The sequence below is a fragment of the Canis lupus genome, chromosome 37 (assembly GCF_011100685.1).
Source record: "Canis lupus familiaris isolate Mischka breed German Shepherd chromosome 37, alternate assembly UU_Cfam_GSD_1.0, whole genome shotgun sequence".
Taxonomy (NCBI): domain Eukaryota; kingdom Metazoa; phylum Chordata; class Mammalia; order Carnivora; family Canidae; genus Canis; species Canis lupus.
The window spans coordinates 24,135,147-24,205,894 of record NC_049258.1 but is presented as its reverse complement, the minus strand read 5'-3'; the positions used below and the strand labels follow the sequence as shown (position 1 = coordinate 24,205,894).

Genomic DNA, 70,748 nt, shown 5'->3' with positions numbered 1-70,748 from the left:
TTCCCAGATATCTTGTTATTGATTCATTCTCTTGTGATCATAGGATACGATCCACATTATTTCAATCCTTTTGAACTTATTGACTCTTGTTTTATAGCACAGAATATAGTCTAGCCTGGTGAATGTTTTATCTGTGTTTAAAAGGAACTGGTACAACCACTCTGGAAAACAGTATGGAAGTTCCTCAAAAAGTTAAAAATAGAGCAACCCTATGGCCCAGAAATTGCACTGCTAGATATTTTAGATATTTACTAATATCTACTATGATTATGGAATTGTCTGTTTCCCCCCATAATTCTGTCAAGTACAGATTCATGTAGATTTCTTATTAGAAGCAAACATATTTATAATTATTGTCTTCCTGGTGAATTGTCCTTTAAAAATTTATCCTTGATTATTATATTTTTAAAAAAAGATTTATTTATTTATTTTAGAGAGAGAAAGAGAGAGAGAGTGCATGAGCAGAGGGAGAGACAGAGGAAGAAGCAGGGAGCAGGGAGCTCAACACAAGGCTGGATCCCAGGATCCCTGAGCCAAAGGCATACACTTAACTGACTGAGCCACCCAGATGCCTTTTGATTATACTCTTTGTCATAAAGTCTATTTTAAAAGCCTGATATTAATATAATTATCCCATTCTTTATATACTTACTGTTTCATGGTATATTTTTTCTTTTTTTTAAAAAAGATTTTATTTATTTATTCATGAAGGATGCAGAGAGAGTCAGAGACATAGGCAGAGGGAGAAGCAGGCTTTATGCAGGGAACCCAATGAGAGACTTGATCCCGATACTCCAGGATCACGCCCTGAACCGAAGGCAGATGCACTTAACTGTTGAACCACCCAGGCATCCCGGTATATCTTTTCCATCCGTTATTTTCAAACTACATGTGTCTTCATATTCAAAATGTGTCTGTTGCAGGCAATGTAGTTGAGTCTTGCTTTTTATATTGACTCTGACACTCTCTCCATTTTAATGCTTAGACCATTAGCATTTAATTTGATTAGTGTTCTGGTTGAATATAGACCTACTATTTTATTACATAACTATTTGTTTTCCTGTTGCTCTATTCTCCTTTCCCTGACTTATTTTGGATTACTTGACTATTTTTAGTATAGTATCTTAATTTAAATACTGGCTTAAAGTTATACATTATTGTATATTTCAATGGCTGTTTTATGTATTTATAAAATAGATAGATCCACAGCCTATTAAGAATTAATATTACCACTCATATAAAATATATAAACTAACAGCCCAGTGGGTCCCTTTATTACACACCCACAATCCTTTATTTTAAAGTTGTCATATGTATTACATTTACACACTGAAAACCCTGCCAATATACACTTTTTTAGCTCAAGCAGTTAGATGTATTCTAAAGAGCTTAAGAAGAAAGAAAGTGTTTTATATTTACCCAGATATGATGGTTTTTTTTTGATGTTCCCACTTGAGTAGGTTGAAATATAACTTTAGTAATTCAGTGAAACACAGATCTAGGTGCTGCTGTGAAGGGATTTTGTAAATATGTTTAAAGTTTTCAATTATAACCAATTGACTCTAAATTAGCCAAAAGGTATATTATCTTAGGTTAGACCTTTATAAGAGGGATTAGGCTTCCCCTGAGCTCAGAGGCTCCAAAACCTGTGAGATTGTAGCCTGCTGATTCTCTCCCCTTCTTTACCACCTACTCTAGCCAGACCCATAATTGTATAAGTCTATTCTTTATAATAATCCTCTCTCTCTTTTTCTCTGCCTCTGTCTTTATCCCTATCTATATACTTCTCTGATTGAGCCATGAATTGTATACTTGATATGTACTATTTACCATTTTTGATCATCTATTCTTTCTAGAAGATGTAAGTTTTCTCTAACAGCATGTGCAACAGCCTAAAGAACTTCCTTCAGCACTTTTTTTTATAGTACAGGTTTGCTAGCAAGGATTCTCTTACATGGCCTTTATCTGAAAGCATCTTTATTTTTACCTTCATTTTTTAAAGGATTTTATTTATTTATTCATGAGACACACACACATACACAGAGAAAGAGAGAGAGAGACAGAGAGAGAGAGAGAGAGAGGCAGAGACACAGGCAGAGGGAGAAGCAGGCTCCATGCAGGGAGCCCAATGTGGGACTCGATCCTGGGTCTCCAGGATCACATCCTGGGCTGAAGGTGGCGCTAAACCGCTGAGCCACCCAGGCTGCCTTTTACCTTCATTTCTGAAGAATATATTGCTGGATACAAAATTCTGGGTTGATATATATTTTTTTTCCTTCAGCACTTTAAAGGTGTTGCTCTACTGTCTCTTTGCCTCCATGGTTTCTGATGAGAAATCTGTTGTCACTTAAGTCATTGCTTTCCTCTGTGTAATGTATCATTTTTCTCTCCCTACTTTCAAGATTTGTTCTTTATTCATAGTTTTCAGCAGTTTGATTACAACGTGTATAGGCAGAGCTTTCTTTGAGTTGATCAAATATATTATTGGGGTTAGCTTGGATTTTTCTTGCACCAAATTTGAGGAATTTTTTGATTATTATTTCTTCAACTATTTTTTTTGCCCCGATCTTTCTCTTTCCTTCTGGGACTTCAGTAACATGCATGTTATGCTTTCTGATGGTCGTTTTACTTATTAATTTTTGGAGTCCATTTTATATCCCATATACAAACTTTTGTCATATTTGTGTGTACAGATATCTTTTGCTAATCATTGATCATCTTTCTACTTTTTATAGTACCTATTGTTGTATATAAATCTTACATTTATTTTAATGGAAGTGAATATATCAGTCCTCTTTAAAGCTGTAGCTCTAAACTTCTTGCTAGACATGTGTCCAAAGTCAAGAGAAACAAAGGCAAAAATGAGCTATTGGGACTTCATCAAATTAAAAAGCTTTTGCACAGCAAAGGAAACAGCTGAAAAAACCAAAAGACAGGGATCCCTGGGTGGCTCAGCGGTTTGGCGCCTGCCTTTGGCCCAGGGCATAATCCTGGAGTCCCAGGATCGAGTCCCCCATTGGGCTCCTTGCATGGAGCCTGCTTCTTCCTCTGCCTGTGTCTCTGCCTCTATCTCTTTCTCTCTCTGTCTCTCATGAATGAATAAATAAAATCTTAAAAAACAAAAACAAAAACAAAAGACAACCTACAGGATTGGAGAGGATATTTGCAAATGCCTTATTAGATAAAGACCTGATATCCAAAATCTATAAAGAACTTATCAAACTCAATGTCTAAAGAACAAATAATACAATCAAGAAATGGGCAGAAGTCAGTGTCCATCAAAAGATGAATGGATAAAGAAGATGTGGTGTATGTATACAATGGAATATTATTCATCCATTAGAAACAACAAATATCCACTATTTGCTTTGATGTGGAGAGACCTGGAGGGTATTATGCTGAGTGAAATAAGTCAATTGGAAAAGGACAAACATTATATGGTCTCATTCATTTGGGGAATATAAAAATTAGTGAAAGGGAATAAAGGGAAAGGAGAGAAAATGAGTGAAAATATCAGTGAGGGTGACAAAACATGAGAGACACCTAACTCTGGGAAGTGAACAAGGGGTAGTGGAAGGGGAAATGGGTGGGGGGTTGGGATGACTGGGTAATGGGCACTGAGGGAGGCACTGGGTGGGATGAGCACTGGGTGTTATGCTATATGTTGGCAAAATTGAACTCCAGTAAAAAAACTAAAAAAAAAAAAAAAAAAAAACTAAAAAAAAAAAAAAAAAAAGGAAATGGGCAGGAACCATGAATAGATATTTCTCCAAAGAAGACATACGAATGGACAACAGACACATGAAAAAATGCTCCACATCACTTGGGGGCAGGTAAATACAAATCAAAGCCACAATTAGATACCACCTCACACCAGTCAGAATGGCTAAAATCAATAGGTCAGGAAATGGCAGATTTTGCCAAAGATGTGGAGAAAAGGGAACCCTTTTACACTGTTGCTGGGAATGCAAGCCGGTATAACCACTCTGGAAAACAGTATGGAAGTTCCTCAAAAAGTTAAAAATAGAGCTACCTTATGGCCCAGCAATTGCACTGCTAGATATTTACCCAAAAGATACAAATGTAGTGATCCAAAGGGGCATCTGCACCCCAATGTTTATAGCAGCAATGTCCACAACAGCCACCCTATGGAAAAAGCCCAGATGTCCATCAACAAATAAGTGGACAAAGAAGACATGTATATATATATATATATACACACACACAGTGGAATATTACTCAGCCATCGAAAAAAAATGAAATCTGGCCATTTGCAATAACATGGATGGAACTAGGGGCTGTTAAGCTAAGTGAAGTAAGTCAGAGGAAGCCAATTATCATATGATTTCACTCATTTGTGGAATTTAAGAAACAAAAACAGAGGAGCATGGGGGAAGGGAAGGGTAAATAAAATAAAATGAAACCAGAGAGGGAGGCAAACCATAAGAGACTCTTAACTATTGGAAACAAACCAGGGGTTGCAGGAGGGAAGACAGTGCATGAACTGGGTAACTGGGTGGTGGGCATTAAGGACACACTTGATGTAATGAGCACTGGGTGTATATAAGACTGACGAATCACTGAACTCTATCTTTGAAACTGATTATGCAGTATATTAATTGAATTTAAATAAAAAAATAAGTAAAATAAGTTGTTGCTGTAAACATTTTTGCATGTATGTATTAAAAACATTCTATCTCATTCCAAGGTTTTAAAGAGATGCTCTGATTTCTTCTAAAAGGCTTTAAGGTTTTCTTTCTCATATCTATGTATTTAATCATTGTTAAGTACAATTTTGCTTAAGGAGAGATGTAAGGGTTTAATTAAATTTGTTTTGCATATTAATAGCCAGTTATCTTAACACCTCTTCTTTCCTCCACTGATCTTAATGTTATCCCCATTTTATATTGTGTTCTGTAATATGTCATTCTCCTTATTTCTTTAGAAAAGTTTTTACCATCATCAAGGGACAGAAATTTTCCATCTATGAAAGAAAGAAAATTTCTGGTATCCAACCAATACCAAAAAGGAGGACAAGTAAACTATAAGTGATTTTTAAAGACCACTATGCACTGTATTGGCCATTCCAGAATATTTTTAAATTTATTGCTGATTTTCTAGAAGAGCAATTTAGGGGAGGGAGAGGACGTGGTCAACTGGCAAATCCAGTCTCACTAGCTTTGAGAGGGAATGGCTGTTAATGAAGTGTTTTGTAATGCCCAAAGACCACCAAGTTTATTAAAAATCAGTTGAACTTGAGAAAGAACCCTTGGCTGCCTTTTCCCATCACTATTCCAGCTATTAAAAGCTATTCTTCAAATGAACACCAAATTTTGAGTGTCTTTGGTAGAAATAGAGGCAGTTAGGCTCCCTCAAACTCCACCTAAACTCAAATATCTCAAGCTCAAGTCAAGCCTTTGTTCTTGGAAAGAGCTCTTCTCTAGCCTTTCGTGGTGATCAGTGAAGAGCTGCAGAGAAGAGAAGGAAAACCTCTTTTGGCGTTTTTTTTTTTTTCCCCATGTTGAGCCACATTCACAGCCAGAAAGCATTTCAAAGGATTGGTTTGTACTTGGCTAAAAAAACTGGTGGTTGTGATGTACTTAATCCTTCAGCTCTTTTGACCTTGCAATAGCTAGCCAATTCAGAGCCTGAACTGAGTGTAGGGATCAGGTTCTCTGGGGCTGTATTTGTGTTGACTTAATGTTTAACTGAGCGTTTTCTTTATTGTTGCCAGAAAGAGTTAACACAAAAGTCTTACTCAATGATCACTGAAGAAATAAAAGACTCAAAAAACCTTTATCTCGTATGTACATTGTACCAAAAAGCTAGTTTGAGAAATCTGAGAAATACATCTATGCAATTTTTATTTTTGCCAAATTGACCTTAGAATATAACAGCCTCTCCTAAACATATACATAGATTAGAATCTTTGTTTTTATTTTCTGGTAGGCAAAATCCTCTGCAGTATATTGTCTATAAATCCTCTGTCTTCTCCTGACTGTACTCTAGAGCTGGAAATGGATATATCACTTTGCTTCTTTTCTTTTTATTCTGAATCCAAAGCTCTGAGAACCATCCCTCAAACACACACACACACACACACACACACACACACACACACACTCCTCAACATAAAAATGAGGTGAAGTCTCCTAAACCTTCCATTGGATCTTTCCTTGGCCATTCACAGATAGTCAGTAGTTATCCTCCTGAATGGTCACAGGCACATCTGTATCGACCTGCTGCTGAGCTGGCTCATGGACTATAAAAAATGATAGAAAATATGAAAACTGTAGATTTTGACTTATTATGTCACTTCTCTGTCTTCCATAATTTTTGTCTTTAGCTGCCTCAGGTCAGCATAGCTATAGAGCAAGAGAAGTGCTCCACAGGAGAAAAGCACTGGACCAGGAGCATGCGGTGCCTGTTCACGTCACCCTGATAGTTGGATACCTCAGTCAAACCATTTTTCTGGTTCTCAGTTTTCTCATCAGCAAGAAATCAGGAGTCACAATGCTGATTAGGGTAGTCATTTCAGGTAAATGAGATAAGCAGGCCTGGTTGGTTCTTTGATGTCCTAGAGTTTATTTTCCCCCTCTGACATGAATCGAAAGAGGAGTGCCCAAATTTGATTGTTGCCAGGGGACTGAGGTTCACTGTGTTTCCAGATCTTCTGCTTTTTCTAGAGATGCATGCAGTTATGTGAATTTTTTAAAGAGGGAAATATCTCAATATCGAAGCATTGGCAACTAACTCAGAAATTTAAAAATTAAACTTTCCGTGGCCCTAGTAAAATATGTCTCAATCCCTGGGTCACCAGTTGTAACCTCTAGACTAAATGGTATTTAAAGTCTCTTCCAGTTCCGAAATTTTATACTTTAATTATCCAAATGGTCTGAATTGAAGGCAGAACTGGTGTTTGAGCATGAGGAAGATTTTCCTGGCACCCAGTTCTTATATTTTGAAACAGGTGACCAAGGGAAATTGTGAAATGTCCTTCAAGTGATCTTGAAGAATAAGAGACACCTCCTTCTGTCTGGGATTAGTTAGGAGCAGTTGCCGGGAGGGGATGGATATGTGCTCTTGCAATTCTTCCCAGTTTAGATGTTGTAAAAACGGCATTTTGTGTTTTATTTCAAATGTCCTCGGGTCTTTTTAGGGGAGAGAGGAGGTGGTAGTTTGGTTTCTGATTCCCAGGGCCTCTCCCTTCTCAATTCCTGGAATCATCCTGGGGGACTCTGTAAGCTGAAATGTAAAGTTTCAGTTTCTAGCATCTCTTCTAAAGTTTAGATTAGGTTTCATAACTTGGAACTGAAATCAGGGCAGTAGTTGGAGTGTGGATGAAAATGTCTACAGCTCCAGTTGTCTGCATACTAATGAAAAGCAGAGAGGGCAATAAATAAAGGTGGAGATGAGTGATGGCAAAGATAAGAGACTTTTAAGCTCACTTCGTTTTTGCTGCAGTTCAGTCCTTAAGAAAATTGATCATGATGACTTCCATCCATTTTCCTATGGATTAAAAACACCTAGGAAACACACAGACATCTTTTATACACTCAGTGTGCTCAAGCCCAGTCAGCAGTTCAATAAGCAGATAGAATTCAGCATAGTTACTGATTGTATCAGGTAAGTCCTAGGTCTCTTATTCCAAAGTAACCACGGCAAACTACATATACCACCACCCTTAGAAAGAGGCAGGAGATAGAGGCCAGAAAGGAAGAAAGAACATATACATATTTAGTTATTAATTGAACCTGTTTTGATGGCATAATGCATATTAACTGGGGAGAGGAAGTTGAATGAAGCCCAGAGAAACCAGCCTAGCAAAGGATCCACTTTCATGTATAAATGAATTAACATAGATCATTGAGCCCAAGTGCTTTTGATGGCTAGTTGGGAAGATAGGGATGGTTGCCCTGGGAATTCTCTCCATCTCTTCTATCATTCTCAAAATTTAAGTGCTAATATTATACTTGCTAAGGTGGATGAGGGGCAAGAAGATCTACTTAGATATGATACATGTTGGCCATGTGTTGTCTGCCTCTCCCTTCTTCTATGACATCATGGTGAATTTCCTCCCCTAGAAGTGCACACGGTCTTGGTGGGCGTATCAACCAACTGGCAACACGATAAATGGTTGGATCTAAGTAGCGACAACCAGATTTGCTTTGAGGAATTTGAATAAGTGGAGTGACAAAAAAGAAGACCAGAGTTCATCCTGACAGAGCATCTTGAAGAGACAGTTGATTTTTTCCCTAATGCTCTTCTGGGCTCTGTCCTTTTCTGAGGTCTGGAAGTTCATTTTCTTTCTTCTCTACAGAACTATCCCATAGCCTTAAGAAAAAAAATCTTACTTTATATTTAAGTAAGCCAATCACTTCCGTTGCTTGCAATCCAGGAAACTTAACAAGTATGTCAAACATCTTCCTTGTGATCTGAGCTGAGAGCTGATGGTGAGGAAAAAACAGACTGAGAATCTTTTGATAAATCATTAGAATTAGTAAGGGATTTGATGAGGTTACTGTATCCAAATTCAATATACAAAAATCAATCTATATACTAGCAAAAAATCATTGAGAGATAAAATAATTTTATAATAGCATTAAAATATTAAATATTTAGAAATAAACTGAGAGATAATTGGGTGATGGCATTAAGGAGGGCTCTTGATGTAATGAACACTGGACATTATATGCAACTGATGAATCACTAAATTCTACCTCTGAAACTAGTAAAAAAATATCAAATATGTAAATGTAATGATTCTATAGTATACAATCCCTATATAGACATCTATGTAATCTGATTGAAACTAATAAAGACTTAAATAAGTAGATTGTCTTTTTAAGCTGCTAGTTTGAGAGATTTCCGAAACAGAGCTGACACAGTCAAGTTCATCTTTTTTACAGATAAAGAAAACAAGACTAGAAGAATAAAACAGCCTGTTCAACAGCTTAGACTAGTTAGCCTAGAAAGACCTCAAGTAGCCCACTACTACACTGGCTTGGTGCCCCGGGTGCCAATCTGGGCATCCCTACAGCTGGGGCTAAACCACACTCCTTGTCTCCAAGGACCAATGCTTAATACTGGCTTTGCGTTGACTCTGCCACTTTTCTCAGGGTATTCTAGCAATGGAGTGTCTGTCCTCACTCTCCATCTTCCCTGAATATTCTAGTACCTATGAAAAATCAGCAGGCTGGACTCACTAAAAGATTGTCTTCCTGAATTAAGCATGTAAATCCATGTTGATTTCAGGGTTGGCAATCTGTAGTTCTTCTGACTCTTTGAAAGTAGCAGGTTGTTTCTGGGAGACACACTCATTCCATGTAGCTCAAGGGATCACAACCCAACAAGAGGCATCTTTTAATTACATTTTTCCAATTTCTGGTCACAGACATTATATAAACTCCCATTTCTTCTCTTCCTTGTGGAATAACCAGACTTTAGTAAGCAAACTTAGACTAAGAAGTGTAGTTTCCTCCCAACCCCCATGCTTGACTTTCCCTCTGCTGTTTTTTCCTCTCTTCCATGGGTTATTTTTTCCAACTTGGGAGACAAGGAGAATGTGTATCCCAGGTAAAGCGAGGAGGGAAAGGAGGAGCCATGGCAGAGACACATCAAAAGAGCCCTTTGTGCTCAGGGCACATTATTCCTGGAATCCAATCAAGTGCCCAAAAACCCAACCAAGCTTTTCAGACAGCACAGAAACCAGTCATGCAGGCCTCTTGGGCTTTGCTTTTTTAAAGCTTTATAGGGTACACTGAATTATTTGGTTGGGTCTTTTCAACCGTGTGACATTTGGGTTTTCAATGGCACAAATGGAGTTGATCATTAATTATTTGGACGCTTTAATTAAAAAAAAAACCCACCTTCACTGTGGATTTATGAGGGTCTGCTGGGGGGCAAGGACAAGGAGGCCTTTAGTGATTCCCTCATTTGAATGAGAGTGAGGGTTGGGAAGGTCTAGAAAGGAACGCTATAGAATCATCTTCCAGGAAGGTCTTAAACCCAAGTGAGGGTTTATTTGAGGGAGGAGAGGCCTATACTGAAGAAAACGGAAAGGACACGAGGGAACAGAATCCTGGGAACCTGCCAAATGCATTGGGGCAGGGTATTTAATAAAAATCAATGGTTTAGCAGGGAGTCAAAAGGAGCTCCTGAATCAATATGAAAACCAGGAAGTCCAATGGATTGGGGTGGGGGGATGGCTGGTTTCTGAATCATTTGATTAACTGAACCACATGGGGGAGTTTGTCAGTGGCATGTTGAATGCCCAGAGGGACAGGATCAGTGTCCTCTGGTTTCAGAAGAGGCAGGTAGTGAAGGTATCACATTTGCTCTCTTCCTTTTGGGGGCATGTTCTGCAACCTTGCCTTTTTCTCTAACACAGATGTGTGTCCTGCTTGAGTCTCACACACTCTCCATTTTCTGAGATCTATGCTCCCAGAGGATTCCACTCTTTGGTACCTCTCCACAAAGGCACCTCATCTCAGTGACAGGTGATCTCGGGTGGGCTTGGGGAACATAAGAAAGGAAATAAGCTCTTCTCCGGAGACATCAGGAACTCCCATTTATTCAGTCTCTTGCATCCAGGAGCCTCAGGAAAAGGAGACTCAGCACATTCTAAAAATGCTGATGAAAAGTGCTTATCTTTGACATCGCAGTGCACAGCCATACCATATGTGGAAAAGAAACACAATGATTTGTGTGCACCTCTTTGCTGATTTCCCCACTTGGATTTTTAAAGCCCCTGCTTCTAGTCAAAGTAATTCAATATAAAGAAAATAAAATCACAAAAAAACTTGGATGTCCCTAATGTCTTTCCTTCTAAAATGCAAGAAATTATTTTAGGAATTGTTCCTATGGTGCCAGTTGACTAGACAGTATTATTTATCCCATTTTGCAAAGGAAAGAAACTGAGTCTGAAGGAACTCCAGCAACATGCCAAAAGTCATAAAATATTAGTGGGCTGGAATTTTGGCCTCTTGGAAACAGGCATTTCTCACAAAAGACGTCACAATCTTATCCACGGGATTATAGAACTAGGCTATCCAGATGGTGTTTCAGGAAGAAATCCAGAGCATTTATAAGTGGGTTATTTGTTTTTCCTTACAGTTACTTCCACGCAAAGGTATGCATCCATTTTAGAGAAGAGGGAAATGAACTTGATCCAAATTTTTTGTAGCGAGTCGGTCTGAGGTGTGGTGATGGTGGTGGTGTTCCTTCTGTCCCAAGTTAAGGGATGGAGGGGTCATGAAAGACTCTGAAGATAAACTTGGCTGAAGTTGATACTTGAAAGTAAAATGAGAGGACACCTGAATAAGAAGTATGATATGATGGGCCTGCTCAACATGAAAGCACAAGTGAGATTTAATGACTCCTCCCAGGCTCAGAAGATCACACTGGAGAGGACGGTGCCTGGGAGGAGGAGTCCAAAGCCAAAGAAAAAGGATTGGACCACAGCTTTCACCCCTACAGGTAGAGAGAGGAGTGGGTCATTGTTCCAGGAACTTGTGGGCTCCCCAGGAGTGTTATTTACCTCAGTCAAAGAAAACACAGGGACATCAACAGTGGGTTTCAGCAGGTAAAATAAAAAGACATGGTCTGAAGAATGTGTTGTTTTACCTCAGTTTTCCTCACAGAGAGAGGCAGGGGCTTCACTTGGGTGTGGGGGTCATGGGGTTATAGTGATTGAGAGAGGTTAAGTATTCCAGGTGGCACTGCCCAGCCCCAAGGCACCCACCAGTTTTCATTCCAAAGTACATGGGTAAAAGCCAGTCATACTCTTGTATTTACACCTACATTTAAGATACTATATTATGATAAAGTTTTATCATCTTATTTCTAACTCAGGGCTTATAGGTTTCAACACATTCGGGGTTGTCTGATGATGAAAGATAAGACCTGCTACATGAGTAGTATTTATTTGGGGACTCAAATACTGAAACAAAACCACTGTATGTGTTGTAGCTCTTCCTAGAAACTTTCCCCTGATCTTTACCCAATAGACTCATCTTCTTCATTCCTATCTCAGCTCAGTGTCACAGCTCCTTAGAGATGCCTTCCTGTACCCCTCAGTTTAAATGAGGTCTTCATGCAAGGTTCCTCCAAGTGTCCTGTATTTTCCTTCAGAGACTTTATCACCTGAAAAGGTAGGTATAAACTGATAAGCTATTTAATTCTTTCTGGCTCTTTCTGGCACAGGTAATAAGGTCCTTGAAGGTAAGGACATTGTCTGTAATGCATGTTTGTAATGCTTCCAACTGTCAGGCAATATTTGTTGAATGAAGGAATGAATGGCTCTGTCAGGAAGGCTGAAATTTAGTCTGAAATCTGCCACTGTCTGCCTGGATGCCTGCGGCCCTCCTTGGCTCAAGTGTCCTTATCTGTTAAGTGATGCTGTCAGAACGGATATATTGAGGCCCCCTGTAACAACACCTATGATCCATTGTAACCCACCTGTGATTGGGTCCTTCTTGGACAGTTCCTTTGGCTCTTTTAGTCACCCCCCAAATAATCCCAAGTCCTCAACGCATTAATGACAAAAAATCTTTTCCTATGATTCCACAGCTCTCTTGGAGGGTACTATAGCTCACAACTCTTACCACTCATTTCCCAAGTTCCCATTTGACATTTCTTCTTGATTTGCTTTTCAACTCTCTGCTGCTGTTTCTCCCTTCCTGGGCTTCTCGCCACTCTCTGCAACCTGCCAAAGTTCTCTCTTTTACTTGAGAGCAGTTGTACACTTGCCTATACACTCTTCTCACACGGCTGCCTCAGGGCACGTGGTTGTTGCTCCTCAGACATCTAGTGTACCAGCTCCAGCTCAACCTCACTGTGTTGCTTTTTTTTTTTTTTTAAGATTTTATTAATTTAATGAGAGAGAGAGAGAGAGAGAGAGCGCAAGGAGCCTGAGCAGGGAGTCTGATACGGGGCTCAATTCTAGGATGCTGGGGTCATGGCCTAAGCCAAATGCAGACACTTACCTGACTAAGGTGCCACATCACTGTGGGTTTTTTCCCACTCCGCATTCAGTGACATTGTATTGGTAGCTTAGGTCAGCCACCGTGGGAATACTTGCCACAGAAATTGGCAAATGCTATACCAGGGAATTTTCTCTATTGGAGAACCCATTGTTACACAATTATTGGCACATCACTGTCTGAGCTCCTCTAGCAGGTTATCACCTAGCTTAGGAAGCTGGTTGAACCCAAACATCCTTCATCATTACACTTATAGTTTTTATTTCCTCATGATCTAGGCAGAGTAGTAGGAGCTGAGAAAGGTTCATATAAAATGGTAGTTGTATTGGTCAAGGTCTCTCCAGGAAAACATAATCTATGCCAGATAGGTCAAGAGAGGAACCTTAATATGGGAAACTAGCTACATATTAAGGTTGATAAAACTAAAAGGGCACATGGGTGAGGCAAGCTGTAGATTAGCAGGATGCCAGTACTACTCTAGGGCTGGAGTGATGGGGAGGGGAGGTGATGTTACCAGAGTTTTTAAGCTAGAACTGTAAAGGGAGAGGTTTCTCAGTGGAAGTGGGACCCCAAAAGAGACTAAGTTGCTCTTGGGATGTCTCCTAAAACATGGAATGAAGAGAGTACCTGGGATTTTTCCTTCCTCCAGGGAGGATATTGGCCAACCTTAATCTGAAACTAGTTGGAATGGAGTTTGGGAAATGTAGCAAGCAGGGGTCAGACCCCTATAATGCAGAACAGGACAGATCAGGGCTGGCAATGAATCTGACGATAAACATGAAAATCATTATCCTAATAACTCATCATATTCTAGATAATAATATCCCTGAAGGAACATCCAGTGCCTTCAAGGCTACAGACAGTCACATGGTTTTCCTAGAGTCCCATAGTCAAACCTGACTCTATGAACCCAAATAACCACTTTGAGTCTGGCTCCCAAATCCATTCTATAGTGAGGACAGATTAAGTTCCAAAAACTTGTTGTAAGATACTGACAATCCTAATATACCTTCATGGTCACAAGAACCAGGGATGATCACATTTGTGGAAAGGTAGAAGCTTTCCCATCTTTTATTAATGAGGCCAAAATAGTAATAACTAGAGACATTCTTTTTCCCCATCTTCCTTTTATTTATTTGTTTCTTATTTTCTAAGAATCCAGGCACTGTACCAGACACTGAGGTTACAAAGATATTTTAGCACTTGTCTTCAGAGATCTTACCGCATGGATGAAAAGCAGATAATCACAGGCAGTGGACAAGGGGCTGGCCAATGCCAGATTCACAGACCAATCCTAAAGAAATACAAACTTCTGCATCTTGGCCAGCTTTCACCTGGGCTGGCAGCAGGGGCTGCAGGTCGCTGGGATTTTTCTTAGCAGCTTCAGTGGCTCCCTGGCACTTGGACACTTTGGAGTTAATCCCTTTCTTACTTACAGGAGGGTCATCTTCCCCTGAAGATATTTCGATGTTTGCCTTTTAGTAAATAGGCTTTTCCACTTGGCTCTCTGCTTATCTTCCCATAGGAGATAGTTTCAGCAACTTGTCTCTTGTATTGCCAGTGACTATAACTCTAGTGTGCTATCAGCTTAGAAAATGTCAGATTTCTTCCCTGCATGCAATATGAGTCTGACTTTTAGGCCTAGATGGGGCTGGTCCTAGCGATGTGTTGGAGAATCGTGTCTGTGCTGTGGTATGTTCCTGCCAACACACTCCCAGAATTGGGGCCCCTTGTCATGTCTGTCATTCCAGCTTATCGAGGGATGCCAGAGTTAGCCAGTGCTTCCCACTCAGCTCAGATCTCCAGCCTGTGCCCTCCTAGAGAGTCAGACACAGGGAGCAAGAAATGAAGAGGGTGAATGTGAGACTGAAAATAAGAGTATGTGGAGAGTGGGCGTGAGGGAGAGAGAGAGGGAGGCTCTTTTCTGCTGCCACGGTGGCAGTGGCAGTGGCAGGTACTAGGGAGAGGAAAGAAATGTAAAGGAGTTTCAGGGGGAAGTTCTCTGTGTGCTCTGAATTTCCAGCGGAGAACACTTGTGCTGTTTCTTTAAAGAAACTCAAAGACTGGGGCACCTGGGTGACTCAGTCAGTTAAGTGTCTGCCTTCGGCTCAAGTCATGATCGCAGGGTCCTGAGATCAAGCCCTGAGTCGGTTGTCCCTCTGCCCCTACCCCTGCTCATGCTCACTCTTCTCTCTCTCTCTCTCTCTCTCTCTCTCAAATAAATAAATTAAATCTTAAAAAAAAGAAACTACTTAAAGAACAGCATGTATAATTCAATTTTGTGATTTGAGGTGCTTTCAGTTTAGGAGGTGGGGTTCCAAGAAACTCAGCTATATTCAGGATACCTTTAGAAGGCCTGGATTCAATAGATTGAATTACCTGATGTTCAATTATGAGCAATAGCAAGCCCCTGAAGAAGCAAAATGCATGTGGTGATGGACAGAGCCCTGGATGCAGTGCAGGGAGATGTGTTGGCTGCTTCCTTCCCACGTGCACTCATGCGAGGCTCTCATCATCTGCTCATCAGTGTCCTCATCAGGCACAAGGCAATGATGAGTGTCCTGGCCAATTTACTCAGGTCCGTTGGGAGGCCTGGCCAAGTGGAAGCACTTTATAAATTGGAATGTATTATAGCCATGCAAGGAAATATTATTTAAATGACATTTCCTGGTAGGATTCGGCTGCCTTCCACAAAGTGAGGGTCAGCTTACTAATGCCACCCTAGTAGATGAAATGGTCCCTACTCCCATCTTCTATTTTTCTTTTTACTCCATTAGAAACAAAACACTCCGGGCTTGTAGGTGATAATTGCTAAATGGTGCATCTAATTTAGAAATGCCTACAAAAATTCCACTCGACCTGGTTTAAATTGTCTTCATTGTGGAGGAGGAAGCCATAAAGGTTTCTCCAGAAGGAAATGCGTGACCCAGGCCTTGTGGGTTAGAACTTCGAAGGGCTTGAGGCTCTAGCAGCCAGAGGGCCTTCCAGAGTGCATCAGAAGTGAGTTTCTCAAGTTGTCAAGGGCATGTTCTGAAGCCCAGTCACCGAGCCTTTGTGTGTACGTGTGTCTTTGTGTGTGCTAGTGCATTTATTAGAGGATGTGGTGGTGGCTTAGAGCAGGTAGGTTTCCAGTGCCAACAAACTGCTTGCTTTTCAGAATGAGTAGTTTTCCTTGGCTCCACTGCCAGCTGCTTTATCTGTTTTCATTTTAAAGATGTGTTTCCAAAGCACCATTTCCTGAAATCTTTTGGCTGCAGCCAGGTATGAGATTCCCAGTTGCAAGCCCAGGGAGAAGGTGAGCTGCCAGGGAGAAGTTTACAATAGGGTGGGTCGTCCAGAGGAGCGCCAGCTGAGGTCTTGCCAGGAAGTGGAGAGGGAGCCAGAAACAAGGACCCTCCATGGGAAAAGTTCTCCCTCCAGCTCTGACTGGAAAGTTGTGTCTAAGAATTTTAGTTTGAATAATCAGACTAAGTTCTTGTAATGGATGAGGAGTATCAAGCTTCAAGTTTAACAGAGTAAGACAAGTTGAAGTGAGTCCTTTCCCATGAAGCCTTTCTGCTAACTCCCCTTATAGCATCTCCCTATGTTTAGTGTCCACCCTGTCTAACCTTGATCACATCTTTATGTTCTTACTGCTGCTTGGGTAAGTATCTCATCTTCCCTACCAGAGGTAGGATCCTTCTATATGGAAAAGCATTGGAGAGTCTCACAATTTCTCAGGAGGAGCCTCTGCTTCTCCCACAATGGCTGGTATTCTTCAGATTTCATCGTGGGAGAGTCCTATTTTATTTTATTTTATTTTATTTTATTTTATTTTATTTTATTTTATTTTATTTTTACTTATTTTATTTTATTTTATTTTTACTTATTTTATTTTATTTTATTTTTACTTATTTTATTTTATTTTATTTTATTTTATTTTATTTTATTTTATTTTATTTTATTTTATATTTTTATTTTTTTTCGTGGGAGAGTCCTAAAGAACACGGGCTTGGCCGAATGGCAGTTCACACTTTGTTATATTTGCAGAAATGGGAGGAGCCTGAGAGTTTATGAAGTTCAAACTCCTCCAAGCTCAGAAAGGAGATACACCTGAGATCATGCCAATCACATGGCCTAGTGCTGTAGTGTAGGTTTTAGCTCTTAGAATCAAAATTTGGGGAGGGAAGTATCCTTTGTCTCTAATTCCAATAAGGCAAGCAATTCTCCATAGCTGGAGGATTTGAAACCATGCTGTGTGAAGAACAGTTGAAGGACCCAGGCATGCGTGGCCATGGAAGAGGGGAGAAAGGGGACACATCAGGCTCAAAACAACTGACACAGAGAAGGGGGTTATAGTTTTCTCCTGTGTGGCCCCACAGGACTGAGTTCTTGTGAGTCCAAGTTACAGAGAGGAAACTTCTTTCTCAGCTCAAGGGAAAGGCATTTTGTTGTCTAACAATGAGTACACACAACTTTAATGAGCTCCCTGCTATGAGAAGTTCTCAGGCAGAGACTAGATGGAAAGTTGGTGGGTTCTCGAGGTGGCTTTTACCTTAAATGACCTCTTAGAATTTGAGATAAACCATGGTTCCTGCTTTCCTCTGTCTGACGATGGTTCTGGTGACTGGGCACCAGGGGAGATGCTCATGCTATCCTTCTCAGTACGCCAGAGCTGCCGCACTGCTCCTTTCTGACCTCTGTCGGCCAGGGGCTGAAATTGCTAAGTGTAGCCTCATGGAGGGCAAGTAGACTCAACTTCCTGCCAACAGACTGGTGATGGCGGCTCCTAGAGTTTGCTGGGAGGAAAGTTGAGACAGCAGGAGAAGCTATGGTTATGAAGCCAAGTTTTGCAGGGCTGGCAACCTGCTGGATACAGACCTGCCATTCTGGGTCATCTCTGCTCTTCCCACCTCTGGCCTCCTCCCCTGCAGATTCTATACAGAAACCTTTTGGCTGAAATCCTTCCTCTTGCTATAGTTCCCATCAGTCTTTTTCCCCTTCTTTCCCTCCTAATGGTTCTGGACTATGGCTTCTTCCCTCTTCTATGAAATAGGCTTTTCTGGGACCATCGTATTCATAAAAGCAGGTTGAGGGGTGAGCTAAAGATGTCCAGGAAGTCTGCTCTTCCCTGTTCCCTTCCCTTCTGCTATCAGCAGGACCAATGCTGAAATCTCACGGAGCCTCATTAAAATGGAAAGACCATCCCACCTCCACCCAGGAGGAGTCCTCCAAATAACAGCTAGACTCCAACTATGTAGTGCAGACTGTTTCCCCTGAGAGTATGGGGGCCTGGGTGGGGAATTCTTTTCCCCTGAGAGTATGTGGGCCTGGGTGGGGAAGCCAAAAAAAAAAAAAAAAAAAGAGGGAGCTGTCAGGGTCTTACCATAGGGCAGGACAGGGGGCCACGAGACCTGGGAGCTTCCAGACTTGTATACTGTTTCATTTGGAAGGCGCCTAGTCCCACTTCCTCTCTGAGAAGATGGGGAAACCTAAGACCCTGGAGGCAAACAGATTTGACCAATGTCATGGGTGGCAAGGGCACAGTCCCCATCTTTGCTCCCTTTACCTTTAGGAGCCCTTGAAGGTTTCTGTCTGAGGGCTTTCCCAGGGTGGGAAGTGGGTTTCTTCAAGTTGTAAAGTTTGATACGTGATGGTCTGCAGTATTGCAGAGCAACAGAAAACATCGTAGGGCTGTATCTCAATTTGAAGCTGTGTCAAGGCCAATCAGTGCTCCTTCTCTGGTTCATCTATTCTGGGGGAAAAATGAATAGTAATTTCCTTTTTCATTGAAAATGTAGGAACCACGAAAGGATGCTCTTGGGTTTCCAGCTCTGGATGGCAGATCTTACATTAAACATCTTCTCAGGCCTTTGTCTTTAACATTTTTGCCTCTGGAATTCCTAGCATGAAGTAGGTGTTCCCCACAGGCTTTCAAGGTAGGCTAAAACTCCACCGTTCCCACTTGTGGGAGGGCGTTGGGGTGGAGAGAGGAGACGGACTGAGATCCTAAAGACATTACCTGCTATTGTATGGATTCTCTGTGCATCTCATAATGGGATTTCCCAGACAAGTGAGAGATGTTGGGACCACTTACTGCCCATCCCAGGGGCTCAGTGGAAGGGCGGCAAGATGTCCTTGGTGGCCTAGGGCTCAAGTTGTCCTGGATGACCTTATCACCGGTGAGCAGCACAGAGGCTCAAAATGGTCTTGTAATCCCTTTCTCCCTTGGGGAGATTGTCGGTGTGTGTTGTTTTTTTCAACACTTTCAAAATCGCAACTGTTTATAGTAACCAGAAATGGCAGAACCTGGCTGGAGGGGGAGGCTGAGTTTTATCTAACCCCTCATTTAGCTCTCTTAAGTTTGTCCAAGTTCCTGAGACGCTTTTCCCCTGTAAGTTAAACCATTGTTTGTCAAGGGAAATATAAATTAAGAGCTCTATTTTCTGAGTTAGATGGAAACTTGGTCCAGGGAAGCAGATTCTTGCTAGCTCCTCAGATCTCCAATAGAACATAGGAACCGGAGTCGGCGTAGGACTTTGACTTGATGAATTCTGGAGGAATCCAAAGCTCAAGGAATGTGGGAATTATGCAGAGCCAGGAACCCAGCCTAGGTTTGACTCATCAGAGCTTTTAATAATCAGGTCGGAAATTCCATGGCATTATTGAGAGGAGCAAATCTCTTTCCCTTTACACAAAATGGATTCTGAAACTATCCATATTCTCTAATTGGACTCCTGGATGGACGAGCCAAATGCTATGCTCAGACCAAGAACAGTGACGCCATGGTCATCCCCATGTTTATTGTAGAAGGGCAGCTAAACTTCTAGTACTACATAAACTGTCCAATTATGGATCTCTGGATTGTGTGATTTGGAAGACGCACAATTAAGGGGATAGCTCTGGCCAAACTTGAATTTGTAAAACTGGTATGGAGCCAATAAGAAGTAACACAAACCTCCTTCAATTTCTCTTTGCAGGGCTAGAAATCATGCTTTGTAGGCTTTGAGCCTTTGCAGTGAAAGACAAAGATATTGGAAATCATGCGCCTTCATGGACACTCACAAAACACTATAAATCCATCTTCTGCACCTCTCCGATCTGACGACCAAGCCAGAAAGCCAGTATTTCCCATGGTTACCTTCACAGACCTCAGAAAACATTAAGAACAGATGATGAGAAAACTATTACAAAGTATTAACAGGCTGAAAACAACAGCCCTATTTAGCTAAATTATTAAAAGCCACCACAGATAATTCAAATAAGTCCCCTTGGGACAGTATTTCTCAAGAGTGGTCAGTGGCTGAACAGCATTTAGAAAATACACTCGGGGTTGAAATGCAGATGTCAGGACTCTACTTCCAAACCCACTCAACTCAGGTTTCTAGGGGTGGGGTCCAGGGATCTGCATGTAGAATAAAAAGTTGCCATAGACTGAATGGATGGTCAGCTTTGCACATACAGGTACTATGATTTTTTTTTTTAAGATTTTATTTACTTATTCATGAGAGACACACACACACAGAGAGAGAGAGAGAGAGAGAGAGGCAGAGACACAGGCAGAGGGAGAAGCAGGCTCCATGCAGGGAGCCTGACGTGGGACTCGATCCCGAGACTCCAGGGCAATGCCCTGGGCCGAAGGCAGGCACTAAACTGCTGAGCCATCCAGGGATCCCCGGTACTATGATTTTTAAATACAGCGGATGCTGTTGTGATGAGCAAATACAACTCATATTCAGAGAAATGCTGAATTTAGCATTCAGGGGTTTATTATTGATGGTGGCATCTTTCTGAGATGGTAGATGGATTCAGAAGAAGGGACACTGACTGGAGGCTTCTCATGTGCTGGACACGGAGCGTCCTAGCTATTGATGCGCTGGCCTCCAGTGCAGGTCTCAGGGGTTCAAGTTCAGCTTCTTACCTAGAACCGTCTTCTGGAAGAGATGTGAGCAGAAATATTCTGACCTTATGGGGAGCAGGGATATCAGGAAAGCAAGTAGGGAAAGGATGATAGGAACCAGAGATATTTAGATTTAATATTTTACAAAGGCTTGCTCTGCCCATAAATATAAAATATACATTACTTGGCTGCAGCCCTCAGCCCACAGATGTGGCATGCTGTCCTGCATGCTATGGCAGGAGCCCTGGATTGTGCTGGAATTAAGGAGGTGGGAGGAGGCTGGCAGAGGCGCTTTGCCTGAGTGTTCCGAGGTCTGGAGAATTATGACTCGGGATGAGGTGGAAATTGGCACCTCGTGGCTTTGTGAGGCTACTCTGACTCGTGCCTTACTCTTTCAGGGTGCCAAGTTGCAAGATTAGCTCTATTGCTTTGGGACTAGACTTGGTGTTTGGAAAACTGGTGACTCCTTGGTGTCATAGAACCACCACACCCTCTTCCTGCTCTTCTCCATGTTGACCACCCAGCCTGCGCACACTACCTCCTACTCCCCGGACGGTGATGCGGCCTGACCTCTGCAGAAGAGGGCTGGGAAGTCCTTTGGGCAGTCCTCCTGAGGTTACCTTGGGACACGTGTCTTCGATGCTGTCCTCTGGGGCTTGCGTGAGGAAGTCAGGGGTCCCTTCCAACTCCAGTTTGCTGAACACACGGATGTGTCATCACTCAGCAGGAGCAATTTCAGAGAAACAAAGCATATATACCACTCAGATTAATTATGTAATTGTTTCCTAAAAGCTAAAAATGACAATTTTCTACAATTATTCTCTTAATGCTAGGGGTATTGAAAGTTCATCACCTCTTTTTTAGATATTTAGAAACATAGCAGAAGAATTCCCAGATGTTGACTTTTTTCCTCTGATATTTACTCCATCCACCCCACCCAGCACTTATGTGTGTACATGCATGCCTGTGTGGGTGCTCCTACGCATGTATACGTACGTATGCACATGTATATGCTCTTACACAGATACACACAGGTATGCACACACACACTCTTTACGACCTAGTGGAACGTTCTCAGGGGAAGGTAAGGCTAACATCACGTCAGAGAATAGAAACAAAGGCTGTCTTTGGTTTTAATGTTTTTTTTTTTTTTTTTTTTTTAGTATTGAGATATAATTGACGCATAACATTATATTAGTTTCGGGTGTGTGAAATAATGATTCAATATTTGTATACACTGCAAAATGATCACCAATGAGTCTACTTACCATCCATCACCACATAGAGTTACCAAGCCCATGATCTTAGGGAAATGGAGAGGAGAGGACCCAAAGCATAGGACAAAATGCCTGGGAGAACCATTATTGGAAAATAGTCCCCCACGCAGAAATGGAGGAATGGACAGGAAAACTATGAGTTTTTTTTACCTTTGGTGGATGCTGGAAAGAAAGGCCCTGCTTCTGAGACAGAACCTCAGGCTGGGGATGTCTGTGCTGTGAGTCTCAGCCGAAAATGCCATGCTGACGTTTCCCGCAGGCAGCAGAACGGGATCTATATTTGCAAATGGCAGCACAGGGAGTCCCAGGGCTGAACTGGAAGGTGGTAGGAGTGAGGAGTGAGCTCAGTAGCAATCTGCTTGGACTGGTTGGTGACCAGGTACGCAAAGGATATCTCTGCAGACACTCATATGGACAGGTGCTTAGAGGTGCAACAGGCCTCCGTCCTCTGTGAGCCCCAAAGCTAGTCCCTGCCTTGGGGAAAGTGAAGGATTCTTGACATGATTAAGCATACACACACCAGAATAGCACCTGAAACCATAAATTTAGTTGTTAACCCCCCTAAAGGGTATGTTTCCTATGTTCCCTGGTGGTGGTCTGAAAGCCGGTGCACCTCGCACAGGAAAGGCTACTGAGACTTGTCAGAGCTGGTGGCCACTCAGTTCCTGTGTCTTGATTAAACACCTGTGATGCTCACTGGAGCCCCTTCTAGGCTTAGAGGAGGCTCCCCTTTTACCGCAGCAAACTTCAGAGTTAGGACCAACGGAAGGCTATGTTAATGCCTCCTAGTCAGGATATTTTCTTTTGAATCTGCATGATTTGGAAAAATGTGAGTCAGGACAGATGAGAAAGACAGGGAGAAATGTGACATCTGAATATTTCTAGGTTCCGTCCTTCAGGCCCCCAAATGAACATCTACTTTAAACCTTTTGTCTTTCATTGGGCTCCTCAGACATGTTCCTACTAAAAAGCAATTTTGAAGGTGGGGAGGGGTAATCGATTTATGCCATGGTACTGTGGGCATCCTCCCCAGAAGTCTAGGAAATGTCTTGCAGATTTCAAAGGCTTCTTAACCTTTTCTGACATTTAAAAGCAAACAGAAACTCTGCCAGATAAAAGTGAACTGAAAACAACGGTCAAGTTGATGTCCAACTGGAAGGAGCCTGGTTCCTCCAAATTCTTTCCCTTTTACACACTGTCCATTATGAAATGGCACCAGAGAACACGGATGTTTCTCTCTTCACACACACACACACACACACACACACACACACACACACGCTCATGCACACACATGTATACACACACTAAAGTTGCTTGTTGTGACTAAAATAAGCCCAGGGCAGACTGTCAACAGAGCATGGTCCAGATTATATTTTATCCCTTTTTTTTTATCATTAGGGTTTTCAGGGTGGGATTTCAAAACTGGGAGGATTAGAACAGAGCAGTTGAGAAATTTGTAGCTGAGCACGTACTCTCACGGACTCTCTCTCTCTCTCCCCTCCCTCCCCATCTCTTTAACAAGTTAGCAGCATGTGGCTTGCCCTTGTTCCAGCAGCGATTATTAAAATAAAAAACACCTTTGGCCATAAACACAAGTGAAAATTGAAACACGCTCATGAAAGTTTATTATTTTTCGCTTCAATAACTTCACCCTACGTGGAGAACTTTATTTGCCTCGGGAGGTCTTTGGGTTAGGTAATGAAAAAACATGGGGGGCTAGGGGATCCCAAGTCATCAGGGTTGGGAAGCAGCCGGGGGTGGCTTGTATCTTGGCCTTGGGCCTTCAGTGCTGCTCAAGCGTGGAGGCTCTCTGGAGCTGGAGCCCGCTTCCTCCCTCTCTCTCTCATTGGGGCTGCCCTGCCTCGAGGGTCATGTCCAGAGAGCTGGGCACTGAGCTGATTTGAAGCCAATCTGCCCCTCTGCTGGCTTGCTGCCCCTCCTTCAAGTCATCTGGCTGATTCTATAGGCTTCCTGCAGCTTTGCTTTGACTTAAGGCACTTTTAGCCCTTGACTGGAATCTTCCACACTCCTCAACTCAGAAGGGATCTGGGAGGGGGTGGGAGGACAGATATTGAGTGGACAATGAAGAGACACATGAATGAGAGGAGGCCTACAATTGAAGAGGAGAAGTTGAACTGGAATAATTTACTTTTGAGCAAAGACTTGACTACAAGACCTGAGAATGATCTTTATTCCTAGAGAAAGAGAAAAAGGACTTGAAATATAAGAGTTGGACCTTGCTCTAGGCAAGAGAGAAATAAACGTCTCCATTTATCATGACGTCGTTTTAGGTTTTTTTTTGCCACTTGCAGCCAAATCTAGTCCTAAATACATAATCACCTGTTATAGGGTATAGGCTGTCTTGTGCAGGGAGTGAACACAAAGTTTGAAGGTAAGCCTTCCAGGACAAGTGTGATAATCTTACTCCATAACATTCTTGGGGACCAAGACTCCATGCAGCTTATCACTCCACCATTCTTGGAATATGGCCCTTGTCATCATGGCCCAAGATGGTGCCATCCATATTCAAGGCAGGCAGATGGAGAAAGGGATGATAAAGAATAGGCCGAGGGGGCAGGCCATCTGTCTCCCAAAAAAGGTTCCCAGGGGCTGCTACATGACATTTAAGTTTATATTTTACCAGCAAGAAGCTAGCCCCTTGGCCACACTTATTGCAAAAGGAGGCTAGAAAATTAATCTTTATTATGAGTAGCAATATGCTCAGCTAAAAATATTTTATTCAGGAGGAAAGACAAATTGCTGGAGAACACTAGCAGCCTCTGTCACCACAGTTGCCAGGAGCCGAGTCCTTGCCTGTCTTTTTGGCCTGTGTTGGGCTGGTCATTGTGTTCCTTCTATTGTTCCATGAATCTATGTCCTCATCATTTCTTCATTAATTTCATCTCCGTGACTTTTTGTCAGTATTTCTCCTCTGTGCTTTCACACAAATTCCTGTTCTTTGTGCTGTCAAAATCTTCCTTGAGGCATCTTTGTATGAAACGTGCTGGCCTCATACTGTAGACTCAGAACTCAGAGCAAAGACTATGGAGAGAAAGATGTCAAGTCTATTGACCCCTTTTTTGGCTTTCTTTCTTTCTTTCTTTCTTTTTTTGGCGGGGGGGGGGGGGTGCACAGGAGTATGTGCCATTTTACATAGCTTATTTTGCACTCATCAAGTGGTATAAACCCAGCTAGCTTCACAAAGCCTTCTCAGGAATGGATTGAGACCAGAATCTCCTTTGGATTCTATCCAGCTCAGGAACTGGTGTTTTGTTTCCCTGGGGGTGCTGCATGGTTTCAGCCCCTCATCCTAAGTAGCATGACTCATATCCCATCCCATCTCCCTTTTGCTTGCTCGATCTCTCCCGGCTGCCTCTCTCCTGTCCATGTGAGGCGTTTCTGGCTGCCTCCCTTTCCAGCATAATTAAATCCAGTAGGCCTTCCAATTGACCTCATGAGTGTGAGTTAAGCCCATTTATGAAATATGAAATGATCCTAAATGCTCATGATCCAGCTTTCCCAGGGGGCTGTGGAGGCGGGTCATATGCTAAGAGCTTCCTGCTGGAGATGCTGCAGGGAAGGCAGATGTGGCATCCCTGGAGATAAGCAGTGCCTTCCATGGACTGATCTCTGGTCTCAAGTGGCAGCAATGATTCTCAATGTTCCCTAGGAGCCTTCCATCATCTCCCTGTTTCATTTCTTTTTCCACTTGAGGGTACTTGCTCTTATTTTGAGCAAGCGAGGAAAGCCAAGAGAATGTCATGTCATATTGGGCTAATGCTTTGTGCTGAACTCTTCATTTCGATCAGAGGTAATGGGACAGAATTAAATTAATTGGTCTATATGCTCTCAAAGGCATTGTGTGCATGCCTTGGTGATAGGCCTGGGTTTATTCCATCCAAGATTCAAGGTTACCTTGACCTCAAAAAGAGAATGGGAGAAAGTATGAATGACTCAAGGCAAATCTGCTCCATTGGGGAAACAGAGTTCCAAGACCCTTTGCACGGGTGGGATAATGGTACACAGAAACAGTCATGATATATATTAGAGACAAGGCCCGGGAAAAGTAGACATCACCCATTACTTGGCTTTTTGTGTTTTGTTGCAGAGGAAAAGGGGCTTCTGCTCTATCCCTCAGGAGGAAACAGAATTGGAAGAATGCTGCTGGCGCCTCTCTCTGTAGCTCTCACCTACTGCCTGCCCCTTCTTTCTGACAAGCAAGGAGGGAGAATGAGTCATTGATCAATGAGATCATATCCAAGGTCTTTTGGTGGCCTTCCTCTCCTGGTAACTAGCTCAGAATTCTCCTCTGCCTTCTCCACCATTCCCAGATAGTTCCTTGTATTTGTATTATTGGGGCTGGGGGAGGGTGGCAGAAAGGAAGCTTCCTATAGAACTTTTTGAACCCAAAGGAGGGTTGAGTCACGTCCTCCAACACAGTAAACCAGAACCCCTCTATTTGGGGGCAGGGGAACAAAGCTAATGCTTACTTTGATCCTCATCTGAGTCCTGGTTTCAATTTTGTAGGAACCTGGGGGTGGGGGAAAGAAGGCGTGACAATAATTGGCTGTATGCCTGGCCCTCAGGCCCCACTCCCAAAAGGCCCTCCTGGCCTAGGGTTCCTGTTGAGTGTTTTTCTCCTTCACTCCAGAATAATTCTGGTGTCCTCTGTTGTACTTATGAGTAGGGAGGGAGGGTGATAAGGTAAAGAGTTAAGGTAAAGAAAGGTAACTTACAGTGGGAAAGTTCTGTGTGACAGAAAGGTGAAGTGTGAAAGTGCACAGAAGTGTGTTAAGGAAGCCGACAATTCATCTTCTGTCAGTCCTGGACTTGAATCCTGATCTCACTTCCTTCTAGCTGTGTGGCCTTACAAAACCTCTCTGACTCCTCCATGCCTTAATTCTCAGGCTGTAAAATGGGCAAATTATAGTGCCTACCCCACGGGATTGTTTTGAGGATTAACTGAGTTATATAGTGTCAGATGCATAGAAGGTACTGGGTAAGTATTGGCTGTCACCACTGTTGTCACCATAGGAGGATGACTATGCCTTCACAAGCATGGCGTTCCTAGACATAAGCTTATGTCTGACTTAGCTAGTGAACAGGAGTCAGGTCTTATGCTTTGAAGGAGTCGTAGGGATAGTGTCAAGGTTCTGGACCAAGAAGTGACATACTTGACTTCTAGTCCCTTACGTGTGGCCTTTGGCAGTGATTTCCTCTCTGAGTCTCAGTTTACATGGGTGTAAATAAGGAGTTTGGTGTTCGGTGGTTCCCGGAGCTTGTTTGGAGAGTGGGGCTGGGCTGGCCACTTGAGTCTTACTTGAGAGCTTGTTACCAATGCAGATTTCCTGCCCACCTCCATCGGGATTCTGATTAGGTGGGTCTGGGTGGCTTGGGAGCCTGGGTTCTTACCAAGTTTATGCTGTGCTTCCCCTGTACCACCCTTGCATCTGGGCATCACCATGGCCCCAGGGCATCACTGGGGCCTAAGCTCTTAAATGCTCTGGTTGTGTTGCAAGACACATATGAAGGGATGGAAGGAGAGCGCGATTTGAAAAACAAGTGACGGAGTAGAAGTTAGTTGGCAGAAATTGAGTGAAGGATTATCCTTTACCATATTGCTCATTCAAAAACCAAGAGTTTCAGCCCAAATGCACAACAGACTTCAATTCTGCATTTCACCAAAGCCAGTCAGACCCATTCTCTTCTGTTCTGAGACACAGAGCCAGGAACCGTTGTCACTGCCAACAGCAGGTCCCCGGAGGAAGAGGAACTGCCCCAGATAAGCACGAGGAATCGTCTTCCCAAGGCCCGTTCCCAACATCTCCCTGTCCCTTGGCCAAACGCTCATTTGATTAACCAGGATCTCTGGCGACCAGGAGCAGCAAAGAGCATCCATCTTGTCACTCCAACACGGGGTGAGGCTGTTCTCAAACTATCCCATCTCTGAGACTCTTTCCCTGGCAAACAAGATGGCTTTGCTGTAATCCCACAGTGTTTTTCTCTTTAATCCAAAGAATGAAACAGAAAAACAAAAACAAAACAAAACAAAATGGTTCCTTCCACCATATAAACTGGAACCTCTTTCATCCATTGAATGACATGGTTTCTTGCTTCTTCCCTTCACCATGGGGACAGGGTGGAGCCCACATTCCCTTAAGGAACCCAAGGTCACGACATTCATGGTGAACACACTGCAGCCTCTAGAATGCATTTCCAATTAACACACACAAAGCGTTTCCTACTGTCTCTTAAATTATGGTTCTATATTTATCGCTGCCAGACCCTCCCTCCCTTCCCAGCGCCCCCCACAGTCTCTGCTCTCCCTTTAATCATTTGCAGAAAGTGTTTCCATTCTTTCTTTCCATTTTCGGAACAATTTTGTTATAAGAAGAATGTAATTGTTGCTAACATTTTGATTTCCCTGTTCAGGGAGATTTACATGACGCTGAGGTTTTGTGATATAATTCCTCATTTGCTTCCAAGTTTTCTGTTGGGCGTTTAATCTGTGCAGAATTTCATTATCGTCTGATTTACTGTGGCCTCAACATAAGGAAAGACTTTTCAAATGTCAACTTTTTTCCTCTTTCTCTTCCCTTCTCTCTCTGTCATTCTGCACACACACACACACACACACACTCACACACTCACACATGCATGTTCATGCATACTTCTCTCTCCTTCCTCTTTTCTCTCCATCCCCCTCCCCCATTTTGAGTTTCAGGATTCACATCTGATGGATTGACTTCTTGGCTTTGTCACCGTCCCCAATCATTTTTCAGAGAGCTCCTCTGAGCACAGAACCCGTAGGGGTCTATTCTCTGGGAGAAAAGGGAGCCTCTCCTTTTAGGGGGAATTATGTAGGGGATCCAGACAATGCCCCGTAAAGTCCTTTTGAATCCCAAGACTTAAATTATGGTTCTATATTTATCATAGGGGTCTGATCCTCAGTCTACTGGAAGATGAAGATGGGCCTCAGCTTTCTAAGGGGACAGAATGAGGAAAACCTAAAGGACATGTTTTTTGCATAACAGTTATATAATGGTAAACCTATAATTTGTGTGTGCTCAGTGTGTATGGAGAGAGAGAGAGAGAGAGAGAGAGAATTCCCATCAATTAGCAGGACTCCTCCCCTGGTCCCCATCTATGCACCAGGCCCTTAGAAAGCAAATGTGCACACAGGGTGAGTTTGTGGATTTTCACAGAGGTAGGGGATTGAGCTCCTCAACTCTACCCAAAGGTAAATTTTTGTCATCCATATTCAGTTTCAGGGCCTTTTCTCTTTTGAACTGTTTTCCTAATACTTATCCCCCTGCCCCACCCCTTTAGTGACTTTTCCCCTTCATTTTAACCTACCTGCCTTTGTACTCCTTTCTCTTCTCTTTTCCTTCTCTCAAACCATTTCTACCCTGCGGCTTGCCTCTACTTCCTCACTTGTCAAAATGTATCCATTCCATGTGGCTTAACTGTCCTGAGTCTCAAGGCTTCTTTCTTTTTGGTGGTGTGACTGGGTGACTAAGAAGTTGATATGTCACATTTTTACATGTTAATAAAGGAGACAGACCCAGAGAAGCATGCTGGATGATGGGAAATCTAAGCCCTTACAAAAGGTATGAATAGACAGCACTTAGGTCCTCTCAAGTCACACTTTGCCTACAAAGTTCAGAGGGCACCTTACCTTATTAAGCCAGGGAGACAAAAATCATTCTTGCATCCATAACTCTCCAATGGCTAGCCAGGGAAGGCGAGGCCCACCTGGAATCTCCTACTGATGTTTAAGAGACCATTTTGCTGGAGTTCTTTTTTGCTCTCTTAAGATCTTAGGATTCTTACCCTGTCCTTGTTTGTTGAAAGTTGGTGGGTGTCCACTCTGCTCCTCCCTTAGTGAAGCTCTCACTAGTTGCTGGATGTGTTCTGATGGATGTCACTGAATTCCCAGCTTCAGGAACCTGGAACATGAGTGAGCTCATTCTTTGTTTTTAATTCTTGAGACATAAGCTGTGTCATAAACTAATCTGGGCTGAGCTGAAGGATTCGGGAATGCCAGAAGTCTGGAGAATTAAAAATGATACTCCTCATTTTGGGGTTACTGTTGGCCCAAGGAAACCCCTACATTTTCATCTTGACTCAGGGCCTATCTGGTAATTAGTTGGGAAGAACCCCCAAATCAGGTCAAATGAAAATTGACCTACTGTGGTGGTTTTATATTGTGTCTGCAAATTATTTGGCATTCCTCCTATCAAAAGTTGGAGCCCAGTATCCCTCCCCTTGAGGCTGGGCCAGGCTTTGTGACTGCAGTGAAGAATAGAATAGGACATATGTTATGCGGTGTGACTCTGAGGCCTGGGTTATACAAAGTGATTTGGCTTGTGCCTGGGTCTTTCTCAAGACATTCACCCTGGGAGCCTCAAAATCATGCCCTGAGTAAGCTGCATGGAGGGGACACATGGAGAGTCCTGGCCCCAGCCCCCTCTGATATCTAACTGATGGCAGGATCAGTCGCTATACATGAGAGTAAACAAGTCTTCAGATGATTCCAACCTTCCAGCTGTCCCAGCTGATGTCCAGTTGAGCAGAGAGGAGCTGTCCTCACTGTGACCTATCCACATTTCAGATTCACAAGCAAAATATGTGTGGTTGTTATTTTAAGCCACGAAGTTTTGGGGTGGCCTGTCACACATCAATAACTGGAAAAACTATCTCCTCCACCTCTTTCTTTCCAATAGATGTAAGTACTTTCACATTTTCTGAAATCCCTGACTCTGTCTTAAGACACTACTTCCTGAGTGCTCGAGTCCTAAAATGACACACTTCCAGATATCGATCCTGTGGCATGCATCCTGACATGGAAGTGAGTTTACCTGTTTCCACCAGTAATGAGCCTTAAAAGTACACTACTGGCCTTGGGAATGAGTTTCCTTAGATGTAAAATGAGGGGATTGAGCTAAATAATTCCGAAGGCTACTTTTAGTTCAGTTTTATCTCCTTCCCCGTGGATCTGCTCTGGCATCAGAGGTGAGCTTGCTTTATAGAAGGTCAGCTGCAAATGACTAAAGATGATTTAGCTCGCGTGATGTCTCTTGGTAAAACTCCCTGATCATTGAATGGTGGCCTACAGTGCCTTCCTCAAGTGGAAGGAAGGATGGGGCAGTTCGGGGAATGGCTGGCTGCTCCATACTGGATACAGGACATTAGTCCAGCAGATCTGACTGCTGCAAGATGTTTGTGACTACACTTGACTAAGCTAGCTTAGTCATTGGTTCTCCTCTTCCTTAGGTGGAGCCTGAGATAAGTAATCAAAGGGTTCCCTGTCTCGCACAGAAGGCCGAGGCTTCTAGGCCAGGAAAGACCTATGGGGATCTAGAGGGTGGATGTTATACCTCCACTTAGAGACAGTGTGGATATCTGAAATGCCCCAGCATTCTGAACCTCTTCCTGGTCTCATTGAAAATGAGTAGTGTTTCTTCCTTTCTCGCAGAAATGGGAGAAAACTTGTCATTAGTGAGGAAACCCCCTGAGAAGAATTCATGTCCAGAGAGCAGTTGCTTCTTAGTCAGTGTCTCCTGAGAAACAATGAACTGGCTCAAAGAGACAAGGAGCAGGCCAAAGTATGTTGTGAAACCAAAAGCAAAAGGAGAAGAAAAAAAGGCTGGAAAAATAATAAAAAGGGTTGGAACTCTTATAAAAGCCCAGACCAACAGTGGTAATTCTGAAAAGTGTAGGATTTGATTACAACGCCTCATAAAGGATTTAGTTCTGAGCATTAACTACTAACCACACCCTTTACCCCTTGCTTTGGTTTGCCTGGGCAGACCATGGATGCTACCCAGCCACTTCCGGTCCTGCTTGGAATCTGGGGTCTTTCTCTCATGGCAAATGATACCAAAAGCTCTGAATTTACTATCGCCCAAGTGCCAGATTCTTAGCCTGGGCCTGGAGCCTCTCAAGATTGTGCAGCTGGGTCTCCAGGTTTTCTTATCATGAGCACTCTTGCCAAATCCAGGCACCCCTAGCCTCCACTGTGAAACCTTTGCTGATGCTTCAACCTGTGGAGGTGCCTGGAATCCTTGAGTTCTTTGGGGACTCCATTGTTCTGTGCACTTCTGTTACCAATGGGTCATTTTTTAATTATCTAGATTTTAATAGGAAGGATAAATAAAAAATAGGGAATAATAGGAAGAATAAATGCTTGTCTATGGTTTAAAGAAGTGTATAACTAGATGTGCGTGCATGTGTGCGTGCGCGTGTCTTCCAGGGCTATTCCATGACAATATAAATACGTAGACAGAGAGACATGGGGTATGTCTGGGGGTGTGGGAGAAGCAAATGAGAATTAACCCTTTTGTACACAAATGGTAGCTGACATATTTACCATTTTTCAGGTTATATTTGGCTATATTTAGCTTTTTATTTTGCCATGTATTTCGGAGATCCTTTGTTATCAGCATGTTTATAGCTACCTCAGTCTTACAATAGTTGCATTTTTCTTAGTGTATGGAAATATCATCCTTCATGATATTAGTCACCTAGTGCTGGGCCTTCAGGTTGTATCCATGTTCTGGTCACAGTAAACCAAAAAGGCATCCCTTGCTCTAGTGTAGCCTACAAACTCATTAGGGGCCAGGCCCAGGGTTTGTTCTTTCACATCTCTCCCAAACCTATTGTCCAGCATTTGCCAAATATGCTGTCCTTTTGAAATTTATTAGTTTATAGCATTTACATGCTATTTTGCAACCATAAATCTTTTCTACTTTGTCAATGGTTATATGAATACTGAAAATGAATAACCAGTATTTGCAAAACATTATTTACTCCAGAGGTGATAGTGTATTTAGGCCTATAGAGAAAGGGGCTGTCTGTTGCCACTTAAAAGAAAATGCTTCAAGGATCAAGATAAAACAGCTGATAAAAAGGGAGGAACACAGGTAAAGAACCCTGCCTTGTCTCTAAGATAGATAACGAGGGGCAAAAGAGTACGTAGCGTAGAAAAATGACCAGCCCAAAGGCCACCCTCATTTGCTGTTCAAGGGACTATGGAAAACAGAAACAAAGACAGAGAAAGAGAGGAAGGAAGGTGCTGAGTAGGAGATAGGATGGTGGGTGGAGACAAGGACATAAACATCCAAAATATCTGGACATAATGGAGTTTGAGAGCGAGCAAGCATCTCTGCTTCCTCTTGGATAGGCTCACTTGAAAAGCCACATCCTGGAGATGCACTCATCAAAGTAAAATTGCTGATGCTCCATGGTTTGGGAGAGAGAAACCTGGATTTAGTTCTCTCAAATTGTCCTGGTACCTGTAACGGTATGAGCCAGATGTGGCCATCCCAACCTACAAGTGGGTATGAGAAGTTGGCCAAAAGACTGAAAAAGAGCTCACTGAGGCAACGGGAGTGGATTTCTGCAACAGGGCTAAACAGCACACCTTGTAGCTCTGGAATGGGTTGTGCAGACCAGAACCAGAAAAGTCCCAGTTAGACCTTTAGCATGACCCACAGAACATGGAAGCCCTGTCTGAGACAGGCCAAGAGAGGACAGCTCCTGGGCTGAAAGAGAAAAGCTGAAAAAGAGGTTGAACCATGCGTTGTTACCCAAAGTCAGAAGATTGCCCAGGAAAAAAAAGTCTTCCTAAAGACTTTTTCTCAATGGTGATAGTCAACGAGGTTCCTGAGGGTGCCATGTGGATTCAAGGACCTCTTCTCTCCTCACTGCTTTGAGGAGACAATAAGCCTCCTTCACTCATAAGCCCATATTGGGAAAGGAAGGGACAGGAGATTTATGAGGTCAAATTCTGAGAACGTGAGCATTCTACCTAAAAGCATTGTTTCAATTGTTGCATTTGACTGAAATTACATTTACAAAATACAAATTACATTTGATTGAATTGCATTTACTTTTTTTTTTTTCTCAGCACATGTGGGTATCTGGGGAGCATCATATCAGTTATGAAGAAGCCACACTTTCTCTGCACATCTGGGTGTTGTATGAGTCTCTGAGCCCAAGAGGTCCGGGCTGTAATTAGATATCTTTTTTTTGTAACCACCCAGAGTAGAAATATCTGGCAAACATCCTCTGGCCCAAGAAGGCCTGTACTGTCCTATAACAAATTTGAGATTATTCACAGTCATGGGGGACAGGGAGAGGCTGGATCATTGAATCTTCTAACAATAATTCAAAATTCTCATTTTTGCTGAGTGTTGACCATTGACCAAATTTTCCAGTTGCTTGGATGTTGCCAAATGGACTGACTTGAACTGTATCTCTTTATTACCTCTATCAGAAGAGTAAAAGAATCTGTGATATAATTAAGCACAATCTTTATTCCCTCTAGTTGCTGGGAAGGGGTGTGGAGGTGGGGCCTGGGGCTGTGGTGGGTCTCTGAGTTAATCCAGGAGAGCCCTACGGGTTTCTCTCAAGCTGACCATGACCTCCCTCAGAGCTCTTCAGTAACTTCCCAGTGCACCTAGCATAAAACCTAAGCTCCTGCCCTGGCTGCCTGCCTTTCTGAGCTCATCATGCCACTGCTTTCTGCTTTACACACTAAGCACCAGGTGCTCTGCATTATGTCAGTGTACTTTTTCATTTTTTATACAATTATTAGAAGACCCCAAGTTCTTTTTAAAATTTTATTTTATTTAAATTAAATTTGCCAAAACATATAGTATAACACCCAGTGCTCATCACATCGTGTGCCTTCCTTAATGCCCAGTTACCCCATCCCCCCACCCACCTCCCCTTCAACCCTTTGTCTGTCTTCTAGAGTTAGGAGTCTCTCATGGTTTGTCTTCATCTCTAGTTTTTCCCACTCAGTTTCCTCCTTTCCCTTATGGTCCCTTTCACTATTTCTTATATCCCACATATGAGTGAAACCATATAATTGTTTTTCTCTGACTTATTTCACTCAACATAATACCCCCCAGTCCCCAGTTCCATCCATGTCAATATAAATGGTAGGTATACATCCCTTCTGATGGCTGAATAGTATTCCAGTGTGTGTGTGTGTGTGTGTGTGTGTATGCCACATCTTCTTTATCCATTCATCTGCTGAAAGACATCTCGGCTATTTCCAGTTTGTCTATTGTGGACATTGCTGCTATGAACATTGGGGTGTGGGTGTCGTGGCGTTTCACTACATGTGTCTTTGGGGTAAATACCCAGTAGTGCAATTGCTGGGTTGTAGGGTGGCTCTATTTTCAACTTCTTGAGGAACCTCCATACTGTTTTCCATAGTGGCTGCACCAGCCTGCATTCCTACTAACAGTGCAAGAGGGTTCCCCTTTCTCTACATCCTCCTCAACATTTGTTGTTTCCTGACTTGCTAATTGAGGCCATTCTCACTGGTATAAAGTAGTATCTCATTGTGGTTTTGATTTGTATTTCCCTGATGACAAGTGCTGTGGAGCATTTTTCCTGTGGTTGTTGGCCATGCGTAGGTCTTCGGAGAAATGTCTGTTCAATGTCTTCTGCCCATCCCAAGCTCTTTTCTGTCCCTTAAAGTCATTACTCTGTCTTTTTTCTCAAAATCTTCTTCACTCAGTTCTTTCCACAGTTGTCTTCATGTCTTCCACAATAGTTCAATTTAAATGTCTTCTTTACAGGATAGACTATTGCGTTATCTTCTTGACTTTCCATGACCTCTCTTGACCTTCTGTGACTCTGCCCCCATTATAACCTTCCACTGCATTCTAGTTGTTGCCTTCTTAAGCTCTTCTCACAAATTGCCATGACTTATTTATTTATTGGTGTGCTCCTTTGTCTGTCCCCTGCCCTGGGATACCAGCTCCCAGAGGGCCACGTCTGTCCTACTCCTCACTAGGTCTCCAGTAGCTGCATGGTGCTGGGCAGGTACTTTGCTCTTGAAAGCAGACAATTTGTTGAACAATAAAGTGGGCAGACATTGTGTAATGCTCTAATCTCAGTTCAGACTGATGTAGCCAAAGGAAGAGGAGAGACAAGTCATCCTGGATGGTCTGTAAATGGGGTAATGTCCCTCAAGGTGACTCTGACCTGATTGTCCCTGTTGATTCGGTTCAGGGAGACAGAATAAGTGTGGAGGATGCAGCAGGCTTTCCAGTGGCAGAGGGAGGGTTAAAACTGTGGAGAAAGAAAAAAGACAAATGAAATCTTCTCAAAGCAAAACAGATGTTTCACCTCATATCCACTTTGTTTCCATGAGGAAAAAGGGGAGTGGAGTGCTGGGGGGAGATGATGGGTATTTGCCTGGACTTCACTTCCTCCTGAGTTGTCTAGTCACTGGAGACCTGGGACCCTTGGCTCCCTTCTCCCCTTGACCCCTTTCTGCCTCAACAAATGAGTCATGACAAAAGCATCTGTGCAAAGCACACGCAAGTGGTAGAGAGGAAGGGGCCAGAGACAAATTTCAAGAGATGGCTGCACTCACCCACAAAAGGCAAGAGCATCTATCTTCTAGACCCCAGAGAGAAGCTGGGTCCCTGAGAACATATGGGTTCCTGGGAGAATCACAACAAATTCTATGAGTAGTAAGGTGCCTAAGACTTTGGGGCCATGAAGATCTGGAGAGCTCACCCCTAACTTCAGGTGGATAGAAACCTCACTTGAGGCAAGAGAGAATCAAAGTACTTGGTTTTTTACAAGATGCTTGATTATTGGCAGAGAAACATATTGTGGGGTATGATCCTGGAGTGACACACAGAGGCTGTCTGACATGGCTGCTCATATTCAAATAATAGTTATTAGGCACCTACTGGGTGCCAGGCCTTGATCTTATAGAGAATCAGCAGTGAGCAAACAGCAAAAAGTAGCCCTTACAATACTATGTTCCAGGGGGCTAACGACTTGTGATGAGGGCTCATGGAATTTATATTCTCTGTACTTATGTTTTTGGGACCCTCTAATGCTGAAAGTAAAGCTATTTTGTTTGGAGGTCTCTAAAAATTGTGGCATTCAATAGTTTCAGAGACAGAGGCAGTGGCAATTAATATCTTGAAAGAGGGAAGGCAGAAAAGGCATTCACAGGAGAAATGACTATTTGAGCCCATTGTGATGTGGAATCATGAGGGGCAGGAGCTTAAGAGGTTCTCAGAGCCAGGATGAGACTGCTCCCGGGAGCACAGGATGCCCTCCGTGGGAAGGGAGTAGCTGAGTTTGCTTATTTGGTGTCCCTGCAGACAGTGGAGCAGATTCTCACCGCTCCTCACTGCTGTTCCCAGACCATTTGTAATTTGGCCCCCCTAACTGCCTCCTGAGGGGCGCTGACTTCCAGCTCCACTAGCCTCTGCTCCTTTGCAGCCCTGCCATCTGCAGGCAAGTTACCCTGGTTCCTGGCTGTGCCCCATTGTTCTCGCTCCTCCCCACCTCTTCTCTCTCAATGCTCTAGATGTGGGTAAGGCAGAGAGGGGGTGGCCAGGGCCATCAGGAGTTGGCGACTCTAGGGGTTGCTGAGAAAGGATCATCCTTAGTTCCTTCTCCATCCTCCCTGGATTTCAGCAACAGAACCGCACCGCAAGTGCTCTCATCTCCCAGACACCTCCTTTGATATTGAAAGAATCACTTACTCCTCACTGACCCCACCTTGTCTTCCTTCGCTGCCCTTGCTCCACCACTGGAGCCGTGTCTTAGAAGGCACTGAGTGTCTTTGTCCTCTTGAGTACATTATTTGATAGCCAGTCCCCTCTGACTCAATTTTACTTCTTTCCTACTCTGCAGAGACCGTGCATTATAACATTGCAGCCTTTGTTGTAAGAGGAACATAAACCTTTTTCAACCTAAGCTATTATTAGTTACATACCTATTTGTTGCGGCCAAATATTTTCCTAACCAATGGATCTGATCTCCATGCTCCATTTGCCTGGATGCTGCTTTGATGCTTTGCTGTAGTCACTAAGAGTTCCCGTGTGTGTCCTCTCATTATAGAGCTTCCATGCTGTATGAGCCCACCAGAGCTGGGACAGCCCTTGGATACCAACTCCCAGTCTCCCGACCTTAGATATGGTACACTAACAGGCACCAAGAGAAAGTAATATGGAGAGTTGGTGGGATACCCAGGACTGGAGCCCAAGGATCTTAGAAAGGAGCCCAGTGTTTTAGTGCCAGCCATCTCCCTAGCTCCTTGATTTGCAAGAGTATCAAAGGCGGAGGGCGTGAAGAGACTCTTCACTCCCTTGCTGTGACAACAATGGCCACATGTGGATAGGCATTGAGGGTAGTGCCCTGAGGCTCTGACCATCTTGTGGAAAGACAGGGCCCGAAAGCATGGTCAGTGATCACCCCCCTGGAGAGTGGGGAGGCCCCGGGCGCTGGCTCACCACGCTTTTCTCTCTGCACCTCCAAACTGCTTTCCTGGAGACATATTCAGTCTCTGCTCAGAGTCTTGGAAGTCAGTGCCCCAGAGCAGCACTCAGGCGTGAGCTCGGGGAACACACTCTTGCAGGCTGCGTGAGCACAAGCTAATTAACTAGGGAAGGTGCACACACAGGAAACACGCTGCTCGCCGGCTGTCGTTTCTCTTTGTCTCCCTCTTACCTTGACTTCTGTTAAGTCCCGTTTAAGCATTCGATATCTTACTTTTCTCTCCTTCATTCTCATATGTGTGACATCTTCCCTCACTCTTTGAACACTTAACACTTAGGGACTCTCGTCTTATTAATTTTCTTTCTATAAACCCCAGCTTTAGGTGAGGTCTTTGCCCTTCCTGCCCCTTCTTTCAGGAAGGCTCTGCCTTTGATCCTTTGGTTGTCCCTTACGGCCACGTCAGCCTCAGCAAATATACCAACTCCTTGGACAAGCCTCTGCACCCCAGCCCCCAGTCCCCCTGCTCCCCGGTGCTCGCCAGCACGCCACTTCCTTCCCTGCACAGTCTAGACATTTTCTTTCCATTATAGTATTTGGCACCAGTTGAAATGATCTTATTTGTATGTTTACTTGTTTAGTTTCCATTTTGCCCATTAGAATGCAAACATCTCTCCTAGGGTAGAAGCATGCATCCTGGTGCCTCCTGGTACCAAAAACTGGCTGGCTTGACACAGACATCCCAAATTAGTTTGTAGAACTAAAGCAGCCGGGAGAAGATGGACTTCTGAAAGAGTCCATTCTACACCATAAGTTGTCGGTGCTGTGGGTATAGGGCAGCTATCAAATGCCAAAGGCCAGCCCTCATGCCAGCTCTTGGTCTTAGGTGCTGAGTACAATGAAGGACATTCACGCAGTGATGTTCCTCTTCCTCCCTCCTTCCCAGTGTTCTTTCCTGCACAATTGAGGTATCAGATGTAACTCACAGATATTAAAGAAAGTCCTTTTATATCTATCCCCACCCAAAGTGTGGGGGTTTTGTTGCTTTTCTAGGATGGGGGAGATTTCTCTTAAAAGCTTTGTTAGCATGCCCTTACTTGCTGGTTGCTAATCCCACCTCCGCCTGACTCCGAGCTCTTATGAGAAAGTATCCTGCTTTCTCCCCTTGATCTGCCTGCACTGGAAACCCTCAGGCATGAGCAGAGTCCCTGTGATTCCCCTTGAGAGACCATAACTTCTTACATACGTCCACAGGTATTTGGATGGACTCTCAACTTGGCTGTGTATGTCCCCTTATATTAAATGCAATCTCTTCAGTTTGAACTTTGAGGGCTGCCTCTCCCCACCTCCTCACTTCCCCAGCCCAATTTCACCATATACTCAACTTCCCATAATTTGCAGGCTCCCCTAAAATGCTTCCTGGTCTTGGTTTGCATACTTCAGCCTCCATGTTTCCCATCTCTAGCCCATCACAACCTGCAGAGAACTATCCTTGCCTCTCTTTGTTGCAACTTTCTCTTCATTCACAAATCCATACTCAAATTTGTCCCTTGGGAGAGCTTTCCTGATTTATTCTGTCCTGCCCTACCTGAGTATCTCCAACTGTCTCTCCAATGTATCTGTGTGTCTGCACAAAGCTATCTCAGCAGGGTCCCAGAGTGCACGGATGTGGGTAGATATCAGATTTGGGGGCCATTTAGCCTTTCTGTTTGATGAAATTTTTGTTTAAGTAAGAAATTTGATTTTCTGGGGCTGGGATGGCAACATGTCTACATTTAAAAAAAAAAAAAACGAACCCCCTTTCTCTTTAGTGGGCATCAGAGTAGCATACAAATAGGAAGACTATAAATGAGTAATCGTGATTCCAGGTTTTTTCCTCCTCGTCATCCCCGCCACGACTGATCTGCTCATCCTCTCCATAGCCTGTGGCTGACAAATTGTGACCCAGAGAAATGATCTTGAGTCAAACAGTAAGTTTCCTCTTTAAGGTGACCCAGCACAGGCTTGGCAGGAGGCAAGAGACCAAAGAGCCTGTGGCCTCAGGGGTCTTAGAGTTTGTCAGAGAAGGGGAATCACAAACCAACATAAAGGAAAACATGTGGAGGGGGAAGCTGAAGGCAATGGCTTGAAACCCAGAATCTTGGCTCTTGGAACTTTGTTTCACCCACCATTGACTCTCCTGGCAACTGTCTAGGAATATTTCAGAGTCACTTGGGTAGAGACCGAGAATGAATAAAATGTCTCTTTTCATAGACCCACCAGGCTGGCCGGGAGCTGGGAAGGTCATTCTGCTCATTCCCTTGCCCCAGGCCAGACCACATCAATTCCGCCTGCCCAGTCAGGGGTATCTCCTGTTTCCAAACCTCATCCGAGACAGATCCTACCCTGCTCTCGCTGTCTGCTCTTCCTGCCCGGTGGTTTTGAGCCTGGGCAGTGAATGGCTGAGACAGCTGCATTCCTTGGACCGCCTTGAAGCCATGCATATTTGTCGAGCACTCCTGGGGAGGGACCTCAGGGGATCTAGAGGCAAGGGCTTGTGCGGGTCTGCCGAGCCATACTCAGCTTTTTCCATTGGGCGTCTCAACTGCATTCTGTCCCTGCTCCAAGGTGGGGAGGTGGATCTCATTTGCAAGGAGATGAATGCTGGCATTTGACTTATTGCTGTATCAGGGCCCAGAAGCCCTGGCAGAGAATTTGTCTCTTTAATTTGGAAAAAAGGACTTTGAATTCCACCTGCCCGCTTAGTGTCCAGCACCTCTTTTCCTTCCATCCTGCTTCTCTCTTCTCACCTGTCAGAGGAACAAAGTGGTAACATGGGATGCCGCCTGCCAGGCTAGGACCCACCGCTGGCCCTGTCTTTGCTTCGGGTTCTGTAGTTGCTGTCCTGCAAGGTGACTGCTGTCAGGTGATAACGCTAGGTGTTGCCAGCTGAGGCTCTGAATGGAACCAGAAGTGGCCTGGGGGAAGAGGTCACATCAAATGAATAGAATGTTGATGGATGGCTGAGATTTGCATATTTTATATATATATAAATATATATAACATATAATATATAAATATATATACTTATTTATTTTTTAAAGACAGATACCTCTGTTGAGTTTTCACTGTGAAAACTTACCTTCCTTCTAGATCACTGCAGCTTTTCTCATTCTGAAGAATGACTTTGTAGAGTTTGGTTGTCAACTGCACAGCCACTGATGACAAAGAAGCAACGGCCATCAAACAAGCTATTTATTCTCTTAGGGCATGTTCTCCACCCTCACTCTTCCACCACATTTCAGCCATTGCTGGCCTCACTCCTCAGAGGCTTATGGACTTCCCTGGGTGCTGTTTCTTCAGTCCAGGGAGCTGCTCCTGCAGCCCAAGAGAGGAACCAGGAAAAAGTGCTCTCACAGAAACCAAGAGAAGATAGGGCTTTCAGAAGGGAAAGTCTCAAAGAAGTTAGTAAGAATTGAAATGTTCAGACTGGGCTTAGAGTTCAGCAAGAAATCAATCTTTACTTTGAGAGAGACTCCAAGGTTTGCAAAGTTGTGAACTTTGAAAGGGAGTGAATGAGAGTAAATTGCAGACAGTATATTTAGATCACTCCTTCAAAAATTGACCCATGACAGTAGAAGAGCAAAAAGGCCATAGATAAAGACCAGGAAGCAAAAAAGGATGGTAAATTATTTATGCATTTTTAAGATGGAAGTGAGTTGAGATATACATAGTCTTGGGACATATGGTACCTTGGATATTCTCTATTTATTACATCCAAATCCATGCTTGACCTTTTCCATGTGTGCCTCAAGACACTGACCTTTTATGATTGTGGTAGGGGCCCCATGCAGTCTGGCTTCCAGGTGTATTTGGCTCCTGGCAAGTACCAACAGGCCATTAGAGAGTGCGAGAAGAAAGAGTTTGGGTATTTGCTCTCTTGTTTCTGTTCTTATCTGGTCAGGGCTTGGCAGTGGACCATGAGTCTCTATCAAAGGCATAAGCCTGCCAGACAATATCTTCTCTAGCCATGGCTCTGACGCTTTGCTAGTTCTGTTGACTGCTTCCTTTCTCTTTGCTTCTTTAGGCCTAAGGATGGTGTCCGGTTCCTGTTTTCGTTGACCTTGAGAGCTTCACTAATCCTTCATGATTTCCCTTTACTCTGACCACACCCTTACAAATAATCCCTTTATTAAACTCTCCTGAATTACCCTATTTGAGTATGCCGTCTGTCTCTTAGTGGGGACTTGACTGGCAAAGGGAGTGATAGTGATTAAATACCCTTCATCAGAAGTCTCTGTCTCTGTCTGTGTCTCTCCCTCTCTGCCTGTTCATCGTCTCCTCTCTCTCAGCCTTTATGTTTTCATTAAGCAACATTTGGCTTTGTTCATCATGTCTACTGATTGCTGCTATTTGATTGGGATGACATAGAGTTGAGCTGGGCAATGGGAGAAGGTGGAAGGCAGGTAGAGAAACAAGGAGCCAGGAGCAGAGCCAAGCATACCTGGGGGAGGAGCCCTGTTAGAAGGTGGTCAGATTTGGGGCCCAGGTGGATATATATATATATATATATATATATATATATATATATATATGATTCTGCTTATCTCCCTGGAGATCCCTAATACAATGAGAATACAAAGCTCAAGGATACAAACAATATACAGACAGAAAGAAAATTATACATACAGAACACAAGCATGTGATGGAAAGGAAAGATGTATGGTAAATGGATTGAGAGCCTTCAGCCTTCCTATATATGATTAGGAGTTCTAGGGGAAAAGTGCAGAGAACACTATAAGTTCTCCAAATTGAAGTCTTGAATCCTTAGGTTATAAGTTTACATAAAATGCAAACAGAACAAATAAAAATAAACTTATATCTATTTATGCTGTAGCAAAACTGCAGGATATGAAAGATAAAAAATGAATATTAAAGCTTACCAGAAAGAAAAGACTGCTTAGCTACAAAGGAATAACAATTAGATTGAAAAAGGAATTATCTTTAGCCACATAATACCCCCAACTACAAATGAGCTAATATCTTCAAAACACTGAGGGAAAAAAAGGAGTTAATCTCTAATTTCATACCCAGCTAAATTATTATTCAGTTGTGAGGGCAAAACAGGGACATATTTGGCAACATAAAAAATGTGGGTTTTTACTGCTCATGGACTCCTGCTCATAGTTCAGGAAGGAGAAAACTGAAATTAGAGGGAAGAGTTGGAAGGAAGAAAAACTAGTTGTAAAGTATTTCAGGAAGTGTGTGAATTATTGACAATGGAAACATAAATTTTGTGTTAAAAAGGAGGGAGAGTGGGAAGTTGGTATAATAAACATCAAAGAATGTTTATGGTTAGAAGTGCTGAGTAGTTAAAACATATTGACATCCTTGGCTTACACATGAGGATACTAGAGATAATAAATAAATTTAGGTCTAGAAAAAATGTATATGAGTATGTGTATTAAAAATTTGTGCATGAGATGCCTGAGTGGCTCAATCAATTGAACATCCAGCTCTTGATTTCAGCTCAGGTCTTGATCTCAGCATCTTGGGATTCAGCCCTGTATCAAGCTCCCTGTTCAGTGCAGTCTGCTTGAGTTTCTCTTTTGCCATCTCCCTCTGCCCCTCCTTCCCCCTACTCTCTCTCTAAGAAAAAAAAAAAAAACTGTGCATAACCATTAGACTAGCAGAAATGCAATTGAACTTCTAAACCAGAAATCACATGGGGGAAAAAGTGGTGGTGGTGGTGGGGAAGAGGGGTGTGAAGATTGCTACAGCTCTGTTAATACAACTAAAGACAGAGGAGAAAAAAAAATAAGAATTTAAAAAAGAAACATGAGAAGAGTAAACATAAAATGAGTGAAAATAAACATTGGTTTTAAAAAAAGCAAGTTACAGAATCTTACGTACAGCATGACACCATTTATCTTTAAAGTTACCAAAATCACACAATAGTAGTAAATATTTTTTTATAAAAATGTACTGAAAAAGCACAAATATCTGTGCAGGTGGGATACACACCTCTAAAGATGGGAGAAAGGAAGGGGGAAAGGAGTTTCAGTTGCATCTTTAATGGTTTACTTTAGTTTTAAAAAAATCTGAAACCTATCATATTAACATTTCAAAAATAGCTATGGTGGTACATGCCTATGTTTTGTTGTTCTGTATGATTTTGTTTATTTTTAAAATATCTCATGATTTTTCAGGAGAAAAAACTGAAAGAACTGTATAGCTGCAGAAAGAGGTTGAAAACCAGTATGGGTTGATGTCAATGTGGGATTTTCTTAGGTCCAAGGAAAGACTCGTGAAGGGTTCCCAAGGTCATACCTAGGTAGAGATACAGGATGAGTCTGCAGTTAAGCGACTTTGTATTCCTGGATTTTGCTCTGGTCTGTTAAGAGCTAAGAAAATGTAAGATGTGTGTTGTAACTAAATCACGGGTTAGGTTCTAGGAGATGCGGCACTGGGGAAGGAGTCTTGGCCTAATGGAAAACCAGTAAGCAGCTATTTCCTTCTCTCAGCCTGCGCCAGGCTAATCTGTACACACCTGAAGTGACTGTAGAATTTTTACCTAGTACTCATGGAGCACCTGTTATGCTCACACCTCTAGACTAAATGCTTGACTTACATTCTTAATCTTGTTTAGCTCATGGGTAGGTAAGCATTGCTTTTATTGACTCACTATTTCTTTTTTTTCTTTTTTTTTTTAAGATTTATTTATTTATTTTAGAGAGAGAGCAAGAATGAGCTGGGGGAGGAGTAGAGGGAAAGGAAGGGAGAGAGAGAGAGGATCTCCAGCCAACTCCCTGATGAGAGCAGAACTTGACCTGGGGCTTGATCTCATGACCTTGAGATCATGACCTGAGCAGAAATCAAGAGTTGGACACTTAATCAACTGAGCCTTCCAGGTGCCCCTTGACTTCCCCTTTCATTAAGCAGCAGGAAAATGAGTGATTAGGGTCAAGGACTCTATACAGTTAGGTCACAGATTTGTTCCTTAGTAGCCACGTGATTATAACAGGTCGCTTAACTTCTCTATGGCTCAGTTTCCTCATTTCACTATTTTTATTTTTAATTTTTTTTCTAAGTAGGCTCCATACCCAGGATGGAGTCTGCTGTAGGGCTCAAACTCATGACCCTGAGATCAAGACCTGAGCTGAATCAGAGTCAGACACTAGACTGACTGAGCTGCCCAGGCACTCTGAGTTTCTTCATTTTAAAATGGGAATGGTAATAGTGCCTACCTCACCGCATTGTTGTGTAGATTAAATGTACAGACGTATGTGAAGGCTTAGAAGACTGGTAGGCATGTAGTGATTGCTATGTAAATAGTTACTATTATTGCTATTTTGGATGAGAAAATATGTCTCAAAAGACAAAATAACTTGCAAAAGCTCACAGTAAGCTAGACTGTGGGCAAGACTGCAGTAGCTACCTTATGACCAGTAGTTAGCTAGTATGAGGACAAACTCGCACAGTGAGGGTGGTAGACCAGAAGGATGGTAAGAACCTGGACCTTGTTAGTGCCATGGAGCTCTCAATTAACCAACTCTGGAACTTACCTACCCATGGACTTTTGTTCTGGGAAGTAACATGTTTTCTTAATTGTTCAAGCCAGTTGAGATGTACAACTTTCAAGGCCATTCCATGAACTGGATCATCAGCTGCTGGAGAAAAAGAGCTCCCCCAGCCCTTAACTCTGAGGAGCTCTCAGAATAGTTAAACAAGCACCATCCAGAGCAGGGGTGGAGTGATGATGCTTTTGGAGTTTCCTCCTACTTAGATTAAGATGCATGAAGGTAATAAAAATCACCCAAAAAGAACTGTAAAAAGACACCTCGGGAAGCCCATCCAAGAGAGTGAAAGGAAGGAGAACAGAAGGAACCCTGGAAAGAAAATCTTCCAGACCAAATGACGGTCCAAAAATAATGAGACCAAAGTTCAAAGAAGTAATTTAAACCAAAAAAGGCAGGGAAGGCTGAGCCAGTAAAGGGAGGGCTCACTCTGCAGGGAGCAGGCGGGCAGCAGGGGTGGAGTTACGTGGAGTTCAGTTTGGGACAGCCCATGGATCAGGAAGGAGAAAGGCACTCATCTGCTGGCCTGGTCAGAGAAGGGGGCCAGGCTAGATGGGTGCCCTCTTCCCTCTCCCACAGCAAGGAGCCAAGGAACCTCATCTCCACCCCTACCACTGGCAGGACTGCTTGTGTTTGCAAAATGTACCCTATCTGGGTGGGCTCGCTGTCATTGCCAGGGAGAGCCGCTGGGACCAGGCAAGTGAAGGAAACCTTACTTGGTTTGAGCTAAACTTCTTTAGGCCCTACTTTATATTTCATTTCAGCAAAGAATTACAGGGATGCCAGGGATGATGGATGCTAAGCCCATTAACTGCCTTCTAAGTTTTGGACTGGGGCTTTTGTTGATCCTATAGTCCAGGTAATTGCCTAGCAGCTTAGTGTGAGCATCCATCTGGTTCACTAGTGTATTCTGCATGTGGATGTGTGTGTGTGATGTACACATAAAAAAAAGTTTCTGTTTACCTTTTCTACTTACCATTGTCCCTATTCTACACTGAAACTCCATACCTTCCACCACAGCCTTTTAAGGCACAACAATGACTTAAAACAAACAAAAATGAAGGTTTTCACAAGACTTAAGCATTTAGTGAGGTCATGGAATGAACATGGAGAATTTAAGTTCCTAAAATGATCTAGAAAGGTCTTCCTTCCATGTGCCTGCCTTGGTTATGATCTCTCATAACCAAGAATGAGAGAGAATACATATATTCTCTCTACTCACTACTGAGGACAAAACTGAGCTATGTGCCACATGCACCGATGGATTCACACTGCATTGAAATACACAAAGAAAATGTGGCTCATGTGGCTTTTATAATCTTTCTATGACTAGTCTGAGTCTCAATGGAACTGGCTAGGGGGAGAATGACCTTGCCATGTAATGATACTTCAGTCTCTTGGGTTAAATAACGCTAATCCCCAAGAGAGTTGGAGTTGTTTGGCTTTCTCCTCCTCCCTGATGGCACCTGGAGGTTAAGGTGGACTAGAGAAAATTCACTGTAGAAAGAAAGAAGGGGGCTCTGAGTCAAATGGGATCCCCTTGACTTCTTCCAGTCTCTACTGTGGAGTGGATGGTCTGGTCCGGTTTCTGGGTTAGTGACCTTTGGTCTCAGGTGGCCTTTGTGGGGGCAAAGTTGTACCTTCTTCTTACCTTAGGACCCTCTCAGCACTCCTTGGCCTCTCTCTGGAGCACTTATAAACTTTTGGGTTCACTGCTCACCACCATTGGCCTGTGTGTTGGGAGCCTGTAAGCACTGCTTTAGGCTTGCCTATCCAGCCATTTCTATGCTCTACTGCCAAGCTACTGCCTGGGCCACCAGGACTGTGGCTTTGTGTATGGCCTTGCCAACAGGTTCACGAGCTCCTCCAGGCTGTCTTTGGGGAAGAGCACCTACCCCACATGTTCTCAGGTTCCTCTTATACCTACCTAGAAATTTCCACCATGCCTCCTTTGGCCTTGAGGTTCATCCTAGGAGGGGAAAAAATAAGGAGATATAAGTCTTTTGCCCTACTCTGTCTTTCTCTTCTTCCCATACTTCCCTTGGGGACACACAGGTAGTTTCCCTTCCACTCTGGCCTGCAGGGTGGAGTGGGTTTGGAACATTCTTCTACTCTCTTCCCACCTGAGATACTATTTGCCCTCATTTTCTGAGTCATGAAGGCAAATAGCGTACAAGGAATGAGAACTTGTTTTCACAGATAAGCATGCATTACTTTTGAAATGCTTACAAAAATATAGCAATTACATTAGCATATACAGATGACTGAGGTTGGCTGGGGCTCTGTATAGGGAAGGATCTCGGTAAAGGCTGTTTTCTGGCTGAGAATGGAAAAGGAAAGAGAAGAGTTTAGAAAGCATGGGATAACATCTTTAAGGTTTCTGCCAGTTTCTTTCCCCTCTGAAATATGGGTTTTTGACTACTCCTACTATTTATTTATTTATTTATTTATTTATTTATTTATTTATTTATACATTTTATGTATTTATTAATGAGACACAGAGAGAGAGAGAGAGAGAGAGAGAGAGAGGGGCAGAGACAGGCAGAGGGAGAAGCAGGCCCCATGCAGGGACCCCGATGTGGGACTCGATCCTGGGTCTCCAGGATCACACCCTGGGCTGAAGGTGGCGCTAAACCACTGAGCCACCCGGGCTGCCCTACTCCTACTTTTAATTTCAATACAGCACATACATCATCTCTCACCATCCCTCATGGTCCTACAGGATGTTCTCAGGATCAATAGCTTCAAGGATTAATTTCTAGATCCATGTGAACAGGGAGTCACAAATGAAGATGCTCCCAAGAAAGACTCTCTAATTTTTTTTTAATTCAGAAAAGTTAAGGGAATAATATAATAAGCACACACATCTCCCTGCTCATATTTAAAATGTTTACTTGTCACTTAGGCTTCAAATGGTTTTAAAATGTGTTTGTGTGTGTGTGTGAACTATATTTTTGGTTAAAGTTGAAAACAACTTTGCTCTTCTTTCTTATCCCAGGCCTGTTCCTATATCTCCAGAGACACCACTCTCAAGAATTTGATTTGTATCCTTCCAGCCCATGTTTTTATTAGCTTATTACAGATTTATATATCAGAAATAGCACTGCTTTGTATGTTTACATTTTTTTCCCTAAATGATATCATATTGCATGAATTGTTTTATGACAGTTTTTTCAGTCCACAATGTTTTTGAAATTTAGTCTTTTTAGGCATGGAGACCCAGTTTATTCATTTTAAACTGCTTGTGAGTATTAAATTTGCAAGTCCATAACATATTATTATTAACTTCCCATTGAAAAATATTCAGATTTTTTCCATCTTTTTTCCTGATATTTTGTTTTAAATAATAGGAACTAGTGGCTCATCCTAAAACTTTAATTTTAGGCCAAAATTGTCCAGATGACTTGTTGCATATAAAGCAATTTAATTGTCCAGTTGACACTGAGCTACTATCAACCAGCAGGTATTGGAGCCTCCACATGTGTCCCATACAGTTGCAGACTGTGTATCCCTGAGCCTCTCTCTGACTCAGTTTTCTTATCTGGAAAATGGGGTATTTGTTTCTATCTCCTTAAGTCGTTGTGAGGGCTTATGGATTAATATGGTGAAGTATGTGCCACCCTTCTCAGTGGATAGTAAGTCTTCTGTTAATCAGATGTCTATACTAAGTAATGCCTAATAGAAAACTAGAAACCAGGCTCCACCCTGGCCAATTGCTTTCAGGGACATTCTCTGCCTGCATTATCTCAGTTAATAAGACCCTGTCTCTAATAGTTTATGGTCTGTGAGGACACAAGGCCAACCCACAGGAGGCAGGGGCGATAGACAGAAGCAGTAAGCTGTAATGTTAAGTGTTGGGCTAACAACCCCAACGCTATCAGGACTCATAACTGCTGTTAGCCGACAGCTGTACTCTGGATCATTCCGAGCATGTCTTTGCAGAGCCTGCTTGGGCCTGCCCTAGTTCTGCTGCCTGCAGGAGCACAGCTCAGAGCCCCTGCAACAGGGCCTAGTCTTTGCCCAGGTCTGGCCAATCAGAGCTCTGTTGCTACGCAGCCCCTGCAGGCAGAGCTTTTCTTTTCAGTTCTGGTCACAGCTAGCAGAGCTGTCCACAGACATCCCTTTGCTATTTTTGTTTGGATTGATTTTTTAAAAAGCACCTGATGCATACTTTTCCTTTTATTGTTCTCTTCCTTTTCTTTACTCCATTCAATCTGTACCCAAGACCTCACCACCACCACCACCACCACCACCACCACCACACACACACACACACACACACACACACACACACACGTCAAACTCACAACCATTAACAAAGAAACCTTGGTCCAAGACAGAAAACAACCTTTAAAAACACCCTTACGCCATGCCTGTGAATGCTAGGAAAATCTACTTTTTCTGATATTTGGGAATACTAATTACGAGCTGGCACCGCTGCCATATATTTAATTTCCCACTCTTCTCTGCTTCCAGGAGCAGAAAAATCAACAAGAGAGAGATGATAAGGTTTCAAACGACTGCCACCCACCTTCTATTACCATCTCTCCCAGGAGCACAGCCACAAAGCTAGTGTGCCTAGACACAGATTAGCACAATGAGGCTCACAGACTCCCTGCTTTTCTCTTCCTATGACAGAACATTTGGATATTGTCTGCTCATCTTCTCCCCACCCTACACTCTGATAAGAAAAGGACAAGCACATTCTTGAGGGGGGAGGTGCTGCCTACAACAGAGCTTCATGATACTACCTGAGCACACTGCTGGAGGAGACTGATGATTGAGATGCCAAGAGGACAGGACACAATGGCAAGAGTGAAAGGGAAAGGTCTACCCCAGCATGAAAGTGCAAGGGGTCAGGGAATTAGAGACGCTAAAGAACAGGAGAAGATCAGGATACCAGAAGCGACCTTGACCTATATTGTTGAACCTCCTGAAATGTTAAGAAAGGGATGTGAGTAAAGGTTGGAAGACCCGTGTAGCTGTGGTGTCTTGAACTCAGTACCACTTTGGAACTAAAACATGTCCCACAGCTTTTTAAGCATTACACTTACTTACTCTGACACTTACCTTCTCCCCACCTTTAGGCAATCTGGTAAGAACATTCATATATACATAAATGCCACGAAAACAAGGGCTACATTTTTAAAGTCATGTGGTACAGGGCAGATTTGAAAGGGAAGACTAATTTTCTAGAAACCTGGCTACCGATAATTGTTAGACCATCATTATTAAAAGAAAAAGGTAATTAGGCAGAAAGCCATGCTAACTTCCTTCAAATGATTTTTCTCTAGAGATCAGATCCTCTGAATCTCTCTCCTCCCTTCTCTCTCACTGGATAGATGTGCCCGAGCAAGGAGTCTTAGTGTTCTGTATAGAGCAAGAATAATGTGAAAATTTTGAAGCAGGAATGTAAAGAAAAATTCAAGCACTTGATGACTTCTGATTTTATTTTTGAAGAATATAGCTTAAAACCACATGCAAAATGAAAGCTCTGGCCTGAAAAGCCAATGTCTAAAACAAAAAGAATTTTAAAAAGTAGTGATTTCCAAATCTTAAAGCTTTGCTGCTCCTCCCCACTGCTTCCCCACCCCAAACAAAGAGCCTTCTTCTAGGAATTAATATCTCATGTGGTCAGGAAACATTTTTCTGATATTCAGCAATTACTTCAGTTTCCTAACAATCTTTTTCTTCGTTTACATTCAAGCAAACTTAGTACTTTGGATTTTTTTTTTAAAGTAGCAGGCATTAAGGCCCCTTTTTGGTCAAATTATGCCCGTCTCTGTATATTGAGAAATGTCAGGAATGATTCTTCCTTACTATTGGCAAGTGTTATTTTTAATGATGGATATTGAGGTGATTGTTCTCTTTTACCTTTTTTTAAGTTTTATGTAATTTTGGAAACTAAGACAGTGTATTGTTTTCTACGGATGTAAAATTGTCTTAAAAAAGGAGAAATCAGGCAGTGTCCTGAGCAGTAATTACAGGCCAACTACATCTCAAGGTAGCTTTCATGAGGCTTTTGGTGGGTGTGGAGGGGGGAGCCACAGTGTTGCGGTGCATCCATTCCCAGAAGACACTGCTGTGTCTGAGCTCAATGCAAGCAGGACCCAACAAAGAGAGCAGAAGTAGTGAATGGGAGGAACAACTGGGGACCAGGAAAATGAGACATGACTCAGCAAAAGCACATGAGGAAATCGGAAAGTTGCCCTTCCCCCTTGCTTCTGAATAGAACAGTTTCAATTAGGTGGGTGCTCCAGCCTCTGTTGAGTAACCTTTGAGAGGAGATGGGAGAGGAGAGAGGGAGAAGTGTGCCAGCATGACTTTTCTCCTGGCAAAGCAGGTGAGTGGGCTCTCCGTTGTCAAGGTGCAAGCAGGAATGAATGTCCTTTCTGTAGCTGGATTGGACCGGGGGAGGACGGGAGGCCTCTGCTCCAAGGTCAGCACTTCTCAGAAACGCAGCGGAAGTCTCCCAGACAAAGCAGACAGGCTGGCATCCCTTTCCTGGGAGTCAGAAGGCAGGGAAGGAGTGAGGCATGCCTAGCCAACATACCAGGGATGGGGGGGGGTAAGCTTGAGGATCTGGGGGGTCTGGCCAGCCATGCTTGGGCAGCCACTCTCTGTGCCCTCACCTGGAGAAACCGCACGACCTTGGCTGCCAGGCCATAAAGGGAAGTTCCTGGGCTGAAGGACCAACCTTCTTGTGAATTCACTTCCTGGTGCCAGCTCCCACTTGTGGGGATCTGTGCAAGTCTGAGCCCCTCTGCGTGGGTCCTGGGACCCATAGGGGATCCATTCTTGGGCATGTTATCCTCTGTCATCCTCTTTGGCTACTCTCCTGCCTTGCCAGAAACACCATTTTGCAGTCATCAATGCCTAACCACACTTGTATCTGGTGTAAACAAGAGCTCAGACTCAGAGCTGAAATCCAGTTCCCACAGAGATCCTAGATCACTAGGCTTCCTCTTTTACCCTAACTCCTCATAAACTACAAAGAAAATAACACATGTAAACAAACAAAAAAATCAACAAAGAATAGAAAGACTGTTTCTGGGCTTTGGGTTGGAGGCACAGCAGGAAGTGATAGCCACATATCTATGCTCTTTAGAGAGAGGCATGTGTCACAATCCTCAGGCTGAGCAACTCGAATGCAACACCAGAGTGCTGAGGTGCTGACATCTGTTCTCTTGCCCTCTGGTAGGTCAGCTCTTAGCTGTAGTATAATTTTATAGATGGAAAATTCCAGAGGGAAGTGACCTGCTCTGTGTTACAGAGCCAGGCATAAGCAAAATGAAGAGACATAGGCCTAGTCCCAATTATTTGGCATTCCAAGACCTTTCCTTTATAGTCTATAGCAGCTCAGCTGGGTGGATATCTGGCAAATGATTAGGATGGGAGGCCAGACTGGCAAGCCTTATTGTTTTCAACTCTATCTCAGTTATATTAACTTTTCCTACCTCATTACCTGAGTTTGGGATGTAAAGTGGAAAAAAACACATTTGCTTGGAACCGTACCAAAGAAAGAAAGTAGAAATCCATATTATGCGTGTGTTTCCAAGGCCGCAGGCTACCTGACCTGTTCCTCCAACTCAGGATCATTACTCCTCCCCTGTACATCTGATACCAATCCAGACCATTTATATACCTCACTGATAATGTAGTGGACACTCTGGTTGACTAATTATGATCCATGACAAAATGAGCTTCCTGCAAAGAGAGAAGTGGAGATTATACAAACAGACATCAATTTACAAAAAGAAAGAGTGTGTAGAGATGATCAGTAGCGTCTTCAGGATGGCAGGACTCTCCTCCAGGCCATGGCACCTTCCACTCACAGTCCCGACAGAGACCATTCATATACTATGAAAGCAAATGCATTACTTTGTCTCTCTCGTTTACCACTTGAGTGATTCATTAATGGATGTTTATCCTCATTATAGGTGAATGTGGCCCAGAACAAGAGGCTCCAAAGATTTACCCAAATTCTTTACTGATGCTACCATATTTGACTCTTTAGTGTCATATAAAATTGTTTAGCCAGACACTTTCATTACACAGTTTATGTCCCTGACCAAGGACTCAAAGTTTGATTAGATGCCACTTTCCTCCAATTCACTTTTATTTGATGTGCAGTTACTCGCTGCAATAAAGTACATCCTGTAGACATGAGAAAGTTGAGAAAAGGAGATGCAGGAGGAATCATGTTGCACCCTTAGGGTTGAACTTGCGCAGGAATCATTTGGATGGGCCATGTGTCCTACGCTGGATGAACAAATCCACCTGTAAGACTCAGTCAAGAGCTTGGTCATAGAGGACTCTATCTATCATGATTGATATCCATGTCAGTGCTCCTCAAACTTTCACCACTCCTCTCTTGTTTTAGCTCACTAAACTGAGTTGAGATAGGTGGGTCTCACCCTCAATTTATCAATGTGGAGGAATTGGCTTTAGAGGTTGGATTATAGACAAGTCTCCAAGCTGGTGATGGGTAGAGGCAGAGGAGCATCCTACTTTCCCATCCTTTCCCCCCCTTGACCCTAACCCTACAATGAGGTGTCCCTAGAAGCCACAGTCATGTCCTGTTTGTGAGCAAACATGAATGTATCTTGGCCCAGAGCTCTTGAGGAGAATAGAATATAAAGAGACATTTCCTCTGTCTCGCCAGATGGCTTCAGGATAAAATTCTTCCCCAAACCAAGTTTTAGAGTCCAGTTGACTATTTCAGGGAGGGCAAGAAATAACAGGGAGAAGAATTTAATCCTCCTCCTCCCCTAACACACCATTACATCCAAGCTTGGTGGGAGCAGGTCCTGCCAAAACAGGCAAGATTGTTGAACTGAAATCAAGAGGAGGGGCCCCGGCAGAGCAGACCCTTTCAAAAATGAAGATTGGAGGCTGGGGAAATCCACAATCCACAGATCTGAGGTTCCAGACTGGACTCAGCTCCTGGGAGCTGGCTGGGCAGGACATGGAATAAACTGAAGAATACTGAGCCCCATCCAACCCATCTGGGAGCCCACAGTGGAAAATAATGGGGGTAGTACAGTGGGACAGCCCCAACTTCTTGAGATCAATGCATACCTCTGTGCTTGTCTGCATACTTTGTATAAATTTTCATTTTGAAAAAAAAAAAAAAAAAAAAACCCTGAACGGTTAGCATTAAGAATAGCTGCTCATTCTTAAAATGCTTTGGAGAAACCAGAACTTGGAGAAGTCAATGCAAAGGAGGGTGGGGATAAACAGGGAAAAATAGTCTCCCAAAAGAAACGTGAAGGAGCTGGATGTTTGGTCTCAAACTCTCTTATACTAAGCACTTGAGCATTTCATGCTTGGTTTTTGTCACAGAATTAGCATTAGGACCTTCGAATGCATTCATTCATGGGACGTGCATGATGCTCCTACTTAGCACCAAACATTGGCAAGGTTAAAAACAAATAAGAGGGGATCCCTAGGTGGCTCAGCAGTTTAGCGCCTGCCTTGGGCCCAGGGTGTGATCCTGGAGTTGCAGGATCGAGTCCCGCGTCAGGCTCCCTGCATGGAGCCTGCTTCTCCCTCTGCCTGTGTCTCTGCCTCTCCCTCTCTTTCTCTATTTCTCTCTCTCTCTCTCGTAAATAAATAAAATCTTAAAAAAACAAATAAGATATGGCTCTGTACCTAAGGGATGCCAACGATAATGAATTAGCCTCTAATCAAATGAGACTGAATTACTGAGTAATCTTGGTAAATTCAATCACCTTAAAAACAACAACATAGACACACATACAATCAGTGGCAGATTTTCCCAGGTCTCCTTTGGCTCCTTCATCCAATGTGGCACCCACGTCTCCTGAGAATTGCCTAGTTATCCTCCATTTGCCTTACATCTATTTAAACCTGGAAGCAGAATGTTAGAAGGGACTAAAGACCTGCAATACTAGCTTTCCCCAACCCTCCCTTGTGTAAATGAAGGAACAGAGACTCATAGAAGACAAGCAGCTGAGCAGCTTCCTGAACAATCTTTCATGTTCTGTGTCTCCCACTTGATGGATTAGCAGCACCTAAGGTGACTTGATCTTAATGAGACAAGACTTCAGTTGCAATCTCATAAGTAACAGGAGACCATCCCCCCACTCTAAGCTGACCAAGTGTGGTTTGCTCAGGTCCATTCCATGCCTCCAGCCCTTTCTGCCGTGTCCCTCCTGCATGTACCCATCCTTTAGTGAAAATGGGGGCTTAGGGCTCTCTAACAAGTCTTTGTCCTTTCTCTGCTCTGTACTTTCGCTCCTGAACTTGCTGTTTCATGACATATTTTACGGTAACTTCGTACTGTGAAAATCATGTTCATCTTTCAAGACCTACTCCTCTTTCCCTAGGATTCAAATCCGTTCTTCCTGTTTTGATTCTCAACAGTGCTGTGTTCTTGCTTTGTCATCAAGGAGCTGCTTTTCAGTAGGGATGATGTCTTATGTGTAACTGTTGATTGTAGGGTCTGACATAGAACTGTCTACTTGCTGGGGAAACATTTCTTGAAGAGAGCTACCCCATAGACCTCCAACTCATTGCTTGCAGGACCAAATTTGGAACTGAAGTCCCATGACTCTTACACTTGTGCTCTTTCTTTTACACCCTCTGACTCCTGGTTCACCAATTTGTGGAGCTTATTTGAGGTCTTGTTTCACACCATGGTAGTAGAAGCTTATTGCCTATTTATTAATGACACTTTGCTGAATTCAAAGAGAAATAGAGTCTTTGAAAGCATAGACTTCCATTTAGATGTTGGCTTTCACCGATCTTTCCTTCCTTTTTTTTCTCTTCCCTACTGTTTCTCTTCTCCCTCTTTCCTCTCACCTTTTCTGCAATCCCCCATCTACGTCTGCTAATAGAAGACAGTCCAGGTGTTTGGAGTTTTGTAAATACTGATGCAGCATCTGCCTGGCCTGAAGAGACACAATCTTACACCAGACCTTCAGTGTATGGGGTCAACAGAGCATTCAGGGGAATCTCTAAGTGGAGGCTGATCCTAGAGGCACCCACCCTGAGTTATATCTGCCTTTGTACAGCTTCATCATACTGGTAGGTCTAAGAGGACCAAACAGGGCAAATAGATAGATTGGAGATCTTTCTGCCTCATCATGGCCAAGGAAGGATAGATAGGCAGGAAAGCTCCAGAGTTCCTGGAGCCTAGAAAAGCACACTTGGGCTCACCATCCCTGGATGCTGGAGTCTCATACGCCCACTCCCTATCCCTTCCTTAACCCGTTGGCATCTCCTTAGGTTTTGTGGTTCTCTTTTCTATCCTTGCCTCTCAAGCACCAGTACCTTTCAAGTGCCCTGTTCTCTATCCTCCTCTATCCTCTTTGTTTTCACAGAGTGCTTCTGAGTCCTCTCCCATGATTGGCATTATCACCTGGATGTTGTTGTCTCTCAGATCTGACCTCTCTCCTGAAGTCTAAGCCTAACTGATCATTGGACACTGGAACTAAATTTCCCTCTCAGTTAGGAAACACAGTCTCACACCCTCTCCTGTGTCTCCTGCCTTAATAACTGACACCACTGGACACGGTATCCTACCCTAGCAATCCAGGCATGTCCTAGATCCCATCCTCACTGTAACCCTCCCAAAGAGTCATTAACTACTAATCAGTTTCTAGAGATCAGTGGAAGCCACTTGCTTCTTGTGTTCTTCAGACCCTTTCAGTCCCATATGCAGCTCTAACAATAGCCTCCTGATCTTCAGGTGGTCTTCCCCCTAACACGACCACGACAGGAGCCTTTAGCTTCTGCTATTTCTCCATCGGAAAGGAAGGGCATTGGACTACATCTCCGAGAGCTGTCCCAGCCCTGATATTCCTTCACATTTGTCAGCTTGCATATATCACAGGCCTAGAGTAAAAATTTGAGTTTTCTGCCCTTTACCCATTCCCTGCCTCTCAATAACTTTTTTATTCCTCCTCCTCCATTCTGCTAAAAGAGCTTTTGATTGAAATGTGGCAGCCCTAGGACACAAATCTTTAGCCAGAGTATGATTTCCCAGACATTCCCAAGGGAGACAGTCCCGTGTCCTTTCCTTCTGCAGGGAAGGGAGTTGTCTGGAGCCAGGACTTGCACAGAGTGGCCGTTGTTTTCCTCTTATCATGACTGTTATTGTTTTGAGGGCACTGCTCCTCCACTCAGCAGAGGCAGACACACAGATGGAAAGTTTTAAGATGTTTTTCTCCCTGCAAATTAATCAGAGGGCAAATCAAATCTTTGACCCCATTGCACCCTCACCGCCGTCCCTTTAGACACTGGGTTTAATGAGGTGGTTCCTAAGGGTTAGTGTTGCCCTGAGGACCAGGGCTCCTTTGGTTTTGATTTAGAAGCTTTAGTGGAGGGACACCAAGGGGAGCAGTGAGATTTGCACCTGCCAAGAGTTGGTGAACTCGCCATCATCTCTGAAATAACACCTCTGTCTCCACGTTTGAGCTACTGCCACCCTTCTGCTCCCACGCTGACCCCCTCACTCTCTTCTTTAATTGGGAAGCAGATTGCAGGGCACATCACAGGCTGGGAAGCAGTGTGATGCCACACTGGCTCCAGTTTGTGTGTGTATGTGTGTGTGTGTGTGTGTGGGGGTGCGGTGTCCCCGGCTTTCTAGATACTAGAGGTTGCTAGACAAGGGACAGAGAAATGCAAGTACATCCCATGCTGATTCTGGTAAGAAGCTGGCAAAGACTATTTGAGGGATCTTAAGACATCTCTGAACCTTATGAAATATTAGAGCCTGAATAGGAATGTGAAGTTATGTATGTACTCCCCAACTGCACCTGCCATTTTACAAGTATGGAAAATAAGACTTACAGCAAATTAGTGGAGAACTCTCAATCCTGTGTACTTCCCATTACAATCTGCTTCCTAACTGGGTGTGGGTTTCCTTATTCTCCAGAGCCAGGGAGCATCAACATTTGGCTTCAAAAACACTGCTAAATCCTGAACAAACAAACATGAACATGCAAGGTAGTGTTCAAGCTCTCTTACTCTCAAACCTACATGTAATGCTTGTGTTGAACTCTGGGATCCAGGCTTGTTTCAGTGTTTCCCCAACTTATTATTTATAGGTAGGGGAGGAAATATGAGGCCCATGGATACATACGTACTCCCCAAGCTCCCACGCTGATTCTTAAAAGATAAGGGGGTGGGGGTTGTTCGTGTGTATGGAGCAGAGACAGACTTTCCTAAATTTTGGCCAGCTGTGTTTGTCTTAGATCTGGGAAGCATGGTAGAGTGGAGGAGGTTTCAATTAGAGGAACTTCATAGAGAACTGAGTGGGTTCCCCCTTTTGCCTTCCTCCTCAATCACTGAGTTGCATTCCAACTTTAGAATTCTTCAAGATTAAAAAAAATTGGGAAACAAACAAGGTTAGGAGTCAGAACCCCTAACCTGGTTTTGCTCCTGTAACTCATCCATATATTCGTATATTTAGGACAAAATGGTCATTGAGCTACTACTATATGACTGGAATATTCTAGGTGCTGGGTATTTGATGTGGGCCAGTGCAAAATTCCTGTTTCTCTAGGTCTCACATTACAGTGGGGAAGTCAAAATTGCCACAGGAGTAATATTATCAAATGCTATAAAGAAAACAAAAATTGGATAAGGCAGTAGAGAGGACCTGACAAGAGAATGTGTTTGTGTGGGGTTGTGTCCTGATGTTTTAAAATAGGTCCATAAATTCTTTCATACACTTCAAAATGTGAAGCCTAATTCCCCTTGCCTTGAGTGTGCTCTAGATGTAATGACTTGTTCCTAAGAAATAGACTGAAGTGGAAGTCATGGGGTATGACTTTGGAAGCTGGATAATAAAATCACTGTGTCTTTCTCCTGTTTTGTTTTTTATTTTTTGAAATGTCTGTTCTGTGGGAAGTTTACCAACATGTTACGAGGACACTCAAGCATCTTAAGAGGCTCAGGTTGCAGGGAACTGAAGCCTCTTGTCAAAAGCCCTGTAAGGAACCTCTAGGAAACTGGTTCTCTAGCCTCAGACAAACCTTCAGATGACTGCAGTCCCTGCCAACATCCTGATGGCAAGGGAATGAGAGACACTAAGGCAGAAACACCCAGATAAGCTGATCCTGGATTCCTGATCAAGAACAACTATGCGGTAAATATTTGTTGTATGAAGCCAGAGGTTTAGGGGGTGATTTGTTTAATGGTAATAGATAACTAATATATAGGGATGTTCTCTCTCTGGGAAAGGAGTAGTTGAACAGAGACCAGAATGAAAAGGGAAAATGAGCCAAGTTAAGATACATATGAAGAAAGCCTGAAGCAGAAAGCATAGAACTGGCAAAGGCCTTTTGGTAGGAACATGCTGGAAATGTTCAAAGACATGTCACAGAAAAATAGTCCAAGATTTGGAAATGGACAAGACATCACTGGACAGCCTTTCAGAGGAGAGCTGAGCATCATCGAGGGTATTTTCTGGGGCTTACCCGATTATGCTGAGATATTTCTCTTTGACTTTTTTTTTTAAGATTTTATTTATTTATTCATGAGAGACAGACAGAGAGAGAAAGAGAGAGAGAGAGAGAGAGAGAAAGAGAGAGAGAGAGGCAGAGACATAGCGAGAGAGAGAGGCAGGCTCCATGCAGGGAGCCCGATGTGGGACTCGATCCCGGTTCTCCAGAACCATGCCCTGGGCCGAAGGCAGGCACTAAACCGCTGAGCCATCCAGAGATCCCCTTTGACTGACTGTTTTTTTTTTTCCTTTGACTGACTTTTGATTGCCTAAGTTACTTTACAATTCCGTTGAGGTGGAATTCAACTTGTAGAAAACTTATATGAATGCAAATGATTCTTTTCTAAAACAGTATAATTAATTTTGTCCTGTAGAGCTATAACTGAATTCTACTCTGTAGTAAAGAAGGCCCTAAACAATACAATTTACGCAGCTTTGAATTAAAATTTTAATACCACACAATTCACCCATTTAAATCAATGTTTTCTCAGTATATTCATAGGGTTATGCAAGCACCACCACAATCTAATTTTTGTCCACCGCATAAAGAAAACCCATACCCATTAGTAGGTTCCCTTCCTTCCATCATCCCCTCTATTATCTCTCTCTCCCAGATCAGCCCCAGATAATCACTAATCTACTGTCTGTCATAGATTTGCCTATTCTAGAAATTTATATAAAGGTAATTATACACTATGTGGTCTTTTGGGATGGGCTTCCCTCATTTAGCATAATTTGCATGGTTCAATCATCTTATAGCATGTATTAATACTTCAGTCTTTATTGCCAGATTCAATTGTATAGAAATGTAATATTTTGTCTTTTTATGTATTAGTTGATGGACATTTGGGTTTTTTCTACTTTGGGGATAGTGTGACTAATGTTCCCATGAACAACAGGTCTAGTTTTTATGTGAATGCATGTTTTAATTTCTTTGGGGTATCTACCTAGGAGTGGAATTGCTGGGTCCTATGACAAGGCCATGGTTAGTATTTTGAGGAACTGTCAAACTATTTTTTAAAGTGGCTGCACCATTTTACATTCCCTCTAGCAGCGCGTGAGGGTTCCAATTTCTCTACATCCTTGCCAACACTTATTATCATCCATCATTTTGATTATAGCCATTTTAGTGGGTATGAGGTGATTTCTTGTGGTTTCAATTTGCATTCCCTAATGACTAATGATGTTGAACATCATTTCATGCACTTATTGGCCATTTTTATATTTTTCTTGGAGCAATGTCTATTTAAAGCCTTTGCCAATTTTTAAATTTGTCTTTTACTGTTGAGTTTTAAGAATTCTTTATATATTCTGGGAAGAAGTCTTTTATCAAATATATGACTTGCAATTATTTTCTCCCACTGTAAGAGTTGTCTTCACTTTCTTGATGGTATTATTGGCAGAAGAAAAGTTTTAAATTTTAAGTACTATTTTTTCTTTTCTTTTTCTTTTTTTTTTTTGATTGTGCTTTTGGTATTGTATTAAAGAAACAACTGCCTGACCCAAGACCATAATTTGCTTTTATGTTTTCTTCTAAGAGTTCTGTTGTTTTAGCTCTTACATCTAGGTCTATTATTCATTTTGAGTTAATTTTGTGTATGTTACATGGTAAAGATCTATATTAATCCTTTTTGTTCTCCAAGTTTTTATTTAAATTCCAGCTAGTTAACACACAGTATAATATTAGTTTCAGGTGTAGGATTTAGTGATTCATCACTTACATACAACACCAGTGCTCATCACAAGTGCCCTCCTTAAACCTCCTCACCTATTTAACCTATCTTTCCCCTCTCCCTTCCCTTGGGTAACCATCAGATTATTCTCTATAGTTAAGAGTCTGTTTCATGGTTTGCTTCTCTCTTCCCCCCACCCATGTTCATCTGTTTTGTTTCTTATCCTGTTGTCACTGCACCATTTTCTAAAGACTATTCTTTCCCCCATTGAATTATCTTTGCATCCTTGTTGAACATTAATTGCTGTGTGTTTTTATTTATGGGTTTTCAATTCTATTTTATTGAGCTATGTGTCTATCTTTATGCTAGCACCACATTTTCTTGGTTGCTATAGTTTTGTAGTAATTTTTCAGGTAAGGGAGTGAATTCTTCAACTTGGTTCTTCTTTTTCAAAATTGTTTTAACTTTTCTGAATCCTGTGAATTTCTATAGGAATTTTAAGATTTCTAAGGAATTTTAAGTTTGTCAATTTCTGGGGAAAAAAAGGCAGCTGGTATATTGATAGGGATAGTTTTGTATCTGGGGAGTAAAGTCATCTTAACAATATTGTCATTTGATTTATGAACATGAAATATCTGTCCGCTTATTTAGATGCTCCTTTATTTCTTTCAGTGACAATTTGTAATCATCAGTGCATGTCCTGTACTTCTTTTAAAGTGTATTCTTGGTCGCTCAGTTGGGTTAAGCGTCTGCCTTCAGCTCAGGTCATGTTCTCAGGGTCCTAGGATAGAGCCTCGTGTTGGGCTTTCTGTTCAGCGGGGAGTCTACTTCTCCCTCTCCCTCTCTCTTTGTGCTCTCCCCCTCTCTCTCAAATAAATAAATAAATAAATAAATAAATAAATAAATAAATAAAATCTTAAAAAAAGTGTGTTCTTAAGTATTTAACTATTATAAATAGAATTAAATTATTAATTTAATTTTCAAGATTTTCACTGCTAGTATGTAGAAGTACAAGGGATGTTTTTATATTGATTTTATATTTTCCAACTTTGCTGATTCTAACTTGTTTTCATAGTATTTTAGTAGATTCCTTGGTAGTTTCTAAATATTTTTTTTTTTAAATTTTATTTATTTATGATAGTCACAGAGCGAGAGAGAGAGGCAGAGACACAGGCAGACGGAGAAGCAGGCTCCATGCACCGGGAGCCCGATGTGGGATTCGATCCCGGGTCTCCAGGATCGCGCCCCGGGCCAAAGGCAGGCGCCAAACCGCTGCGCCACCCAGGGATCCCTCCTTGGTAGTTTCTAGATACAAAATTATGCCATATGCAAGTACACAATTTTACTTTTCCCTTTCTCATCTGGTTGACTTTTATTTTTTTTTCTTGCCTAATTTCTTGCTCGACCCCCTAACAATGTTAAAGAAGTTGTAAGAATGGATGATCTTGTCTTGATCCTGATCTTATGGTGAAAGCATTCAGTATTTCACTATTTTTTTAATGTTTCAAGTTTTTATTTAAATTCTAGTTAGTTAATATTAGTTTCAGGAGTAGAATTTAGCAATTCATCAATTCTTTATAACACCCATCACAAAAAGTACCCTCCTTAACACCCATCACCCATTTAGCCCATGCCCTTCCCACCTCTTCAGCAATCCTCAGTTTGTTCTATGCAGTTAAAAGTCACCTTTATGATTTGCCTCCCTCTCTTTTTTTCCTTCCTGTATGATTATCTATTTTGTTTCATAAATTCCACACATGAGTGGAATCATATGGCATTTGTCTTTCTCTGACTGACTTATTTCACTTAGCATAATAAACTAGCTCTATCAATGTCATTGTAAATGGCAAGATTTCATTCTTTTCCGATGGCTGAGTAATATTCCATTGTGTGTGTGTGTATATATATATATCACATGTTCTTTATCTTGCATCAGTCTTTGGACATTTGAGCTCTTTCCATAATTTGACTATTGTTTCTTTAAAAGATTTTGTTTATTTATTTGAGAAAGAAAGAGAGAGTGTTTTTTATCCTTTGGGTAAATACCTAAGTATTTATAATGCAATTGTTGGGTTGTAGGGTAGTTCTAATTTTAACTTCTTGAAGAATCTCCATCCTGTTTTCCAGAGTGGCTGCAGCAGTTTTCATTCCCACCAACAGTGTAAGAGGTTTCCCCTTTCTTCACATACTTGCCAACATCTGTTGTTTCCCCTGTTGTTAATTTTAACCATTCTGACAGATGTGAGGTGGTATCTCATTGTGGTTTTGATTTGTATTTCCCTGGTGAATGATGATGAACATCTTTTCATGTGTCTATTAGTCATCTGTATGTCCTTTTTGGAAAAATGTCTATTCCTGTCTTCTGCCCATTTCTTAACTGGATTATTTGGTTGTAGGATGTTGAATTTGAGTTCTTTATAGATTTTGGATGCTAACTCTTTATCAAATATGTTATTTGCAAATATCTTCTCCCATTTTAAAGGTTGCCCTTAGTTTTGTTGATTATTTCCTTTGCTGTGCAGAAGGTTTTTATCTTGATGATGTCCCAATAGTTCATTTTTGCTTTTGTTTCCCTTGCCTCTGGAGATATGTCCAGCGAGAAATTGCCATGGTCGAGGTCAACTTCAATTTTTTTTGTAAGTGTTCTGTGGTTCTCAGAGTACAGATCTTTTACTTTTACCTCTTTGATTAGGTTTATCCCTAGGTATCTTATGGTTTTTGGTGCAATTGTAAATGGGGTCAATTCCTTGATTTCTCTTTCTGCTGTTTCATTATTCATACATAGAAATGCAACAGATTTCTGTACACTGATTTTGTATTCTCTGACTACTGAATTTGTGTGTCAGTTCGAGCAATTTTTTGGTGGAGTCTGTTGGGTTTTCTACATAGAATATCATGTTGTCTGTGAATAGTGAAAGTTGAGTTTTGTCCTTGCCAATTTGGAGGCCTTTTATTTCTTTTTATTGCCTTCTACTATTAAGTATGATAGCTGTGGGTGTCTGTATATGGTCTTTATCACAAAGAAGGAAGTTCCTTTCTTCCTAGTTTGCTAAGTGTTTTTTTTTTTAATCATGAAAGGTGTTGGATTTTTGTCAGTTATTTTTTTCTATGTTTATTGAGATGATCATATGGATTTGGTCCCTTTTTTTTTTTTAAATGTTTGGATTTTTTTTTTTTTTAGATTTTATTTATTCATCAAAGACACAGAGAGAGACAGAGACACAGGCAGAGGGAGAAGCAGGCTCCCGCAAGGAACCGATGTGGGACTCAATCCACTGGCCCCGGGATCACGACCTGAGCTGAAGGCAGACGCTCAACCACTGAGCCACTCAGGTACCCCTAGATTTGGTCCTTTTTAAAAAATATGGTATATTACATTAAGTAATTTTCAGATGTTAAACTAACCTTGCATTTCTGGGATAAGTCCCACTTGGTTTGGTGCATAATAATTATTTTTATATGTTGCTTAATTCAGTTTGCTAGTGCGTTGTTGAGTATTTTTGGTGTCTGTATTCATATGGGAAATTAGCCTATTCCAATATTATTTTCTTGTGATGTCTTTGTGTGTGAGGATCAAGTAATACTGGTCTCATATAAGGAGTTGAGAAGTGCTCTCTGCTGCATTTTTGGAAGGGTTTTGAGGTTTGTATTCATTTTTCTTGAGTGTTTGTCAGCTTTTAAAATAACTGATTCCATTATTTTACTTGTTATAGATCTATTCCTATTTTTTATATCCCTTGATTAAATTTCTACTATTTTTCTCTTTCTAGACATTTATCCATTTACCATAAGTTATCTAATTTGTTGGTATACAGGTGTTCATGGTATTCTTTTATATGCATTTTTATTTATGTAAGATTGATTATGACGTTTCTTCTTTCATTCTTGATTTTAGTAATTTGAGTCCTCTCTTTTTCTCTTGGTCAGCCTACCCAAATATGTATCAGTTTTATTGATCTGAACATTGTATTTCATTGTCTTATATGATATTAACCAGGTTTGCACTTATTAGAAAATTCACTTTAACATTTCTGACAGCCTATGTATACACATATATGTCTGTTCTTCAAATTTTCTTCTGAACCAATCTTAAGTGGTTCTCTCACTAATGAGTTGAGTAAAATATTTGACATGTGTTGATTGCATATTTTAATGGAAATAATGTTTTAAGCTTTTGAAAGTTATACTTTAGCATAAAGTAGAAAAATCAATGAGAAGTCAGAAGGGGTGGAAAATGAGTCAGAGAGAAAAACACAGAACAGATCATGTATGTCTTTGTAGGCCATGCTAAGAAGGTTGTTTTTTGCTCTAGGTGAGAGGAAAAGCTATTAGCATCACCTCAGACAAGTTCCATCCTTAACTGAGACCTCAAATACCGATCTGTCTCTATGCCATTTCACAGGATGACTGTGAGGATGGAATGGGATTATAGAACTGAAAATGGCACTTAGTCTGGTCATCTGTGAGGTCAGTTTTCAAGCACTCATGACTTGGTCCAGATTTTTGTTTTCAAATCCTTACTTATTGGCAGTTTCTTGAGGAAAGAAGACAGGGAATTCTAGAGGGCTGGACCCTGGATCCTGAGAAAAGCAGTCCTATCCATGAAGATACTGGGAATTTCATACATGAAATAGGGGCTAGGATGGTCATTAGACCCCACAGAGAAGAGGAAATGGGATTAAGGCAATTTGAGGGTTCAAATGGTGGGCATGGCTTATCTCACTATCTCTGGCTGGGGCTGGTTCTGGGTGATTTGAGGGTTAAGGTGGTGGAGAGGCAAGTCTGAGGAGTAGACAGGGCATGAGAGAGAGATGCTGGGGTGTGTTAAATACAGTTGATAGAAGGTCTCTGAATTCAAAGGTCAGAAGTTTGAGCTTGAAGTGGAAAGCAAAATTCTGGCAAGTAACTAAGCTGCAAAATAGGTTTAGGATGTGAGTGTATTATGGTGCTTAGGGCTGGGAGAGACAAAGGCCAAGAAGAGAGATGACAGTGAACCAGAGAGAAAACACCCTTCAGACAGTTTGCCTTGGACAAATGACCAAGCGTCTCTCTCTAGCCTGCACATGAGAGTATTCATAGATGGAAAATGAATCAAATAAATATCTCTTTCATTCAATCTTCTTTATCTTTATTTTATTCTGCCCCCTGGCTTGATCTAAATCTTAAACTATTCGTGGAGATTTTAAAATATATTCCAGCCCTGGGAATCCTCCCTGGACAACTTTTGCTGGTTGTATAATTTAAATTCCTGTTGTTTATGCTAACTCCCATTTTCTCTTGTCTTTTCCTCTGCAATCTGTCTTTCCCAGCGTTCAGCTCAAGTCCTGAGGAGCAGTGGTAAACCCCAGACAACCTGCAAGGCAAGTCTAATAGGCTGGAATGGGTGGGCCTTCAGGGAAGGAGAACACTCTCAGGAAATGGTCTGACCGCACAACCCTGGTTGCTGGAGGTAATAGAAACCCAAATTACTCGGCTCACAAGCCTACTTTATCAGCATGACCTGAGTACAGAGAGCTATAAAGTGTGTTCTTTGAGGATTTTCTTTTCTTCCTTTTTCTCTCTTTGCAATTAAGAGTAGAAGTCTCCAGGAAAAGAATCATATAAACATAAGGGTAGAATTAAGATAAATGCATTCCTTTTGCTTAGGAAATTTTCCATGATGAATGAATAGCTCTCTAGTCCTTATTCAGCAAGGTCAAGTGCTGGCTCTTTAAAGAAGATTCACTTTTCTACAGCTGAGGCTGGGTGTTGGGGCTGGGGGCCTTGAGAGAGAAAACAATTTTATAGAAAAAGAGAACTAATAGTCAATGCTGAATTCTCCCAAGAGATTGCTGCTCCTTGGTGGTTTCAGAGCTGATGGTGGACTCTATGATTGCTTTGGGGTCTCTCTCCTAGTCTGCCTCTGGAGCTGACTTGAGTCTTCATTGTTAAAGCTGTGAGACCTAAGAACACTTTCTTTTTTTTTTTTTTTAAGATTTTATTTGTTTATTTATATGAGGGACAGAGAGAGAGAGAGACAGAGACAGAGACAGAGGGAGAAGCAGACTCCATGCAGGGAGCCCGACATGGGACTTGATCCCAGAACTCCAAGATCATGATCTGGGCCAAAGGCAGGCACTAAACCACTGAGCCACCCAGGGATCCCCATTAGAACACTTTCAATAGAGGGTCCCATGCTCATTCCAGATGGAAACAAAACTTCTGCTTTTCATTTACACCCCAGAGAGAACAAACCTCAAGATAATATGATTGGAAATGCTTCATGGAAGAAAGGTTATCAGAAAACCTGGGTCCCAGACCTGACTCTGCCACTAACAAAGCTCAGAAAATGCAAATGATATGTCTACTCCCTGACCAATGCCACAGCTGGTGAGATTGGCAGGAGTTGGGCTATAATTTCTAAGTTCCTCCCAAACTCTGACATTCCATGTCTGAGTGTCATAGAGACCCCTGAACATTCCTAAAGGTCCACTTGCTTTTTCTAATTGTCTTCTTATATCCCTTCCTCTGTACCAAATTTTTAGAGGGCTTGGTGTAACAAAGTTAGAAAGCTGCTGAACAGACAAACATTACCTGAGGAATCTGGCTCGGTTTTATTCTTAGTTTTGAAAGCAAGTAGGGATGAAAAGACTTAGAACATAGGATGTTTGATATTTAGGATTGTCAGGCCTAAAGGACATACTAGAGCAAAATCTTACACATTAGGAAAAAAAATCATGTTCCTAGAGGTGAAATAACTAGAGGAAGAATGATGAAGTCCATCTTTATAGATGTGCTTATTGCATTCTAATTTAGAGGTTCTGCTTATCAAGGGAAGACATACAAGTGGAAGAATAGATGGACAAGAAGAAAATGATGTAGGAACACAGATGGTTCATTACTTTGTCACTTTATATGGGTTTTCAGGACCTCTGGCCTTTACCTTAAGAGGTGAATCTCCATTTGGGCTACACTGTCACCAAGAAGTGAATAGAATCCTGGACCCATTATAGAGATATCTTGGCCAGTTCTCTCTGAAAGGTTATGGAATGGATTCCCATGCCATACACATTAATAAAATGAAAATTAAAAAGAGGAAGAAAAAGAAAGAAAATAGGAGAATAGTTCTATCAAAAGAGTCTAGCCTTCTAGCAACATTTCAGAACTTAATCTCTTTGTTTCATCTTTAAAATAAAGGTTTTTGTACCCCTTGGCATCGTCCTCCCTAATCCTTAAATACTGTTTAATCACTTTTGCATATAGCTGACATCTTAGGACCAGATTTGTTTAAAATATTCCTTTCCACTCACACTGAACCCTTTTCTTGGAGTCCAACTTCTTAGAAACTTGTCTATTTCCCTGAAACTTTTGACCATATTTCCACAAAAAATAATCTTTCAGACATTTTCAAATATTTGGCAGTGGTAACCCAGAAGGAGTCCAGTGATGGGCAAAGCTGGAGAAGCATGACTAAACTTTCTCAGAATGCTTGGTTTTTAGCTAAACAGTTTAGGAAGGCAGAAGAGGAAAAGGAAGAAGAAGAAGAAGAAGAAGAAGAAGAAGAAGAAGAAGAAGAAGAAGAAGAAGAAGAAGAAGAAGAAAGAAGAAGAAGGGGAAGGGGAAAAGTAAGAAGAAAGGAAAGGAGAAGGGGAAGGGGGGAAATGAGAGGGAGAGAAGGAAGGGAAGGGGAAGGGAAAGGAGGAGAAGAGGAAGAGGAGGAAAAGAAAAGCCATCATCCTATATTCTCTCACCACTTCCTTTGCTCTTCTTCACCCATTTCTAATCACTTCCTTCTTCAATAAGAAGGTGGCACTAACACAAACCGCCAAGTTGGCATTATGGAGATATCATAGAATTATCTGGTGTTTCTGGTTCCTTGGGGCTTAGTTAACTCTCTCTGAGGTCCTAGCATGCTGTATTCATGCCCTTCTCCGACTCACTCAGGTGTAGGCCTCCTGGCCCAGAAATTCCTCTCTCACCTTCCCACCCATGGTTTACGACAGGCAGTGATGCCAGCAAGTTGAATTGGAGAGGCAGTGGTAGAGATTGGAGACTCGGCCTGGGGGACAGATGATCCACTAGTGATGACCCCTTTAGGAATGTAGAGCTCTACATGCAGCTGCTTGGTCTGGAAGAGGTAGGAAGAATTCCTGTGAGTAAGCTGGTTCTGGGAATTCTCATAATCCCAGGGGATGTGCAACTACAGTGCATGAGTCTAACAGCTTCCAGGTTCTGAGTCACAGCTCTGGAAACCACTTTGTGATAATGGTGGTAGTGGTGTGCATGTGGGGGAAGGGTAGGTGTCCAAAGAAATGCTAGTTGTCTGAGAAATGATCCTAAAATGCACACCAGAGAATAAGCAAGTGTCTAAAGGCACAATCAAGTAGCGTGGATTCTGGTATCTTCCAAGTGTTTCATATCATGGGAATCACTGACTAACAAAGGTATTCCGTTGACTGGTGGGGGCAGGGTGTTAGACAATCTGCCTGGCTGCTGTATCTGTTGTGGGAGGGAAGTCTGAGTTCTTTCACTCAGAATAATTATTTTGAGATTCATCTATATGTCAATTATATCGGCCCTTAATTCTTTTTTGTTACCATGATATAAGCAATATATACCACATCTTGCTTAACCACTCACCTGTTGAAGGGCA

General features: G+C 42.4%; 3 long non-coding RNA genes across 3 annotated transcripts; 1 reads left to right on the top strand and 2 right to left on the bottom strand.

Moving 5' to 3' along the window:
- Nucleotides 1-11,048: 11,048 nt before the first annotated feature.
- LOC119867904 lies at nucleotides 11,049-20,383 on the top strand. The gene is made up of 4 exons (XR_005384987.1): nucleotides 11,049-11,584; nucleotides 12,035-12,152; nucleotides 18,764-18,901; nucleotides 19,943-20,383. It is a non-coding gene; the product is annotated as an uncharacterized LOC119867904 (long non-coding RNA).
- A 350-nt stretch (nucleotides 20,384-20,733) lies between these two features.
- On the bottom strand, nucleotides 20,734-22,437 carry LOC119867903. The gene is made up of 3 exons (XR_005384986.1): nucleotides 22,290-22,437; nucleotides 21,483-21,581; nucleotides 20,734-20,896 (listed from the first exon to the last, which is right to left on the bottom strand). It is a non-coding gene; the product is annotated as an uncharacterized LOC119867903 (long non-coding RNA).
- A 13,058-nt stretch (nucleotides 22,438-35,495) lies between these two features.
- LOC119867902 lies at nucleotides 35,496-41,946 on the bottom strand. The gene is made up of 3 exons (XR_005384985.1): nucleotides 41,533-41,946; nucleotides 41,201-41,368; nucleotides 35,496-36,236 (listed from the first exon to the last, which is right to left on the bottom strand). It is a non-coding gene; the product is annotated as an uncharacterized LOC119867902 (long non-coding RNA).
- Nucleotides 41,947-70,748: the final 28,802 nt, after the last annotated feature.